General features: G+C 37.3%; 1 protein-coding gene across 1 annotated transcript; it reads right to left on the minus strand.

Moving 5' to 3' along the window:
• Nucleotides 1–53,915: 53,915 nt before the first annotated feature.
• LOC149225093 (uncharacterized) lies at nt 53,916–60,540 on the minus strand. The gene is made up of 2 exons (XM_089386448.1): nt 57,582–60,540; nt 53,916–57,482 (listed from the first exon to the last, which is right to left on the minus strand). The coding sequence occupies exons 1-2, from the start codon at nt 60,475–60,477 to the stop codon at nt 57,112–57,114; spliced, it is 3,267 nt and encodes a 1,088-aa protein (XP_089242574.1). The 5' UTR covers nt 60,478–60,540; the 3' UTR covers nt 53,916–57,111.
• Nucleotides 60,541–63,008: the final 2,468 nt, after the last annotated feature.

Below are 63,008 nucleotides of genomic sequence, written 5' to 3' on the forward strand. Positions count from 1 at the left end.
GAAGTTGGATCGGAAGGCAAAGAGCACAATACGATTGTGTGTCTCAGATTCAGTATTGTTGAATGTATCAAGGGAAGCTATGGGGAAGGCTTTGTGGGACAAGTTAGGGACTTTGTACCAATCTAAGTCTCTCATGAATAAACTGTTCCTATGGAAAAAGATATATAACCTGAGGATGAAAGATGGAGACTCGGTGACAGAAAATCCGAACGCATTTAATATTGTGGTAAGTCAGTTATTATCTGTTGACATTAAAATTTCAGATGAAGATAAGTGCATCAGTTTGTTGTGTTCTCTACCAAATTTGTGGGATAGTCTATTTATTGCAATAGGTAGCAATGCAACTGCCTTGTAGTTTGATGAAATAGTCTCATCCTTGCTGATGGAGGAGATGAGACGGAAAAATATGGAGACCCAGAATGGTGATGCCTTGTCTGTACGAGGACGGTCCCAGAAAAGAAACAAAAATAAGTCATCGAGTGGGAGATCTAAATCTAGAAGGAGATCTAAATCTCCAGGAAAACCTGTAAAGGTGGTGTGTTGTAAATGCAGAAAGGAAGGGCACTACAAAAGGTATTGTAAATCTAAAGCTTCTGAAAAAGGAAAGGGATCTGATGATGCTCCTTCTGCAGAGGTGATAACCACCTCAGATGACGGTGGGGATGTGTACTTGGCTTCTTCAAGTACACATGTAGATCATGAGGCATGGTTGATTGACTCAGGAGCATCCTTTCACTTCACTCCCCATAGAGAGTGGTTCTGAGAGTATGAGAAATATTATGTTGGTGATGTCTTCTTGGGGGATGACAGGAAGGCTAGAATCGTTGGTCGTAGAAAAGCAAAGTTGAAGTTGCAAGGTGGAAGGGTTAGAACACTTCAGGGTGTTCTGCATATTCCTTCATTGGCCAGAAATCTGATTTCTATAAGCAAGTTGGATGATGTAGGTGTAAAAACAGTGTTCGAGAAGGATACCTACAAAATGGTTCGGGGAGCATTGATATTGATGCAGGGAGATCAGATTGGAACTCTGTATGAGCTGCAAGGTAGCACTATTATTGATGGGTGCAATAGTTTTGTGGTTCTTGAAAGTGGAGTAGAAAATCTAGTCGTCTCTGGAGAGAAGACCATGCTGTGGCATCAAAAGCTTGGACATATTGGAGAGAAGGGCCTTTGAATACTTCATGGTAAAGGTATGAGTAATAGCTCTCTAGATTTTGATTTCTATGAAAATTGCGTATATGGCAAGCAGAACCGGGTGAGTTTCTCCTCTGGTGGTAAAAGGGAAAAACATATATTAGAGCTTGTGCACAGTGATGTGTTTTGACCTGTGAAGGTTCCATCACTGGGTAATTCTGTGTACTATGTATCATTTATAGATGAATTCTCAAGGAATACATGGATATACTTCCTTAAGAAGAAATCTAAAGTCTTTGATAGGTTTAAAGAATTTAAGGCTCTAGTGGAAAACCATACAGAGAAGAAGATAAAGGTGCTAAGGATAGATAATAGTGGAGAGTTTTGCAGTAAGGAATTTGAATAATTCTGTAAGAAGTGTGGTATAGCACGGCAAAAGACTACTCCATATACACCTCAACAAAATGGAGTTGCAGAAAGAATGAACAAGACATTGATGGAAAGGGCAAGAAGCATGCTCAGTGGTGCTGGGTTAGGACAAGAATTCTGGGAAGAGGCGGTGGAGACAGCGTATTACCTGGTCAATAGATCACCTTCATCAGCGTTGGATGATAAGACTCCACAAGAGGTATGGACTGGTAAGAAACCCTCTCTTTCGCATTTGAGGGTATTTGAATGTGATGCATATGTACATGTTCCAAAGGAGAAATGAACCATGTTGGATAGTAAATCTAAAAAGTGCATCTTTATTGGGTATAAGGATGGTTTAAAGGGTTATAAGCTTTGGAACCCAGTAACAAGGAAGGTTGTGTACAAGCGAGATGTGGTGTTCAGAGAGGTGAAAGATGTTATTAAACATGAAGTCCAACCAAAGGAACCTGAGAAGATAGAGTTTGAGCTAAAGGAGGAAGACTCAGACTCTACAGCAAAGGAGGAATAAGAAGATGAAGAGCCACAAACTCCGGGTGTGAGAAGATCAGTTCAAGAAAGAGGGCAGCCAAAAAGGTATAGTCCATCTGCTTTTTGTTCAAATTTTTCTTTATCTATTACTAATGATGATCCCAGAACTATGAAGGAAGCAGTAGATTCAAAGGATGGAAAACTCTGGAAAGAGGCCATGGTTGATGAAATGGCATCTTTGCACAAAAATGAGGCTTGGGATCTGGTGGAGTTACCGGCTGGAACGAAACCCATTGGCATCAAATGGGTGTTCAAGAAGAATACAAATGCAGAAGGAAAGGTGGAGAAATACAAAGCTCGGTTAGTAGCAAAACGTTATTCCTAGGTGTCGAGAATTGATTTTGGTGATATTTTTTCTCATGTTGCCAAGGTAACTTCTATTCGATTACTTTTATCTCTTGCTACTGCTTTTGATTTTGAGGTAGAATAGATGGATGTGAAGACATCATTTCTTCACGAGGATCTGGAAGAGGATATCTACATGAAGCAACCTGAAGGCTTTGCAGTAAAGGGTAATAAAGAACTAGTGTGCAAGTTAAAGAAGTCTCTGTATGGGTTAAAACAATCACCAAGGATGTGGTATCAGAAATTTGATACATTTATATGGGGACTTGGCTTCACCAGAAGCAAAGTAGATCATTGTGTGTATTTCAAATTAATTGGTGGCCGTGTTATTTATCTGGTCTTGTATGTGGATGATATGTTTCTAGTTGGAAATGACAAAGAAATTATCCAAGATTTGAAGACCCATTTGTCCTCCAAATTCGACATGAAAGATCTTGGTGCTGCAAACTATATTTTGGGCATGGAAATTAAAAGAGATCAGACAAAGAGGAAGCTCTGGTTAAACCAGAGGAAGTATGTCGAGACAATATTGCAGAGGTTTAATATGCAGGATAGTAAACCGGTGAAGGTTCCTATTCCTGTAGGTGTAAAGTTATCTGCTGAATAGTGTCCCAAGACACAAGAAGAGGAAGAAGACATGTCCCGTGTTCCATATGCAAGTGCAGTCGGTAGCTTGATGTATGTGATGGTCTGTACTAGACTAGACACTATACATGCAGTGGGAGTATTGAGCAGGTTTATGTCAAAACCAGAGAAGGAGCACTGGACAACAGTGAAGTGGGTTTTCAAGTATTTGCGTGGCACTAGTGATTATGGTTTGTGCTACCAAGGAAGACCAGGATTGGAAAGAGTGTTGGATATTCGTGGCTTTGTTGATGTAGACTGGGCTGGAGATCTGGATCAAAGAAGATCTGCAAGTGGGTATGTGTTTAACCTATTTGGAGGTGCAATCAGTTGGATGAGTAAGAAACAATTTGTAGTGGCACTATAGACTGTGATAGCCAAAGTGCAATTTTCTTGGCAAAGAACCCTGCATATCATTCAAAGGCAAAGCACATTGATGTTCAATATCACTTTGTGAGGGATATGATAGAAGACAAAAAGGTGTTGTTGGTAAAGGTGGACACTTTGAAGAATACTGCAGATGCATTGACAAAATCTATGAGCTCTGAGAAGTTCTCTTGGTGTAGAGAAACAATGGGCGTTGCAGGGCTGCATAAATGACTAAGCTCTCTTGTGGCCCCCTGTGGAAAGAAAACAACAAGAGGGAGAATGTTGGGTTGGGTTATATTCTTTCCACGACTAGCCCATGTAGTTAATCGGGAGGTTAGAAGCAGGGCAGAGCCCCCCTTTTGTTGCGCCGATTACGTAGCAGGGGGGGGGTCACAGGGGGGTTTAAGGGGTGCAGGTAACCCCACTCTATGGGGTCCAGGGCAATGCCCCAGAAAATTTTGTTTTTGGACCCTATATTAGGTTGGGTAGACCTACCTATGGTTTTGTGCATTATTTTTTGCACATGGTTTTGGACGCGATGGTTTTCGGTCCATGGTATTGGATGCTTCGACGTGTATAAATATGTATTGTAACATTGAAAGGAACATAATGAAAAATCAAGTTGGTAGTCCCGGTTTTGGGATCCAGGGGAAAATCTCTATGTATATGTGTTTTATGTGTTATGCTCTCGCATTGTCTATTTTCTGTGTTTTAGAATTCATATGCAGGTAATTTCTATACGGGGTTAAAACTTATAGTTATTGTGGTGTACTTAGGTGTAATGTGCTAATTAAGGAGGAGGATCACACCTCTCAAATGGGGACGAGTTCAACATAGAGATGCGACATCACATAGTAACATGTAGGGACTAGGGAGACAACATATATCTTCTTTGCTAAAGCTATTAGTAGGAGTAAGTCTTCTTTCTTTCATATTGTATGGAATAAGACTTGATGAAGGGATTATGGAAACAACTAACTAACTAGTAGTTCTTACAAAACACTACAGGGGGGGGGGGAATCAATACTATTTATTGATCTCTATTGATACTAGATATATATTTAGACTATATATTGATTGTGGAAATACGGAGGAGAATACTCACACATTATATAACTAAGATCAATATCTTTGTTGGCGTATGACAGACTTATTGTTCGAATTCCCAACCACCTATCATCAAATGGAAAAGTGACATGTAGATATGCAATATTTTCTTATATTAATTGATATTAATGTGGATAAGTGAAAAATGTGGATGAGGTACACTGGTATACTATTGTGGGTACTATCTGAATGGGAGGATTAGGGGAGAGCCACTAGGTGAACCATAGCTGGTAGGAAGAAAGGAAGTGAGCATTGCAAACTATCGCTGGGGGAAGGAGGAGAGCACAATGAACTATTATAGCTGGCAGGAAGAAGGAGGTTTTCATTGTGAACCTTAGCTGGTAGGCTGGTGCTCTCTCATTGTGATCCAACCAATATACCCCCTATCGGTTCCAATAGACCCTATCAGTTATGCAACCTCATCAGCGATATAAGAACCCTCCATCTTTTTAGTAGTTTAGAAGTAATCTACCTATATATTTAGTTCATAAGGACATGCATACCATACATACATAGATGCTATCAAACACTCTTTCATTCACTGAATTCACACTTCAACTTCATCAGATTCGGATTGCCAGAGATAACAAATTCTTACAATGGTATGGTGGTTGGCAGAGGAACTCCTCTTGGATTAAGTTGTAACACATCAGCCAAGCGTGAAAATGGAATTTTTGATTTAGTTTGATATGGGTTGACCATCTCCTTCCTATCATATATGGAGGGTTTACCTCCTCAAATAGTGGGAAAGCACGACGTAGGTATGTTATATCCTATTCAGAAAGGAAAGGCCAGTGAAAAGGTTAGGACATATAGATATTCCAAATTCTATGTTGAGGGCATATCGATGCAATGATTCTCATGTAGATATGGGAAATATGGTGAAAGGATTCTCTTTCATTATTACTATGACACTATCACTAAGAGGAGTGTAAGTCTAGTCTGAAGGGCAAGGTAAACACCTCCATGGAAATTGTTACACAGTAATTTCTCACTGTCTCCCTGTCAGTCACCCTACTGTGTCCAGAGCCACAATAATCAAGTTCATGCCCTTTGAACTGGCCAAAAACCAACTTTTCCAAAGTTTTCATCATCAGCGCGACTGTTATTAAAATAACCGCGCTGACTGGCGCTTCATAACAGATCCCATGCGCTGCCAGCACGGAAGCACAGGACTTTTCCGCGCTGGTCGAATTTCATGAGCCAGCGCACTCTCTGCTTGTATTAAGTCGCGCTGACATGGGCCTTGCTATTGTTACTTTGCGATGTCAGCGCGCCAGCCCAGTTATGCACCCGCGCTGATCCAGTTTGGGCGAATTTGTTCCAACAGCCAGCCTTCCAGATAACTCCAGACTTGGTTGTTGGACTTGTGAGTATCGCCTCCCTTCTATGGCATGTATGTTCGACCTTTGAAACCACTTTCCCTTGAAGATAAGCTTATCCCTCCACCATTCAAGGAGACTCCTTCTCCTACTTATACCTCTACCATTGCCATGAGCAGGGAGCTTGGATTGTGTGGAATTTATAGTGCTCAGATTGCTGCTGCTATAGGTAGTTGGTGTGATAAGTGTGGAAGTGTTAGATAGCTTAAGGAAGGTTGTGGAGTGTGGTTTGTGTGAGAGAGAGAGAGCTCTTGTCTTGGGAGATCTATCTCTAAGGGTGAATGCTTAAGAGGCTTGCTGGCTGGACCCTCTTGAGAAGGTTATCAACGCCAGAACATTTGGTTGTACTCTTCTCTGTTATTGATTAATAATAGATGACTACTATTATGGTTCCATTCTCATTTGTCTCTGTAATGGTTAATGTGAATTACATCCTTTCTGACTGATGTATAGTTGCTTTTATTAGATTTCACGCTTGTGTTTGTCTTTCTCTTCGCGTGTGTAGGTATCTATTCGCGGAGATCGCGGAGGATCGTTACCGGCCAAAGCGAAGGAGCGAGAGCGACATCTATTCATCAAACAATAGCGTTGGAATCCAAGTAGGTGTTCTTTGCCTACCTTTTAATTGCAATTAGGAACTTGCATAGTAGGGATCGCCTCTATCCGTAGAGGGGATTTACCTCTCCAACAATTTGGCGACTCCGCTGGGGAGCTGGCCTTTTGTCTCTTGTGTCCATTCTTGTGTTTGAGCTTGCTTGATTGCTCTCTCTTTGAAAATTGGGGATTAGTTCTCTGCTTTTAGACTTCCTGGTTCAGTCTGGGAGGTGTATAAATTGTTTAAAGAGTTCTAGCCTTGGTTTGGGAGTTTTTGGCTTGATTTTGCCTCTTTTTCAACCTCAGCGCGGTTTATATCAAAACAGTTGCGCTGACAGCGCATAGCTGTTTCTTTAAACCTGTTGTCATCGCGCTTGTACGCAAAACAGTCGCGACGGTTCTAAAATCGAACCAGCGCGCTTAAGTCGTGTCCTTCCGCGCTGACAGCGCCAAGTTGCTACGCGTGACCTCTTGTCAGCACACAGTTGCTGAGCACTACCCGCGCTGATCCTGTAAAGTTGAATTTGTTTCAGTTTTGCCTCATGAGCCTGTTGGTTTGACTATCTCCAGCTTTCTCTACTTGGTTTATGACTTGATATTCATTGTTTGAACTGTTACGCACTTGCTTGCAAAGTCTTGTCGAACGAATTTCGTTTTTTGTGTCCCGTGACCTAGTGCCATCATCCAGTTTCCACTGGACTGGCCTTGTTTTGTTCGCTCGTTCACTTGCTCGCAAAAAGTTCGTTGCTGCTTGTCTTTGTTATTGCGAAAACCTTCCTATTTTGCCTTCTCTGCTTGGTTGTTTAGGTGATTGTCCTCGAACCAGTCTTTCGATTGTTTCGATTACTTCTCGCCACCCAGACATAGATTACAATTGCTTGGGTTCAATCGGCTGTTTTCACGCTTGTTGTGTGTTTCATTGAGTGATTTTGTTTCTCTTTGCTCGATGTTGCTGTCTCTCAAAATTCATTGAAAGTATATTGTGCCATTGAAAAGGAAAATCAAACTAGTATCTTTTGCATTCAATAGTTAACGAAAAGAAGAGCATTTCGTTGATTTGCATTCTCAAAAGAAAAGTCTCAATTCTTTACCATTAGCTGCATTAGATTGTTTAGTTGTGTGAGTTCGTTTTGTTTGATTGAAAACTCTTAACCCTCTCATAGTTAGAATTCATCGAACGAAATGATGCTCTTTGGCATATAGCTTGCATCTAGGTAATTGTGAGAGATCACACGATAATGCCTGAAATCGAAACTTAAATTCAAGATCAACCATAAAATAAACTGAATAAACCTAAAAACGCATTGGAACTTAACGCAAACATCTAGAGTGTTGGCATTATGAGACAAGTGTTGTCCTTGATGGCAAACCACACTGATGACAAATCATAGTGCAGAAGATCAGCAGCAAGGAATTGATGATCAGACTAAAAGAAGAAGAGAAAATTCATATACGCAGGTTTATCAAGCCCAAGTCGCGTGTACACGCAGGTTGGCTTCAGTAAAAGCGTGTGTATGTGGAAAACTCATTTTTGGTCCATGGCAGTTATTCCTTGGAAGTTGTGCCTATGGTTTCGGACCATGGTGTCTCGACGGACGTGTCGATCCCTTGTTTTGAAGTTGATGGTTTTGGATTTCTATGGTTTTGGCTCGTGGTAATGAGCAAGGCCTAAGGCTATATAAGGAGAAGAAGATCATTAGGCAAATGTATCTGAAAAGTCTTGAAACATCTGATGAAGTATTAGATCCAGTATGCAGGTTATGGGTTGTTGATGCATTGCTAAGGAGAGATCTCACTGGTTAATGAAGAACAAGATCTAAGGAAAGATCGGGATCAAATGATTTGAAAAGTACTATTATGATATGGTTGATTATGCGTATTTCTAGATCTACATACTGACGCAATGTTATGTTCTGGGTCTAACTGATGTCTGGTACAGCTGCAAGTTGAGAAAATTTATTTTTAGATCTGTACGCTGGTTGCCTTTGGTAAAAGCGCGTGTATACGCGGGTTGCTCTCATTGAAGTAGCGTATATCTTTAAAAGCTTGTTTTTGGGTTTGCAGTTGGGTCTGACTGTTGTTACAGAGTTCTGTAGTCTGCTCTGTGTTCTGGTGACAGGTGTTGACAGGGTTTCAGTGGTTCAGTGATTCAAAGATTGATGATGCTAGTATTGGTTGTCTTGTGCTTCAATGATCTATTGTGAAAGTGGAATGAATTGTGGTCTTCAGATTGTAATGTTGTGCTTCAGGAATATCCAGTCTGAAAATTGATGAAAAGTGGTACCTGAAGGAAAGAAGATTGTAGGCCGGCACCTACGTACTAGTATCTTAGCTAGTACAAGAGCAAAGGGGGTTGGAGCTCCCTTCCAAGGAAGTTTGGAGAACGAGAGAAGGTTGAAGCCTTCTGCAGGTTGTAGCCTGCGTACTGGTATAAGGCTGCACCAGTACAAAAGATTGTAAATTGAAGTTCTTATTAAAGAAAGATAGAGACGACTTGCAGCAGGTGGTTTTCACCTACATTGGGTTTCCACCTTATATCATGGTGTTCAAGTGTGTGTGATGATCTGTTCTGTTATACTGCATCTGTTTACTCTTAAATATGGTGAATAATGTCCTGATGCACTTAACTGAAGAATAATCTAACTGAATTATAAGTTTTCTGGTTATACGCTGTTTTCTTTAGACTCAGTAGCGTGTACACGCTGGTTCACTTAACTTAAGTAGCGTATATGTTCCTGAGCATTGAAAAAGTTTGATTGATCTGATAATACTGATTCACCCCCCCCCCCTCTCAGTATCATTTTCAACAATTGGTATCAGAGCAGGTCCTTCAGAGAAGCTTGATCGCTTGAAGGAAGATCGTTCATCATGAGCAACTACTAGAGAGAAGCATCAATCAGGCCACCGGTTTTTGATGGGACAAACTTCAATTATTGGAAGGTAAGAGTTACTGCATATCTTCAATCTCTTGGTACAGAAGTTTGGGACATTGTAGAAACAGGCTACGCTTTTCCTTCAGCTACTCCTATAGATGCAGTTAAGAAGAAGAAGTATGAAACAAATGCGAAAGCAGTCAGTACTCTATTAGGATGTATATCCCAAACGGAATTCATGAAGGTAATGCACTTCAAATCCGCAAAAGAGATATGGGACAAAATTGTCACGAGCTATGAAGGAGATGAAGAGGTAAAGCATGCTAAACTTCAAACTCTCAGGATTCAGTATGAGACTCTCAAGATGTATAATGATGAAAGTGTGGCTAATTATTTTCTTCGGGTAGATGAGATTGTTAACTGTATGAAAAATTTGGGTGAAGAAATAAAAGAGGCTATAGTGGTTGAAAAAGTTCTAAGATCATTGTCCCCCAAGTTTGAATCTAAAGTATCTGCAATAGAAGAAAAAGAAAATCTACGAATTCTTACTATGTCTCAGCTACATGGAATTCTAACTGCTTATGAAATGAGAAAGGGAGGTCCATCAGACAGAAGAGAAGCTGCTTTCAAGGCATCAGGAAAAGAAGATTATTATGAAGCAAGCCACGTTCCAGAGGAAGAAGAAGAAGAATCAAATTTTGTCAGAAATCTTCAAAGGGGTTCTGGAAGGTTCAGAGGTAAGTTACCTTTTAAATGCTTTGCTTGTGGAAGAGTAGGTCATTATGCTGCCAAATGTCCTCACAAAGATAAGAATGACAAGGGAAAGGAACATGTTAAGTGGAACAAGAAACAGAATGAAAAGAAGAAAAGCTATTACACTCATGAAGATAGTGATGGTCTTTCAAATAGTGACGAAGATGAGCAGGTTAATAGATATAAACTCTTAATGGCTTTTGAAAATGATGACTACATGGATGCTATAGATGTAGAAGGCTTTTATGAAGAAATGAATAATCTCAAAGTTTGCTTAGAAGAGAAAAGTGCTATTATTGACTCTTTACAATGTCAACTGACTGAAAAGGAAAAACATCTTGAAAAATTGGAATGTGAGATTGTTTGTCTTAGAAAGGAGGTTGAGAAAACAAAAGCGATTAATCTTAAATTTGTTAAAGGATCTGAAACCTTGGATGAGATTATCAATGTGCAGCGTTCTCCTCTGATCAAGACAGGTCTGGGATATAATGGAGAAACATCTCAAGCTTCTACTTCTAAAAGTTATCTTGATGCAGCTAGAAGAAGTGAGCAAAGGCCAAATAAAAGTCATCAAGTGAATCAGGGACAGTTTACCTCAAGAACAAATCAAGAAACTCGGGGACAAGGTGCTTTAAGGACAAACAGGAGCTACAAACAGCCACAGGTAAAATCTTCCCAATTTGCCCCAAGAATGGATAGAAGCTACAATCGGTTGGATGATAGATCTGATTATCGCAGAAATTTCTTTAATGGCCAATGTTTTTCTTGCCATAACTTCGGTCACAAAGCAGCTCAATGTGTTGCCTACAAGACAATCATGACTAGAGAAGCTCAAAAGCAAGGGAGAATGACTGAAACCATGAAAAGGACTTATAACAATTTTTCGGTTCTTGAAAATGAAGTTGAATGCTCTATTTGTAATAACTTTGGTCATGAAGACTCTGAATGCAGGAGCAGGTTCCGAAAGACAATTCAGAAGGAGCAAACCTCAAATGTCAGAACTTGGAGAATAAAGGAACCACAACCAGAAAGATGTGGGATAGCCTTTTATGCAGAAGGTCAAGAAAGTCTATGGTACATTGACAGCGGATGTTCAAAGCATATGACAGGGGACAAAGAAAAGCTTGGATCATATACCGCATTAGATAAGGGGAAGAAAGTTTCTTTTGGAAACGATATTTCTGCAGCCATAAAAGGAAAAGGTGTTGCTCCATTAAAAGAGAAGGTCAAAGCTGGGAACGTCTTGTATGTTGATGGATTGAAGCACAATCTTCTGAGTGTCAGTCAGATGTGCGATCAAGGAACAGAGGTAATATTTAGATCAAATGGATGTTGTGTTCGTGATCTTGATACAGGTAAAACAGTAATCAAAGGAAGAAGGACTCCAAATAATCTATACATATTTGAAGAAAGACCACAACAATGTTATTTGAGCAAGGATGATGAACACTGGCTATGGCATAGGAGGTTGGGGCATCTAAGCTTTTCACAAATAAGCAAAGCATGCAAATATCAGGCAGTCCGCGGTCTTCCAGATATCAAAATTCCAGAAAAAACTATATGCAAATCTTGTCAGTTTGGAAAGCAAACCAGAACTAATTTTCCAGAGAAGGAAGGATCAGCTAGTATGCCTCTTGAGCTAGTACATACAGATACTTGTGGTCCATTCAGAAAAAGAACACCTCGAGGAGAAGAATATTTGATATTATTCATTGACGATTTCTCCAGGTTTGTCTGGTTAGGACTTATGAAGCACAAAGATGAAGCATTCGAAAAATTCAAATCCTTCAAAGCCTTGGCTGAAAATGAATCAGGACACAAAATTAAGTGCCTCAGATCTGACAGAGGTGGGGAATTTACCTCGAATGAAGTTTTCAATTTCTGTGAAGAACATGGGATAAGAAGAGAATTCTCTACAGCTAGAACTCCCCAGCAAAATGGAGTTGTGGAAAGAATGAACAGAACAATCCAACAAATGGCTCGTGCTATGCTTGATGAGTCAGGTACTCCCGCAACTTTCTGGGGTGAAGCTGCACATGCTGCGGTTATTATTCTCAACAAAACAAATGTCCGAGTAAATAGCACTCAAACTCCTCATGAGCTCTAGTGTGGGAAGACTCCTTCAGTGAACCACTTCAAAATCTTTGGGAGCAAATGTTATATTAAGAATACTGATGAGTAACTTGGAAAACTTGAACCAAGAGCAGATGAAGGCATTCTTCTTGGTTATTCTCCACATAGCAAAGCATACAAGTGCTACAATAAAAGACTTGGCAGAATTGTTGACAGCATTGATGTAGTGGTTGATGAGAAGGGATATATTCCTAGGCAAGTTCATCATGAAGACATTGAAGAAGATGAAGGCTATTCTCAAAGGCAGAATGATGAAGATGAAGAACCTCAAGAAGAAGAAGAACCTCAAGAAGAACCAGAGGAGCAGACAAGAATAGAAGAAAAGACTCCATCCAGATATGTTCAAAAGAATCATCCAGAATCTCATATTGTGGGGCAGAAAGAAGCAGGAATACAAACAAGAAGAAGAATTGCAGAAGCTTCAAGCTATTTGGCATTACTCTCTTCCACTGAACCACAAAATGTGAAAGAGGCATGTAAAGATGAATGTTGGGTCAAAGCAATGGATGAAGAACTTGAGCAGATCGAAAAGAACAACACTTGGGAATTGGTTCCTAGACCAAAGGATAAAAATGTCATAGGGACAAAATGGGTCTTCAAAAATAAATTGAATGAAAATGGAGAAGTAATTAGAAACAAGGCCAGACTTGTTTGTAAAGGGTATGCGCAGCAAGAAGGAATTGATTTTGAAGAAACCTTTGCTCCTGTTGCAAGACTTGAGGCCATCCGAATGTTCCTTGCTCTCTCTAGCTTTCAAAACTTCAAAGTATTTCAAATGGACGTGAAATCAGCCTTTCTGAATGGAGACTTAGAAGAAGAAGTATATATTGAGCAGCCAGATGGTTTCATCCTTGGAAATGATCCAAATCTTGTATGCAGATTGAAAAAGGCTCTCTATGGTCTCAAACAAGCTCCAAGGGCTTGGTATTATCGGTTGGACAAATATCTTCACCAACAAGGTTTTTCAAAAGGATCAGCAGATAGCAATCTCTATGTGAAAGTTGAAAATAACAAACTGCTAATACTTGTTGTGTATGTAGATGATATTATCTTTGGTAGCAATGAAGAGGCTATGAGTCAGAACTTTGCCTTGGTTATGCAAAAAGAATTTGAAATGTCATTACTTGGAGAATTGACATACTTTCTTGGATTGCAAATCCAACAAAGTGAAGGAGGCATTTTCTTGTCTCAAACCAAGTACCTCAAGCAGATCTTGAAGAAGTATGGCATGGAAGAGTCAAAGCCAGTTTGTACCCCCATGGTTACAGGATGCAGCCTCAGTGCAAATGACGAATCAGCAGCAGTTCACCAACCAACTTATAGATCCATGATTGGGAGTTTGCTTTATTTAACAGGTACAAGACCAGATATTATGCATGCAGTAGGAATTGTTGGAAGATTTCAAGCCAACCCAAAGGAAACTCATCTTCAGGCAGTCAAAAGAATCTTCAAGTATCTTCAAGGGACACAAAATTATGGCTTATGGTATCCGAGAGATACAGATCTCACTCTTCATGCTTACACAGATGCAGATTGGGCCGGAAGTGTGGATGATAGGAAAAGCACAAGTGGTGGTGCTTTCTTCATGGGTTCCAGATTAGTATCTTGGTTCAGCAAGAAACAGAGTTCGATTTCTTTATCTACAGCTGAAGCAGAATATGTGGTTGCAGCATCTTGTTGTACACAACTTCTTTGGATGATGTAGACCTTGCAGGATTTTCAAATCACTTGCACGCCACCAGTCTCTATCTTATGTGATAATACAAGTGCAATCAGCATTTCAAAGAATCCAGTCATGCACTCAAAGACCAAGCACATACCAATCAAGTACCATTTTCTTCGGGAACAAGTGCTTGAGCAAAAGGTCAAGTTGGAGTATGTTCCTTCTAAGGAACAAGTTGTTGATATTCTCACAAAACCACTGCCCAGGGAAACTTTTGAATATCTCAGACAAAAGCTGGGAGTAATGGATGTTTCATCCTGCTGTTAAAGCTTGTCTGTTCTACAGAAAAGTTGGTATACGCGAGTTTCGTAAGGGATATCCGCGTATATACGCCGATTTATGCAGGGAAAGTCGCGTGTATGGTGTACGCGTGCTGCAGAAATTCTTTCCGCGTACATACGCTGTTTTGTGCAGGAGAAGTCGCGTATATGGAGTTCTGATCAATAAGGGCAGACTCTGGTTGGAGAAGGTCTGAGATGGGTAAGCCAGAATTCTTCAGGCACAGTTTCAGGGGGTACAGCAGGCACAGATTCAGGGGGAGCAGCTTAAAGTCTCATAAAGCATTGTTGGCATTTAGATGCTTTCGGTCCTAGTTCACAACTGTTGTTAATTTCAGGAGAAGGAGCTCAGAAGGAAATCTTGGCTGCTGATATAAAAGATGTTTATCAGATACTGCTGGTGTCTTTCAGAAGTCTTGGTCTAGATTTGTTGTCTCTATGTCATATTTCTTTTACAGTGTCAAGGTCATGTAACGGCCTATGATTTCCCCACTATGCCTGGGATGGATGAATGATATAATGTTATTGGTTATTATATTTCTGATGTATCTCCTCCTGGTTGGGAGTATGGAAGCATACATTGAGTCTTTTGGTGATAGGAAGGTCCTTTATGAGGTATAAGTCTTGGTTCGTTTGAAGAACATCTTTTGCAGATCTTGCCTACAGTCAGGGGGAGCATGTTCAGCACAGCAGAGCAGAGAGATCAACATGTACTTAGGGGGAGCACAGCCCTTTGCCCTTGATGACAAAGGGGGAGAATGATTCTAAGGATCTTGGGGTTGCCATCAAGTCCAAAGGGGGAGATTGTTGGCATTATGAGACAAGTGTTGTCCTTGATGGCAAACCACACTGATGACAAATCATAGTGCAGAAGGTCAGCAGCAAGGAATTGATGATCAGACTATAAGAAGAAGAGAAAATTCATATACGCAGGTTCATCAAGCCCAAGTCGCGTGTACACGCAGGTTGGCTTCAGTAAAAGCGCGTGTATGTGGAAAACTCATTTTTGGTCCGTGGCGGTTATTCCTTGGAAGTTGTGCCTATGGTTTCGGACCATGGTGTCTCGACGGACGTGTCGATCCCTTGTTTTGAAGTTGATGGTTTTGGATTTCTATGGTTTTGGCTCGTGGTAATGAGCAAGGCCTAAGGCTATATAAGGAGAAGAAGATCATTAGGCAAATGTATCTGAAATGTCTTGAAACATCTGATGAAGTATTAGATCCAGTATGCAGGTTATGGGTTGTTGATGCATTGCTAAGGAGAGATCTCACCGGTTAATGAAGAACAAGATCTAAGGAGAGATCGGGATCAAATGGTTTGAAAAGTACTATTATGATATGGTTGATTATGCGTATTTCTAGATCTACATACTGACACAATGTTATGTTCTGGGTCTAACTGATGTCTGGTACAGCTGCAAGTTGAGAAAATTTATTTTTAGATCTGTACGCTGGTTTCCTTTGGTAAAAGCGCGTGTATACACGGGTTGCTCTCGTTGAAGTAGCGTATATCTTTAAAAGCTTGTTTTTGGGTTTGCAGTTTGGGTCTGACTGTTGTTACAGAGTTCTGTAGTCTGCTTTGTGTTCTGGTGACATGTGTTGACAGGGTTTCAGTGGTTCAGTGATTCAAAGATTGATGATGCTAGTATTGGTTGTCTTGTGCTTCAATGATCTATTGTGAAAGTGGAATGAATTGTGGTCTTCAGATTGTAATGTTGTGCTTCAGGAATATCCAGTCTGAAAATTGATGAAAAGTGGTACCTGAAGGAAAGAAGATTGTAGGCCAGCACCTACGTACTAGTATCTTAGCTAGTACAAGAGCAAAGGGGGTTGGAGCTCCCTTCCAAGGAAGTTTGGAGAACGAGAGAAGGTTGAAGCCTTCTGCAGGTTGTAGCCTGCGTACTGGTATAAGGCTGCACCAGTACAAAAGATTGTAAATTGAAGTTCTTATTAAAGAAAGATAGAGACGACTTGCAGCAGGTGGTTTTCACCCACATTGGGTTTCCACCTTATATCATGGTGTTCAAGTGTGTGTGATGATCTGTTCTGTTATACTGCATCTGTTTACTCTTAAATATGGTGAATAATGTCCTGATGCACTTAACTGAAGAATAATCTAACTGAATTATAAGTTTTCTGGTTATACGCTGTTTTCTTTAGACTCAGTAGCGTGTACACGCTGGTTCACTTAAATTAAGTAGCGTATATGTTTCTGAGCATTGAAAAAGTTTGATTGATCTGATAATACTGATTCACCCCCCCCTCTCAGTATCATTTTCAACAATTGGTATCAGAGCAGGTCCTTCAGAGAAGCTTGATCGCTTGAAGGAAGATCGTTCATCATGAGCAACTACGAGAGAGAAGCATCAATCAGGCCACCGGTTTTTGATGGGACAAACTTCAATTATTGGAAGGTAAGAGTTACTGCATATCTTCAATCTCTTGGTACAGAAGTTTGGGACATTGTAGAAACAGGTTACGCTTTTCCTTCAGCTACTCCTACAGATGCAGCTGAGAAGAAGAAGTATGAAGCAAATGCGAAAGCAGTCAGTACTCTATTAGGATGTATATCCCAAACGGAATTCATGAAGGTAATGCACTTCAAATCCGCAAAAGAGATATGGGACAAAATTGTCACGAGCTATGAAGGAGATGAAGAGGTAAAGCGTGCTAAACTTCAAACTCTCAGGATTCAGTATGAGACTCTCAAGATGTATAATGATGAAAGTGTGGCTAATTATTTTCTTCGGGTAGATGAGATTGTTAACTGTATGAAAATTTTGGGTGAAGAAATAAAAGAGGCTATAGTGGTTGAAAAAGTTCTAAGATCATTGTCCCCCAAGTTTCTTCACAAAGGCTCTCACAGAGGCGAAGTTCACTAAACTTCGATATATGCTTGGAGTTCAGGAAGTTGTCACTAAGGGGGGATAGGCTCTAGTGCCTCCTTCCTTCTCCTATTGTGTCATATTTGTAAATCCTTCAATCCTATCCCAAGTTGTTCTTAAGGGGGGATGTTAGGATATTCCGACACATAGGAAATAGTTAAGTTCAACTTGGTCTAGTATAGAGTTAGGTATAGAGTTAGGTAAAGTGTGTTTCTTTACCGTTGTACATTTTGTAACTTACAATCTGACGGTCACGATATGTAGTGATCCGGCGGTTCACTCTCTCCTCAGTATTACCGACACTTGATCCGTGGCTTGACACCCGATTGGTCCATGAGTTCTATTTAAAGCGCATGGAGGGTCATTGTTCGGGCAATCCGTGCATGAGAGAAGCTTATGTAAATTTTCATTCTTTGATTAATAAATTGCCTGTAGTAGCCACGTTGGCGTAGGCCGTGGATTTTTTCCCTCTTTGAGGGTTTTAACCACGTCAAAAATACTGGTGTATTGATCTGTGATCTGGTTGTGAGCGGTGTCCTTTTGGTGTTCTTTCTGAGGAACTTACCCTGTAATTCCTACAGTTATAACATATAACCTGACCCCAACTTCGTCCATCACCCCCTCCTCGACCACGTCCTTGGCCCTGAAATCCTCTACGGGCCACGGGTGAACCATGATTTTCCTATGTGCGGCCTTCAGCTTGCATTTTGTACATCACATTTTGCTCTATCATCAAGTCATAGTTGCGATAATTTCTTTCGTCATGTCCTACTGACCGCATAAGTTACAAAATAACTGCTTTGGCACCTACACATACTTCTGTAATAGATAACATGTAACAGTCCAAAGTAAATATAAAGTTAATTTCCTAATTAAAATCATAATCAAACAAATAAGCACATACCTATATTACCTGTGATCGAAGTCTGTCAGATGACAACAAAGTTTTGGGGATGACTCTCCACCCAACCGTAGGCTCAATTGTGCAAGGATTTGCTACAACTAGCCACCCTCGAGCCCTCAATCAACGTACTACTGCCAGTGACTCCTAGGTCTTAGAACACCATTCTCCCAAGAGAATGAAAGATAGAAACTCAGAAAAATGGAATGCCTATGATCCTCCTCACCCTCTAATAAATAGAGCAAACATTGGATGGGGAACCACATGCACACACTCCATGTGTCTACATGCGACTTTGATTTTTAGCTTTCTTTACTTTTCTTTTGATGTTTTAGTTTTCTTGTTTTATTTCTTTTCTTTTCTTTAGCTTTCTTGTTTTATTTTCTTCTTTTTCCTGTTTTTCTTGTGTTATTTCTATTTATTCTTATTTAGAGAATAACCATTTTTATTTTTATTATTATTATTATTATTTTGTATATATTTTTAATATCATTTATGATTTATTATTTTTATTATTTAAGTGATTTATTATTTATTATTTTTATTATTATTTATTATTTTTATTATTTATTATTTTTATTATTTATTATTAAGGGGAGGGATATTACATACTCTCCCACTTTAAGGAACTTCATCCCGAAGTTATGTTTTTATTATTATTTATTATTTATATTTATTTACTTCATGATGCCAACACCCTCTAATAAATAGAGCAAACATTTGATGGGGAACCACATGCACACACTCCATGTGTCTACATGCGACTTTGATTTTTAGCTTTCTTTACTTTTCTTTTGATGTTTTAGTTTTCTTGTTTTATAACTTTTCTTTTCTTTATCTTTCTTCTTTTTCCTATTTTTCTTGTGTTATTTCTATTTATTCTTATTTAGAAAATAACCATTTTTATTTTTATTATTATTATTATTATTTTGTATATATTTTTAATATCATTTATTATTTATTATTTTTATTATTTAAGTGATTTATTATTTATATTATTATTTTTATTATTTATTATTTATTATTTATTATTTATTATTATTTATTATTTTTATTATTTATTATTAAGGGAGGGATATTACATAACAGTGGTCAGTCAGATGTTGTCCTGCAACTCAACAAATACTACACCAAATACTCAATATTGTACTTGGTCCAGCACTAGGTTTTGGTTTTAGAGGATTAGGACCTCAAACAGCCAAATAATTAGGATAAACAGGACATTGGTCCTTATAGTGACCTTCCACTTTACACTTTATGCACCAAACGTCTGAGCGCATATTAGGACGAACTTCTTTTCCCTTCTTCAAATCTTGTAGCTCCATATGTAAGCTTGCTAACTAGGTTTGTATATGTTGAACTCCTATGTGAGTATCCTGTACTAGTGATGCTTCTAGCTTCATCGCAATTTCTAATGCCTCAGCTTGTGATGTGATCTTTTGTTGTGATAGTGGTAATCTGAGATGCAGTAATAGCGCAACTATATACCACTCTTTGTGCTGCTCATCGGAGATCTGAAAGTTGACTTGTCCCAACAAACATTTTAATCTTTGATCTAATTCCCAGGCAGTTTCGTTGACTACTTTCTTAATCTCTTCTATCTCCATAATGCATTGCGACTGCGATTTTAGTTTCTTAAACTCTGCATTCAGTGATTTCTTCATCTCAACTAGCAAAGCAGATCGGTTTGTTAAACTGTACTTAATATACCATGATAGAACTTTGTCCTGCAGCGCTGTGAGAAGCTGAGATTTCTTCATATCTTAATCATTGATTTGTTGCACCTTCCATACTTCTTTTGTGACAAACCAAAATTGTTCGGGATCCTCTAATCCCTGCCCCTTAAAAACATGCATCTTTACTACATTATCCATATTAAATGGAGCGAGTGGAGGTGAATGTGGAGGTGTAGGTGTATGTGTATGAGGTGGAGGTGAAGGTGGAGATGGAGTGGTCAGATGGGGAATCCCAGAAGTGCCTTGATTATCTCACTGCGATGCACCTCTAGGTGTACTAGGGTTGCTTCTTTCTTCTTCGCTTTATAATTTACCCAATAACGGACTGTAAATAGCTTCAACGAAATTATTATAGTCTACTCTGAATCTCTTTCTACTTCATGTAGATCCAGTCTTGTTTCCTTTAAACATCAATATTCTTTCATGCACAGTACGCCCTTTTCACATAACATCTTAATCCAAATATTTAAGGAATTCAAATACTTACTTCATGGACCCTTGAAAAACAATGCTCAACTTCACTGTAGGATACTGATATGTCAATCACGAATTCAGTAATAAAGCTTCCGAGAACACTATCGATCCAGTAATCAACAACTCTTGTGACCTTATTTTCAATCTCTTTGAGTTTCTTAATCAGCTTTGGGGTCCACGCAGTAGGTTCAATGTGCTTCCAACAGGCCTTCTTTCTAGCTAGCTTTGAAAGCCACTCGTGCAACGCGTTAGTGAACGATGCAAAAAAGATCTCCTATTTTTCTGTATAGATATACCTCTGCAACCACCTTACTGTTGACAGGTGCAGATTTCTATTCTCGTGTTGCAAATTCGCGCAACTTCAAATCAACCCAATCTTGAACCTCTTTTCTGGTCGGATGCCACATCACATATCCCTGAGATAGATCCTAATCCCAGAAATAGAACCATTTGTTGGCTTGAGGGGCTTAGACCCAAGTTCAAAGTTAGTTGCGCTAACCAACAAAACCCTATACCACGGCCCTTTCAGCAACGATCTGCTCGCGCAGACTGCAGTGTCACCCGAGGCGATATTGGGGGATGCTGGAACCAAGTTTCCGCATCCAGAAGGATATGGAGTGTGGATCTTGGCTTAGTCTTACTTACAGATCAATTATTATGCTATGTGATCTTACTCAATATTATATTGAATCTGATATATTCATACAAAAAACATTACTCGCGGATCTAAAATCCTATCTACTGTGCATAAATCAATGGATCTTAACTGTAATTAACTGTAACTGCATTCAGATCTTATCTTTTATTGTGCAACACAAAAGTAAGTAGTAATCGCATAAAGTAAAGTACAAAAAGTAAGTATACAGATATGCCTTCAAAATCTTCTTTATTAACTTCAGATCTTCACAATTACGATCTTTCTTACCCTGTGCACACAGTTGCAGACTTATCAAAGTCTCCACGCACATAGTTGCAGGAGCCTTCCCCTTCGCTCTAACACAGAGAGATATGAAAATTACATATCAAAACATTGAATTGAACTACCTTTCACTTACTAAGACAACCCTTTATATATCTTTTTCCCTTACAATACCATGGTCTACAAACCATGAGCGGAACTCAAAACATACAATTTAATCTCATTGTTTTACAACATAAGGGACTTTGACCCACCCTAAAGCCCCTATGACTCCTTAAACACTTGGCGAATCAAATTATGTTCCTCAAATTGCATATTCTTTACAAAAATTTGACCTAAGGGGACCCTACCCAACAACTACTCGTGTTGGTGCACGATGGATTCCTATGGATGGGGAAGAGGATCCCTATCAATCCAATGTTAATATGGATAATCACAAGACTACCTTATCAAGGGTTGAAACCTGCAGAGAAGTTTGTTGGGAAATATCATGACATAGACATAACAGACAACATGAAGAAGAGGTTTGGATTGACGAAAGGGAAGCAAAGTTATGATATCAACTCGATCAATGACTAGGGAGTTTACTTTGCAACACATTTATTGGTTGGAAAAATCACGAGGAAGTATTAGGCTAATGAAGTCCCTGCAATGGTGGTTTCATTAGTTGTGTAGTGCGCTAATGGGGTTCAATACAACTAGGCCACATACCTATGCCAAGAGTTTCTAGGTGACTTCTACGAGGCTCAAGAGAAAGGTACTATGTTTCACTACACATGGTTAATTTTGATAATTGCAACGCTTGCATGGAAAGAGTCGGAAGATTCGCAGTTCCCTCCGCTTGCCTCAGATGTTTGTGAAGTCGTACGATATGCCTCGCTAAGGTATACGACTGAACCGACGTGGGCACGGGATAACATAATGTTTTTCTTTTTATACCATATGGACTTACACATGTTGGTGAACCAACACTCTCGCCTTTCACCGACACTATACGAGCAGTATAGCTTTGTCGTGAAGTTTAAGGTTGACTTCCACAGGATTTACATACAGGCTCGCAAGGACACAAGGAAGACATGGCATCCCCTGCCATATTTAGTGACCGAAGACGATCTCAAAAGAGACAATAATGGCCTGCGGAGTGGATCACTGCAGTGGAACCTTGCTAAATTGAGTGGTAACATGCCCCATGCTCCTTAATTGCAATTGAAATAAATTGTCACGAGACAAAATTGTCTCTTGATCCTTCATCTTGTTCTGACAACATTTGTCGTCCTTTCTTTGCACCTTCAATTATACTTCCAACAATTTTCTTTCCATACAAATACTTTGAGGCTTTAAACACCTCAGCTTCCTTCAATGCATTCTCCTCATAATATCCTTATTTTGGGTCAGTGATTAAGTGCATTCCCTAATTGGTTAAGTCCTCTACTTCTTGCAGCAAAATTGTCTGCTTTTGTCTTTCCTGGATGGCCTATGTAACGTTTACTCTCGATGACAAAATTTGCCTACATGTTGCAGCTTCACATTCTCTGCAATCCTCCTTTACCTCAACAATGTTAGACTCATGAATTGAAAAATATTCTCTCACTTTCCTTCATTCATCTCCATAGTACATGGTTGATATATCAAATCTTTTGTTAGCCTTATGAGAGGTTTTTTATTGTCATTCTCAAAATTCTTAATTTTGGTCACACCTGTATACAACAAACATGGTTGAATTGAGGCTTCTGTGATCCATAAAAAATTATCAGAAGAAATTTCGGCGTAAATCACATTCAGAAAATCATTGCCGACGTGTTTCGAACCAACCAGTTTGGTTCATCGTCAGGACGATGAACCACACTGGTTGGTTCGAAACGCGTCGGCAATGATTTTCTGAATGTGATTTACGCCGAAATTTCTTCTGATAATACAACAAACATGTTATGGAAAATATTTTCTCCCTTCTGACTTTATGTTGCAACTACGTGGGTCTTTGTCTCTTCAGACAAATGAGTTCCTCCCTGAACCCTTTTACCATCTTCTGCAACTTCCTGGATGACATTCTTGTCACGGTTCCATAGAACCATGGCTTGCTCTGCATAACCCTCCTCATCTCCACCTCGATCTACTCCTCTTTGAGATTTTGCATTCTTCATCATCTTTGGCACATGTTTAACTCTGGTACTTAGTACCTGCAAATTCAAACTCACTCAAACAATTATATATAAACATTAATTTCTTCCTCCTCATTTGATTTCATGGACACCACTTCCTTATACAAGGGTATGTACATAATCATTTCATCATCATCATCTTCCTCTCCTAGGGTTAATCCTTGCTCTGGTTCACAGAAGTGGACTTCCATTCCACCATACTAAGTGAATCTGAGTTCTTCTTTCACTAACAAAGCTCTTAGGCTATGCTTTAGCCTCTTCCACAATAAAGACCACTTCATCTTCTCTCTCCCTTTCAACACTCATCCACCTCTCTAGGTTTTTTGGAGCAAGCTTACTTTCATGTCTCCTCTTTGGACAATGTGTCCATGCTTTCGATCTGCAAGGACCTTTAATGGTTTCTTGTCTTCCTTACTTGCAAACCTTGCATCCACACATAATTTGTTAGTGTTAAAAATACAAGGTACTCTAACCTCACTATCCATCACCTTCTCTTTCTTTATACTTTCCACCAATCCCTTCTCCTTATCTTCAAGGAGTGATCCTCCTTCTAATTCACAAAAATGAATTGTCCCTCCTTTAAGCTTAGCAGCTCTAAGATTTTCTTCTTCCATCCAGGCTTTTGTCAAAGGCCTCGTCCTCAGCTTCCCTATCTCTCTGGCTTTTGGGGATTTCCTCTTAAATTCCTTCTGATTAACAGATAATCTGACCTTCCTCCTCATGTATCTTTGGCTTTCTTCCCTATCTTGTAGCAGTTGCATTAGCACATAAGTTGTGCCTTCAACCCACTCATATCCTTTTCAAATTCCTCCTAGCTTAGTTTTCTCATGCCATTTCTCTTGGCAATCTTCTCCTCTTTGTTGTGGCTTTTACTTAACCCTTCCTCATGACCAACAATGGTCACCTTCTTCCTTCTTTGCATGTGCTCCTCCATGTTCATCGTGAGCTGCAACCTAACCCTGTAACAAGCCTTACCTCACTTGTTGTCTGAACACCTCACCTCATCCTGGCTATTGATGTCCCTATTGGTTCCCTCCTTTGGAACCTCTTGAGCACTATTTGCTCCTCTCTGGCAGTTGCACCTACTTCTCACCTCTTCAGAAATTTTTCTTGTTCTCTTCGCCTCGAGGACTCTCTCTATCCCCTTTTCAGATGTGGTCCTTCTACTACAAACCTTTCTGCCACAGTCTTGGAGAAAACTACTCATTCTCTTCTCAAAGATTTGTCGGTATCAACTATAATGTTGTGACCAATTTCTTAATAAAATAAAATTTAAAGCCCAGACTTACTTCCTTTAGTGTTGGAGTCTTTTCCTTTACCTCAATGTACTTTGCTCCCAAATCCCTTATATAATTTCTACACTGACAATTCCTCTTTGGTTTTCTATGCTTCTCTGTCTCCTTCAAGTGAAAATTCCTCAATCTTCTCTACCATGGGACTCTTCACTATCTCGACTCATTCCTTCTTGTGCAATTTTTATTGGTCATTTGGGATTGTTCTATCCTGCTTCCAACCTTCAATCTTGGTATTTTTTCCAAGCTTGCTTTTAAAAAACAAAGCCACCGCTAGTCATAAACCATAAAATTTCTTTATTACCTTTTGGTTCTGCTCCAAATCTCCATGAGATTCTTTCTTCCCCTATCGTTGGAAATTTTCATTCACCAGCTACAATATCCCTTTATATTTTAATATCCAAAGAGCTAATGGGCTCTTATATCACTTGATAGCAAGCCCCTTTAATGGCCTACTTCAATTTCTCAAGGTTCCTCTTTGTATGGTGGTGGGCGAACCAAAACCTCAACACCAAGAGCCTTGGGCTGGAGTTAAATTCCACATGGCATCTCAATCCTCGCGGCGGAAACCATTTTGCTTCTCTAAGTGGTGGGACTTCTCTTTTATTTTAATGAATCGAAATTCATCCTTTATATATGTTAGTGCAATTCCCTATAAACTACACCCTCGTTTGCGTCTCTTGCTTTCTTAAAACTCTTTTATAAAAACCCCACCAGTGTTAAATGTGTATAGAAAGAAGAAAGAAATAAATTATTTTAATTTCCATGAGGCTAAAGATAGCCTATGGGACATATTGCTTCTTCACTTGCTTTATGTATTCGACCATTTTTCTGTGAAGCTTCAAAATAAATTCTCACAGTTTCTCGACAAACCCCTCGCTAAGTAGATTATCCCAAGAGCTAGCTGCCAGCATATCTGCATAACTTTCCCTGTTGTCTTTGAAGGCCTCACATTCTAAAATGAAATTTTTTTATGTTTCCACTTTTCCGGAAGAACAAAAAATGCATACTATTTCCTCCCACACTTCCTTTGGCCTTTTCCAACGCCCTATTTCACAACAAAGTTGATGAGAATTAGTCCTTAACTACGCAATAAGAATTTTGGCTCTCCAAGAGATATTGGCTTCTATGTATGCTTTTGGTTGATGACTATGAGTGGGATTGAACACTTCAATATAGTACTTTTTCTTTCTTCCTAGCTCCTTATCCCAAGTACCCTTGTGGAAATTTTTCATAACAAAATCTTTTATCTCTTTGTTGTCTATGGGACACACGTTCAAGCAAATACCCCATTTACTAAACCATTTTTTATTTTGTTGCATCCAAGTTTTTTTTCTCTTGCACAATCTATCATTAAAGACAACCTTAGGTCATCTACCCTCTTCCATTTGCTCAATTTTTTTTAAATACCTTATGACTCGCACCATAGCAATTGCTTCAATAGGAGCAATCCATGTTTCACTTTACAAGATAGCAGAAGGAACTACACTTTTAATCTTAAATTTGTTTGTAATCAATCGCTTCTTAATTTTCTCAATTTGTCTCCACTGCATGTCGGATGTACTGCTGGCCCATATTTCAAAACCATAGAGAATCACCAGAATCACTAGAAATCCAATCATTCCATCTTAGATTTTTGTTGAAGTCAATTCCGAGGTATTTGTAATCCACATCTTTTTCCAGAATGTTTCCTTCGAAGTAGAACTTATGCTGGTTATGTTTTTTTTTCTTAGAGAAAACCACTACTTTCGTTTTGCTAATATTGATTTGCATCTCCACACTTCTACAAAAATGCTCAAGGGGTAGTAAGTGCTCTTGCAAACCAAGAGCCAATTTAGCAATAAGAATAAGGTCATCTGCATACAAAAGAAGCCTTATAACAAACTTGTCCAAATAGATACCATCACCCCCTTGCGAATTTAACTACTCCTCAAGCTTGTCGATATATAAACCAAAAAGGGTAGGAGACATTGGGAAACCTTGCTTGACCCCGATATCGCTTCTAAAACTTTCGGAAATGCTTGCTGAAGTTCTAATTTTGACCTTCACCTCTTCATACAGCCTATGCACAACTGCTTTCAAATGTTCAGGAACCTCAAGTTCCTCCATTCTGTGCCAAAGATTATCCCTAGGAATCAAGTCAAACTCTTTTCTGAAATCAACAAAGCAACAAAATACTTCTTCCTTTTTCTCCCAAACTTTTTCAATGATATGCCTTAAAGTTATACAATGATCAACTATGGAATGTTTAGGTCTAAAACCTGCTTTAGCACGCTTATCTCTTTCTTATGCCCACTTGCTAATTTTGTTGTCTAGCATGCTTCCAAATAGATTTGCAAACAAAGGGTTTGTCATGATGGTCTTGTTGACCACTGCCGGTCAACTACCCATAGCAGTGCACCCCCTTTTCTTCGCAAAAAGGGATAGTGCCTAGTCGACGTGTTCATGCCATTCGATAGTCATCATCGACTTGATCATATTATGTTGTAAACCCAGTCTGCATGTATAAATTGTAAATAATCTTAGCAGATATGAGTCATGTATGTAAATTGCCTAGGTGGACCTAATTTTCTGGTGATAATCTACGTTCCGGAAGGTTTTTCGTCTCAGCGATCCATGATCGGCAGATTTTTCCTTTAGCCTAACCCCAAAGTCGGAATGAATTTTGTCATTAGAATCTTAGGAGAATCCTAGTGTGTTAATATGCTAGATTATAGTTGTGTCGCAGAACTGAGTGGTTTATGAGGGTCTATGTCAAATGGGTTCTCCCCCTTGAGATGTAAAGTTGTAAAAGTCATGATGTAAAGTGTCTTGAGGGTTAGAAAATGTTTTAATCCCCTCATAAGTCCTAAGTCCTAGGTCCTAGGTGATTTTTCCAAATTCTAAGTTCGAGGATCCATTTAAAAATAAATTAAAAATTAAAAAAATTAAAAAAATTAAAAAATAAAATAATAATATTTTGAGTAAATAAATGCATAATTTCAATTTTTTAAAGCATTAAAAATTCGACAGATGAGATTAAGAGATATCTTGATCCTCATCGACGGTCGAGATCATTTTGACGTGGATCACTCGAACTAGCTGTTGGGAATTTTTCCTTTAAATAGGGTGCTAGGGGTCATTTGAGATCATTGGATCTGTGAGTCTTGTGCTGAAGAAGCTCTCTTGTAATCTTTTTCTGGTGCTAATAAAGAAAGACTTTGGGGTTGAAATCTTGCTGGTGTTACTCTCTGGAAGTGTTGTGAGCTATTTTATTTTCTGCATATTTTAATTTTCAGCCATTAGTAACAGCTTATTGTAGAGTATTGTTGAGCACAGGTATCTTGTTCACTTGCTAGGGTTTGAATGGTATTAGGTTTTCTGAAGTAATGGCAGGTATCTCCATTGCTGTTGAGATCTAGTATTGTTTTTTCTCTCTTTATTGATGGTTGAAATGAGCTGTGCAGGAAACCCTTATTGAAGAAGACCAGTGGGCGTTCGAGGAAGTTCTCAGCTGAACCAGCCAACTCCCGCAAGCATTTTCTTGCAGAGCCCAACTAGTTTTGATCCTGGGTTAATCATTTAGTTTATTTTCCTGAATTGCATGAGAGATTTTCTGAAGTTTCTTTTATAGTAAATCTGGAATTTTGATCATATTACTGCTGATTATTGATAAATCTGGTTGTTTAAGAGTCAAAAGTTGTAAATACTGATCTAGGGTTTTGATTTTATTTTATGCATATATATTCTCTGGGTGCTTGTCTTCCATTACAGGTTGCAGGGTTTTCTGGAGATTCCTGAGGGTTTATCCAAGCTATTTTGTTGTCCAAGGGTTTCAATCTCAGTTGTTTTCAGATCTGGAGGGTTTTATTTGTAGGAAGAAAGTTCTCGAAGATTTTTTTTTTTTTATGAACTGGCTGCAAACTCCTCCATACAATACGACAGCAAGTAAATCTGCTATCTTCAACTTGCGTTTTCCATTTTCTGCTACAGCTTTTCGTTCCCCAGATCTGCCCTTCCTCCATCGTTGTTTGCAGTCCCTCCTTATTAAAACGGTTTCTCCACATTTTCACTTCAGTGCCCTCATCTCCACACAGCCTTTGAAACCCCCTTCACGCTGCCATTATTGCGTTTCCCTGTCCAGCTACTGCGTTTACGTTTTTTCCACCATCAGAAGTGTTAATTTCTTCAAATCCAGAAATCCTTGGATCTGCATCTCTTCTCACCGCACGTCCAGCTCCCTTTGCTCCCTACGTTTTCCTTGTTTTCCAGCTGCAAACCAAACCAGCTGTAAAAACGTGGCTCTCTCCTTATCTGCTCATCTGCTAGCGCGCATTCCTTGGCCCTCATTCCACGTATATCCTCTTCTCCGTCTATTATCTGCTGCAAACTCGTGGAGCTGCCATAACCTTTGCGTGCTCCTCGTTGCGCATTTCCCATTCTTTTGGCTCCCGTCAAACTGCCTTTCGTTGCCATTCCCTTGCTCACGCATACCTGCAAACCCACGCCTTTCTTTGTTACCATTTCCCAGCAGTCTCTTCCTTCCGCCGTCGGCCTTCAATCTGCACACGCTACAGCCAAAACAAAAATTGAATTGCGTAGATTTTTTCTCTGATATATGCGTGGGTTAGACGTTTTTGATTTTTATTTTATATTTCGTTTTAGTTTTGGGCAGTTTTGTTTTAGTTTCATCGATTATCGATTAGTCTTAGATCTGAAGCTTAGTTTTAGGCTTTGATCATTTAAATGTTAGCTTTATCATATTTTAAAAATTCAGGATTGTGATTTTTGATATTGAGATTTTAATCTTTAGTTTTAATTTTAGGTTTATTTAATTTTGTTTAGGTTTAGATAAATATAAAAAAAAAAAAAAAAAAAAAAAGCGATTTCCAATTGTTTTTCTTAACTTAGATTTCAGCGTTTCATTTAGAATTTCAATAATCAAAAAATCAATAAAAAATAAAAATTTCATAAAGACAAAAAAGATTAAAAGGAGTTAAGTTTTATTTTAGGATTTAGATTTAATTTTTATTTTAGTTAAATTTAAAAAAAAAATAAAAAAATAAAATTAAAATTAAAAAAAAAAATAATAATAATAAAAATAAAAATAAAAATAAAAAAAGAAAGAAAAGTTCATTTTTATTAGACTTTAGATTTAGATTAGATTTTAATTTCGGCGTTTGTTTTAGTTTTAGTTTTAGATTATATTTTTTAAAGTTTTGTTATATATATATATATATATATATATATATATATATAAAATAAAAAATTCATAAAAATTTATAAAACTTTAAAAAAGCATATAGAAATTGTTTCCTTATAGTTTAGTTTTTTTTTATTTAATTTAGTATCATTTAGATTTTTGTTTAAAAGTTTCATTTAGCTTTAAAATTTTGTTGTATCTGAAAAACATAAAAATATTTTGGAAATATTTTACCTAATTTAGTCTTGGCTCGGGGATTTATCACGTTTTATCTTTTTCTGCTAAGGCTAAAATTTTGATGTGAAACTAATGTTTATGCGATTTAACATGCTTGAATGATCATGAATGTCATATATGGTTAGCGTTTAAAATTTCGTGGTTTTATATCGAATTTCATCTTTCAAAGCTTTAATCGCTGGAATATCATTTAAGAATTTTCTCTCATTTGGCAAAAGTTAGTCTCTGTTCGAGCTATTTGATGATAAATGATTGCTCTGCATGGTTTACTTTTCTACGGCATTTAGTAAGTAATCATTTACACATTAACTTTATAAGTCACTGGTCTATTTATTTAACAAATCAATTTAGTGCTTGTTTCTTCGTGTCTCCCAACCCAACTGGTCTACAGTTGGTCTTCATCATCTCATAGGGTCTACCCCCCTTAGCCGCGGAGACAGGCTTAAACGGAGAGACCGGGGATCAGGGTGACAGCCCCCGGTCTGAGCGTTGTCGTGACAATCTGTGCGACAAGATTTTTTGGCGCCGTTGCCGGGGATTGAGTTTTTCTATCCTTGGTTCTCTCATTTCAAGCTTTTTCGTGTTTCACTTCTTGTTCAGGTGGCGACTCCACTTCATATATTATCTTCAAGAGTGTATACTAGAAGACATCCAAGCAGTCTGTGTAACCCTACTCCTGATCCTGAAAAGGTCCTTAGGGTACGATTACACAAACTCTCTTCTCGTACACTTCTTGTTAACCTTGGACAAGAAGCCCTCTCTGATATCCATTTGCTTTTTAATAGTCAAGTTAGGCACAGCATCATGGATATGTATGCCCCTTGCAATTTTTCTAACATTCCAGGGTATCCCAATGCTCTTCCATCAGTTGGGATAGATAATTTGCCTAGCTTTCAGGGAGATAATGCTATTAGTGCAAATTCGCATCTAAGAGACTTCAGTATATGGATGGCTAAATACGCAAGGTCTCTTGATTTTGATCATGAAGATGTTAGAATGACTCTTTTCATTTTAACCTTGGGGGGTGATGCTCATGAATGGTTTACTGAAAAACCTCAGAATTCATTTGATTCCTTAGAATCGATCATTAATGCATTTAAAGAAAAATATGGAGATAAGAGAGAAGGAAGACACCTCATAAAAGCTATTAGCCTAATAAAAAAGAGAGATGATGAAACTGTTGAAGAATTTAACAAAAGGTTTAATGGTATTGTTAGAGAATTACCTCAAGACTATAAACCTACAGACAAAACTCTCCAATATTTTTACATTGATGCCTTTAGTCCTGAGCCATCTTATGAATTAAGGCGTGCTAAACTTAATGATTATAGAGATTGCCAAGCCTTAGCTATAGAGCTTGAAAAGGACAAGGCCGCATCTGGGAAGTCTGAGATCCCAGGTTTCGATAGAGCTGCTACGAAACTAAAGGAGCCTAAAGGAAAAGCAGTTCAAGAACCTGAAAGCGAACTTGTTCTCAAATTGCTTCAAAAGATTGAAACCATGGAAATTAATCATAATAAGGAGATAACCACTTTGCAGAATAGGTTGATCCAAATGGAAAGAGCGCAAACGCAAAATTTTCAACCTCGAAATAATAATAATAGAAATAACAATTGGCAAAGGAAGGGTCAATCTAGTGAGCAGAGACCTCCTAATCCGCTAACTAATTTGGTTGATAATGCTCCTCCTTACTGTCGGGTTTGTGATGCTCTTCATGAAGAGGCCACTTGTCCCATCGTTAGAAGAATTTTAGATAATGGAATGTTTGGAACAGGTGATCAAATAAATGTAGTAGGTAGCAAGTTCCCTTTGTCTATGGATGATTGGATAGAGGTCAAGGAAAAGAGTCGTGACGTTATGAATCCTTCATCAGCTTTTAGTATAAATAACCTTGAAAATGAAGATGACATTTTGGCTAGGTTATATGGTGAAAAACCCTCTCCCGAGCAAATCTTGGAAATTGCTAGAGATAAGGGTTTGACCTATCAGAGAAGGGATAAAGATCAAAGCGGGAATCAAATTCCCCCTCGAACTTTTAACCCTGGTGTAAACTCTGGATTAGATGTCGATTTGGGAAGTTGGTTTAACAATGCAAAAATCTGGGTTCCTGTCTCCGATATTGCTAAAATCCCTTCCCAAAGAGACAAGTTACTAAAATCTATTCAAGGTCCTCAAGTAAATACTTCTCAACAGAAGACTCGGGAAGTTGACTATCATGATGCTCCCATATATTTGCAAAGCTTAGATGCTGATAACAAAGATCACCAGCCTTTCTTTATCACCTTGTTAGTTAATGGATATAAATTGAATAATTTCATGTTGGATTCTGGTGCATCAGCTTGTGTAATGACTAAAAGGGTCATGGAACAACTTAACTTAAGAGTTTCTAGACCCTACTATAACATATGCGCCATGGATTCTAAGAAAATCGAAGTGCATGGTTTAATCAAAGATTTGAAATTTCATCTATCAGTTTACCCAGACATCATGGTTGTCATGGATATTGTTGTTGTGGATGTGCCTGATGCCTGGGGTATGCTGTTATCCAGAAAGTGGGCCTCTGATCTAGGAGGAAGTATTCAAATGAATTGGTCATATGCTATGATTCCTTCTCCTAGGGGTGATGGTTTTGTAAGACTAAATAGAGAGCCCGAAAGAAAATTTCATGTTGAAGATCCTAAGAGACCTCACAACGAAATAATCAAAGAGCAATCTGACATTGGGAACTATGCCATCATGTCTAATTTTATAATTCCTCCCGATGATAAGATTAAGGATCTCAAGGGTAAAGTTTGGTATATGTACTTCGATGGTGCATCGTCTAGGCATGGTAAAGGTGCTGGAATAGTGCTTAAATCTCCCCTTGGTCACATTTTCAAGTTTGCTTATCGATTAGAATTTGAAGCAACCAACAATGTCGCTGAATATGAGGCTATATTGTTTGGGCTTGAGTTGGCAAAACCTTTGAAGGTTAAATTGCTTAGCATTAAGGGGGATTCTGATTTAGTTATCATGCAGCTTAAAAATAAATTCACATGCAGAAATCAAAGATTAAGGAATTATCGAAATGCTGTGTGGGATACTATGGAGCACTTTGATGCTCTTGACCTCAAAGCTATCCCAAGAGAACAAAATAGTTTGGCAGATGAACTTGCCGTAGCTGCTACTACTTTCCAGTTATCTGATGAGCTAATTAATGATAAGATCAAAATGGAAGTAATATTTAGACCATCTGTTCCAAATAACTCAAAGCATTGGCAGGTTTTCAATGATGAAAAGAAAGTCATTCGTTTTCTTAATAGTTTGGATGAGTTTGAGGATTTCCGGATAGATTCTGAGGAGGATGGATCTTTAAATCATGAGCATATCATAAATCCTACTCCTAGGAATGTGGTTGCCTTAGAGCAACATTTTGATCGGCATGATGCCACGAAGTTGAGAGAAGAAAATAAGATGGACCCAGGCGAATATCTCGAGATAAACATTGGTACTTCTGAAAACCCGAAAATGGTTAAAATTGGTAGAGGTACTAGTGTGGAGGAAAGAAAAAAGTTAACTGATTTACTTCGCGAATATCGAGATGTTTTAGCTTTTTCTTATGATGAATTAAAGGGCTATAGGGAAGATGTCATGGAACATACTATCCCCTTAAAAGATGAAAATGCTAAACCCTTTCACCAGAAACTTAGGCAAATTAATCCTAAATTAGCCCCCTTGGTTCAGAAAGAGCTTGCGAAAATGCTTGCAGCAGGAATTATCGCTCAAACAAGGCATTCAACATGGTGTTCAAATCTGGTGATTGTTAGGAAAAAGAATGGTACGATAAGGCTTTGTGTCGATTTTCGAAACCTTAATCTAGCATGCAAGAAAGATAATTACCCTTTGCCAAACATGGAAACTTTGTTGCAAAGAGTGACCGGTTCTGGAATGATGTCGTTGCTAGATGGTTTTTCTGGGTACAATCAGGTATGGGTTAAAAAGGAAGATCGTCATAAAACCACATTCACAACGCCATGGGGTACCTTTGAATACATCAGAATGCCGTTTGGATTAACAAACGCTGGGGCTACATTCCAAAGGGCTATGGATTATGCCTTCAAGGGGTTAATCGGGAAATTTATTGAAATTTACCAAGATGATCTTACTGTTTTTTCTAAAGATGGTATCAGTCATGTAAATCATCTTAGGCAGGTTTTCGATAGATGTAGAGAATACGGGATTTCTTTGAATCCAGCTAAGTCTGTTTTTGGAGTAACAGAAGGGAAATTACTTGGCCATATCATTTCTAAGGAAGGAATCAAGATTGATCCTGAAAGAATTGAAGCAATCCAAAAGATTCCTCTCCCTCATAATCTTAAATCCCTTCAGTCTTTCCTTGGAAAGATAAATTTTATTAGAAGGTTTATTCCAAATTATGCAGAAATAGCTAAGTCGATTCAAAGTCTTTTAAAGAAAGATGCAAAATTTGTTTGGCAAGAAGACAGCAAAAAGGATTTTCAAGAAATCAAATGCGCTATTGCAAGAGCTCCTGTCTTAGTTAGTCCCGATTATTCCAAGGATTTCATGATTTTTTCTTTCGCTTCCGAAGATACCATTGCTGGTGTCCTGCTGCAAAAGAATAAAGATAGTCACGAGCAGCCTATCGCTTTCATGAGTAGAGCACTTCAAAATTCCGAATTGAAGTACAATACCATGGAAAAGCAGGCTTATGCCTTGGTCAAGTCTCTTAAACACTTCAAAACTTATGTGGGTTATTCTAAAATCATTGCTTTCGTCCCACATTCTGTTGTTAAAGATATATTAACTCAAACCGATTGCTTAGGGACTCGTGCTAGGTGGGTTACTAAAATACAAGAATATGATTTAGAAATCAGACCCACCAAGCTAGTCAAAGGCCAAGGTTTGGCTCAGATGTTGACTGAAGGTAACGAAAAGACTCTTGGTTTGTTTTGTCTTAGCGATCTATCTTCGCCAGAGTTGCAAAGATTAGGAGAGCATGAGTGGTACAAGGACATAGTTTATTACTTGATGAATCTTGCATGTCCTAACCATTTAGTTGCTCATAAGAGAAGGGCTCTTAGACTGAAAGCCACTAAGTATTTCCTTATGAAGGATGGCCTTGGGTGGAGAAATCCTGAGGGCATAGTGCTTAGGTGTGTTGATGACGTTGAGTCCAAGAAATTAATCTCTCAGTTTCATTCAGGATTTTGTGGTGGTCATTATGCTGCTAGAACTACCGCCCACAAAATCCTGAGAGCTGGCTATTATTGGCCTTCAATATTTTCTGATGTGCACAAGTTTGTTAGAGCCTGTCAAGCTTGTCAACTATTCACTGGGAAACAGAAGCTTGCTGCCCTGCCCCTACAACCTGTCATTGTAGAGGCACCTTTTCAGCATTGGGGTCTAGACTTCATAGGGAAGTTTCATGAAAATTCTAGCAATGGCTACTCATGGATTTTGACTGCTACGGATTATTTCACTAAATGGGTTGAAGCCATTCCTGCTAAGAATTCCACTGAAAAGGTTATTATGGATTTCATTGAAAATAATATCATTACTAGATTTGGTGTCCCTGCTAAGATCACTACTGACAATGCCAAAGCTTTTAGTTCCTTAGAGTTTTCATCTTTTTGTTTCAAATATGGTATTGTCTTATTTCATTCGTCAAATTATTATCCTCAGGGTAATGGTCTGGCTGAATCAAGTAACAAGAATCTCATAACCATTATCAAGAAGATAGTAGGAGATAATAAGAGATCATGGGACAGCAAAATCAAGTATGCTTTATGGGCAGATAGAATCACTAAGAAGAAAGCTATTGGTAAATCTCCCTTTGAATTAGTTTATGGCTTGGATGTAACTTTACCTGTGCACCTGAAATTGCCATCCTATCAGCTCCTTCAGAATTTTTCTACTAATAAAGATATTGTTCAGAATAGAATAGATCAGATTGTGGATTTAGATGAAGCTCGTAGGACAGCTTTTGATGCTATATGTAAAAATCAATCTAACATTAAGAAAAGCTTTGATAAATTCTCTCGATCTAGATCTTTGCAGGTGGGAGATATGGTACTTTTTTGGGATCGCAAGAATGAGAAACCAGGAAAACATAAGAAGTTTGACAGTTTGTGGCTGGGACCTTACATCATTCGAGATATAGCTGGACCAAACTCCTTCCACTTGAGGAGATTGGATGGCGAACCACTTGATCTACCAGCGAATGGCCAAATGCTCAAGCTGTTCTTCAAAGATGATATCTGATGCCATGGGGCATCCTTTGTATTGTATTTCTATCCCTACTCCTTGTTATTTCAGCATTTTATTTCTGATTTAGGATTAGATTTACTTTCCTTGTTAGTAAATGAAGAGCTTTTATCTTTTATGTGTTTAAATGTTATATGATGATTTTTGAATGGACGCTACTTATTTCTGTTGTGTGTTGCGTGGATGCAGATTTTGGATTCTCACATTCCTACAGTGCAGCAATGTGTCCCCAAGTAGAGCCAGATGTTGACCACTGCCGGTCAACTACCCATAGCAGTGCACCCCCTTTTCTTCGCAAAAATGGATAGCGCCTAGTCGACGTGTTTATGCCATTCGACAGTCATCATCGACTTGATCATATTATGTTGTAAACTCAGTCTGCATGTATAAATTATAAATAATCTTAGCAGATATGAGTCATGTATGTAAATTGCCTAGGTGGACCTAATTTTCTAGTGATAATCTACATTCCGGAAGGTTTTTCATCTCACCGATCCATGATCGGCAGAGTTTTCCTTCAGCCTAACCCCAAAGCCGGAATGAATTTTGTCATTAGAATCTTAGGAGAATCCTAGTGTGTTAATCTGCTAGATTATAGTTGTGTCGCAGAACTGGGTGGTTTATGAGGGTCTATGTCAAATGGGTTCTCCCCCTTGAGATGTAAAGTTGTAAAAGTCATGATGTAAAGTGTCTTGAGGGTTAGAAAATGTTTTAATCCCCTCATAAGTCCTAAGTCCTAGGTCCTAGGTGATTTTTCCAAAGGCTAAGTTCGAGGATCCATTTAAAAATAAATTAAAAATAAAAAAATAAAAATAAAAAAAAATAATAATAAAATAATAATATTTTGAGTAAATAAATGCAGAATTTCAATTTTTTAAAGCATTAAAAATTTGACGGATGAATTAAGAGATATCTTGATCCTCATCGATGGTCAAGATCATTTTGACGTGGATCACTCGAACTAACTGTTGGGAATTTTTCCTTTAAATAGGGTGCTAGGGGTCATTTGAGATCATTGGATCTGTGAGTCTTGTGCTGAAGAAGCTCTCTTGTAATCTTTTTCTAGTGCTAATAAAGAAAGACTTTGGGGTTGAAATCTTGCTAGTGTTACTCTCTGGAAGTGCTGTGAGCTATTTTATTTTCTGCATATTTTAATTTTCAGCCATTAGTAACAGCTTATTGTAGAGTATTGTTGAGCACAGGTATCTTGTTCACTTGCTAGGGTTTGAATGGTATTAGGTTTTCTGAAGTAATGGCAGGTATCTCGATTGCTGTTGAGATCTAGTATTGTTTTTTCTCTCTTTATTGATGGTTGAAATGAGTTGTGCAAGAAACCCTTATTGAAGAAGACCAGTGGGCGTTCGGGGAAGTTCTCAGCTGAACTAGCCAACTCCCGCAAGCATTTTCTTGCAAAGCCCAGCTAGTTTTGATCCTGGGTTAATCATTTAGTTTATTTTCCTGAATTGCATAAGAGATTTTCTGAAGTTTCTTTTATAGTAAATCTGGAATTTTGATCATATTACTGCTGATTATTGATAAATCTGGCTGTTTAAGAGTCAAAAGTTGTAAATACTGATCTAGGGTTTTGATTTTATTTTATGCATATATATTCTTCAGGTGCTTGTCTTCCATTACAGGTTGCAGGGTTTTCTGGAGATTCCTGAGGGTTTATCCAAGCTGTTTTGCTATCCAAGGGTTTCAATCTCAGTTGTTTTCAGATCTGGAGGGTTTTATTTGCAGGAAGAAAGTTCTCGAAGATTTTTTTTTTTAATGAATTGGCTGCAAACTCCTCCATACGATACGACGGCAAGTAAATCTGCTATCTTCAACTGGCGTTTTCCATTTTTCTGCTACAGCTTTTTGTTCCCCAGATCTGCCCTTCCTCCATCGCTGTTTGCAGTCCCTCCTTATCAAAACGGTTTCTCCACGTTTTCACTTCAGTGCCCTCATCTCCACGCAGCCTTTGAAACCCCCTTCACGCTGCCATTATCGTGTTTCCCTGTCCAGCTACTGCGTTTACGTTTTTTCCACCATCAGAAGTGTTAATTTCTTCAAATCCAGAAATCCTTGGATCTGCATCTCTTCTCACCGCACGTCCAGCTCCCTTTGCTCCCTGCGTTGTCCTTGTTTTCCAGCTGCAAACCAAACCAACGGTAAAAACGTGGCTTCTCTCCTTATCTGCTCATCTGCCAACGTGCATTCCTTGCCCCTCATTCCACGTATATCCTCTTCTCCGTCTATTATCTGCTGCAAACTCGTGGAGCTACCATAACCTTTGCGTGCTCCTCACTGCGCATTTCCCATTTCTTTTGGCTTCCGTCAAACTGCCTTTCGTTGCCATTCCCTTGCTCACGCATAACTGCAAACCCACGCCTTTCTTTGCTACCATTTCCCAGCAGTCTCTTCCTTCCGCCGTTGGCCTTCATCTGCACACACTACAGCCAAAACAAAAATTGATTTGCGTAGATTTTTTCTCTAATATATGCGTGGGTTAGACGTTTTGATTTTTTTTTTATTTTTCGTTTTAGTTTTAGGCAGTTTTGTTTTAGTTTCATCGATTATCGATTAGTCTTAGATCTGAAGCTTAGTTTTAGGCTTTGATCATTTAAATGTTAGCTTTATCATATTTTAAAAATTCAGGATTTTGATTTTTGATATTGAGATTTTAATCTTTAGTTTTAATTTTAGGTTTATTTAATTTTGTTTAGATTTAAAAAAAAAAAAAACGATTTCCAATTGTTTTTCTTAACTTAGATTTTAGCTTTTCATTTAGAATTTCAATAATAAAAAAATCAACAAAAAAAATAAAAATTTCATAAAGACAAAAAAGATTAAAAGGAGTTAAGTTTTATTTTAGGATTTAGATTTAATTTTTATTTTAATTAAATTTTATTTAAAAAATAAATAAAATAAAATTTAAAATTATAAAAATAAATAAATAAAAAATAAAAGAAAGGAAAGTTCCTTTTTATTAGACTTTAGATTTAGATTAGATTTTAATTTCAAGTTTTGTTTTAGTTTTAGTTTAGATTTTATTTTTTAAAGTTTTGTTATATATATATACAAATAAAAAATTCATAAAAAATTATAAAACTTTAAAAAAGCATATAGAAATTGTTTTCTTATAGTTTAGTTTTTTTTTTTTTTTTTTTTTTTTCGATTTAATTTAGTATCATTTAGATTTTTTAAAAGTTTCATTTAGCTTTAAAATTTTGTTGTATCTGAAAAACATAAAAATATTTTGGAAATATTTTACCTGATTCAGTCTTGGCTCGGGGATTTATCACGTTTTATCTTTTTTCTGCTAAGGCTAAAATTTTGATGTGAAACTAATGTTTATGCGATTTAACATGCTTGAATGATCATGAATGTCATATATGGTTAGCGTTTAAAATTTCGTGGTTTTATATCGAATTTCATCTTTCGAAGCTTTAATCGCTGGAATATCATTTAAGCATTTTCTCTCATTTGGTAAAAGTTAGTCTCTGTTCGAGCTATTTGATGATAAATGATTGCTCTGCATGGTTTACTTTTCTACAGCATTTAGTAAGTAATCATTTACACATTAACACTATAAGGCACGATTTAGTAAGTAATCATTTACACATTAACTTTATAAGGCACTGGTCTATTTATTTAACAAATCAATTTAGTGCTTGTTTCTTCGTGTCTCCCAACCCAACTGGTCCACTGTTGGTCTTCATCATCTCATAGGGTCTACCCCCCTTAGCCGCGAGAAACAGGCTTAAATGGAGAGACTGGGGATCGGGGTGACAGCCCCCGGTCTGAGCGTTGTCGTGACAATCTGTGCGACAACAGGTCCTATAATTGGAGGGGTTATTAACGTCACTGCTCTTGAAAAGAGGTATTGCCAGACTAATTGTCCAATCTGTGGGGAGCCCCTGTTGTATGATGTTGTTGAAGATTTTTGTAATGTGAGGTGCAAGAATCTTTAAGCCTCACTTTAGATATTCTACTTGGAGTTCAGCTAAGTCTTTTGCTTATCCAACACCCAACTTCTTGATACCCATCTCTACCTCTTGTACCGTGAAGAGTTCAATGTCAGTGTTGACCAAGGGGGGAGGGTCAACCTTGGGAACCTACTCATAGAGTTGTCTTGCATAGTCAAACCATTTAGAAGTTGTAATATTATTTCTAATTTGTATCTTTTTCGGTTGGAGCTCCTTCCAAAATAATTTGGGATTATTTTTCCCAAGAAAGATTAATTCTTCCCTCCTTGAAACCATGAAATCAACCTTTTTCTTGCTTAATAACTGCTTGTAAGCTTTGAGCTTTATGTTATCCTTGTTTGCCTCTTTCCACATTCTCCTTGCCTTTTTGCATTTCTCGTCAAACCAAGCATTAACCGGAAAACAATTTGTTTCAGACTTCTTAAATTTTTCTCTTTTACACTTTGCAAATGCGCATTGAATTAAATGTGTTAATTCATGACTATGAACGCTGTGAATTGTAATTTTCTCTTTCTCGAAGAGCCTCTCTAGCATCATTTTGAAGGTATTGCAATTTTCTGAGGTCAAAAGAATTCTGCCCTGTAAGAGATTTTGTTGGACACACTGAATTTTTTACTCTAATTGTTTCTTTCCAATCCAAGAGAAACATAAATAAATTGGCTTGTGATCTGATTTCAAGTCCCATAGCTAATCTCCAATCAAAACCTCCTCCATTTTCTCACACAAACCATGTGAGAAAATTTCATAATCTACCACACTTGCTCCATTGTAAGTATTGCAAGTGAGATTACCGGACTTTTCCCATCTAGTTAAGCCATTACAAATGACTAAATCAAAGGCCCCACATAAAGTAAGCAATTGTTCACCAAAGAGATTGCAACCATTGTCTTCTGAAATTCTTTTCCACTGATGATTGCTTTCTTCTGTAAGCCAGATAGGGTCACAATCATTTTTACAACAAAGAATGCTAGCTTGTTCACTTGCAATCCTAGCATTGAAATCACCCACTATAAGGACTTCACCTGGCTGCGAATATGTTGCAATATCCACTTTTAAGGCTCCAAATGGATCTTTGTGGTCAAGCCCTCTACCTTTGTAGATTTTTGAAACCTGCGGCGCAAAATAACATGCTGCAATTTTGATGTGGTTTCCATTTTCTGATATTTTAAACCAAATGAATTGCTTATTTGAGCCTTCTTTTTTTAACTGAATGAGACGACCTTCTTTCTCCCTTACTAAAACCATGATACCCCCGTGCTCTTTGCCATTCCCTGCTGCCTTGTTCCATACTGTCATCTTCTAGTATCCTTCAATCAGAGGTGTCTTGCACCCTTCATGGTCATGTGTTTCTATGAGGCAAATAATGTCTCTATCTTCCACAATAGGCCCTAACCCAGGTCCTCGTCTCCATGGGTAACCTCTACAGTTCCAACGAAATAATCTTAAGAAAACCTGGGTATGACTTGATTGCTATTTAGTTTGACATGCAAGACTCACATTTGAGTCTTTGTCCCTGCTTTTTCATACTGACTTTTCTTTCTGATTTCTTGTTGAAGAGTTTGTTGCATCTTCTTTATTACCACCTTGTTACTCTGTTTTGGGAGGTCCAAGTCGTGTTATCACAACTTTGCCTTTATAAATCCATTCTCTCTTGCCTTCATCTCTTGCTACCCTAACCTTCAAAATTTCCTCCCTTCTTTCCTCATGTTGTTTTACAGTTAAATCTTCTTCTAAAAAAAGGGGGAACCCCTCAAGAGATGTTTCTTGTTTAGAATGATATATTTATCACGCAAGCTAGGCATGATGACTTTTATGGGCCTAGCTCTCTCCCCGTTAAACTTACCCACCCTACATGCTTGGCATATTTGTCCTTGCCATAGCAACTTGTCTTTCAAGAAGTCTCTTGCAAGGTCAAGAGTGCATTCAATTTTCCCATAGTCTTTCACCCCTTTAATAATTATGTTCGCTGCCCGATTTTGTCTTTCCTTGCCTTCACTATCTTGCATGTTGTCAACTTGAATATTTGTTTCTCCTTCCTTATTAGCAGAATTGATAATAACTTGAACCCAAGTTTTGGGAACTTTGGTGGAATCTCCTTTCGTTTCATCTCTTGCTTTCTCTTCATGGTTGTTTATTTGGGCAATCATTTTCCGTTTATCTTGGGATAATTTCACATTCACCACCTCTGTACTTTCCACTACAGATTTCTTTATGTTTTGCACATCAGCCTTCATGCATTGCCATTATGTCTTCCGTATCAGGAAATGAGTTGTTTTTAGTGCGACTTTTTGGACTTTCCGATGCCGGAATCTGGTGGAAAAATTTGAGGTGAAATCTTGATTTGTGTTATTTAAACCAGTGTTTTCACTGTATATATGGATTCAACACCCTAGAAAACCCTTATGGGACTTTGATTGCACCCATCAAGCGTGTGATTTCAATAAATTCCTACTGGATTTTAGAGAAATTTGACCCAAAAAACTCACCATAAAGACTTCCAAAAAATCGCACTAAAAACAACTCCATAGAGAAGCTTCCTGTAACAATATCATTTTATATCACTTTATTCTTTTAAACTTTATTGCTTTCTGCTAAAGCCGTATTCAAACCTTCTTCTCCCCGTAAAAACCAATTGGATGTCAGCCCGACTTAAGTCGGAGGTGAACCTTGCCTCTCCATTGATTCACTCCACGTGCACAGACTCCAGTGAGCCCGAGGCCGGACTTCCAACTGTTGTAAGTAGTCAGGGTCGGCACTATTATTTTTTCCACAAAGAACCGATTAAAGGGAGCTCCGCTTGTCGGGTGCCCAACGCTTACGCGCTCTAATTCTTGTTGATAGAATAGAAGAAAAAATAGGAGAAGAAACAACAAAGAAACCACAACAGAATGACCAAGAAACTAAACTGAATTTGGATTGGAATTTTTATTTAACAATGATTCTCCGCATTACATTTCATGGACATTAGTAAGTTTTTATATCATCAACTGTCGTTACATAACTAATTATTCGGTATAAAACTGTCTAGTTACATTTTACCTAAAGTTACTAATTCGTTGTCAAACTAACAAACTCCACCTTGACAACAATTTTCCTAATTTCTTGCCCATGCCCATTCATCATCTTTTCTGCAAGCCAATAGAATCTAAGCACCACCGCAACTTCTCTATTGTAACTAGCTTTGTGAACATGTCTGCACAATTCTCTCATGTATGGACCTTTTGAAGAGCTACTTTTCCGCCATCGATCACGTCTCAGAAAATGATACCTTACATCAATGTGCTTCGTTCTGCTGTGATAAGCAAGATTTGTAGCCAAGTGAATAGCGCTTTGACTGTCACAAAGTACATTCACTTTCTCTTGCGTCCTTCCAATCTCATAGAGCAGACCCTTTAACCAGATTGCTTCTTTACTGGCATTTGAAGCAGCTATATATTCAGCTTCAGTAGTGGAAAACGCAACTGTTTCTTGAAGCTTTGACATCCAACTAATTGCTCCACCTGCAAGAGTAAAGACATAACCTGTAGTAGATCTTCTTTTGTCCAAATCACATGCATAGTCAGCATCTACATATCCGCAGACTGATCCTTCACTACCATTAAAGACGATGCAATGGTCACGTGTGCCTCTTAGATATCGAAGCACCCATTTCATTGCTTGCCAATGTTCTTTACCTAGATTTCCCATGAACCTGCTGACAACTCCAACTGCATGTGAAATGTCAGGTCTTGTAGATACCATCGCATACATTAAGTTGCCTACAGCGTTTGCATATGGTACATGAGACATATACTGCTTTTCTTCATCAGCTCTAGGACTCAAAACCAAAGAAAGCTTAAAATGGGAAGCTAAAGGAACATTAACAGGTTTCACATTATTCATAGAGAACTTTTCAAGTACCTTCTCCACATACTTCTGCTGTGACAACCAAAGCTTACCATTTTTCCTGTCTCTGTGTATCTCCATGCCCAAGATATGTTTTGCTGCTCCAAGATCCTTCATATCAAACGTCCTAGAGAGTTGAGCCTTTAACCTGTTGATCTCTTCCATGCTTTTGCTTGCAATAAGCATATCGTCAACATACAAAGCTAAGATAATGAATATGCCATTGAAACTTTTGAAGTACACACAATGATCATACTCACTTCTTATAAAGTTCTGGCTCACCATGAAGGAATCAAACTTCTTGTACCATTGTCTGGGAGATTGCCTCAGGCCATACAATGATTTCCTGAGCTTGCAAACTAATCTTCTGCTGCGACCTCATACAAAACCTTCTGGTTGTTCCATATATATCTCTTCGTTCAAATCACCATGTAGAAAAGTCGTTTTAACATATAACTATTCTAACTCAAGATTAAGCAACGCAATTAGTGCCAACACAGTACGTATAGAAACAAGTTTTACAACTGGACAAAAAATCTCATGAAAGTCTATACCTTCAACCTGAGAATACCCTTTTGCTACCAGTCGCGCCTTATACCTTTCAATACTACCATCAACTTTCCATTTCAGCTTGAAGACCCATTTACATCCAACAACACTTCTCCCTTCAGGAAGCTCTACAAGATCCCAGGTATTGTTCTTGGCTAAGGAATCCATTTCTTCTTCATAGCCATTTTCCATTTCTCGCTATCTGTATCATCTACTGCTTCCTGATAACAAGAAGGTTCCCCATCTTCAGTAATCAAAGCAAAAGATGAAGCAGAATCTTCATACCTTTTGGGAGTTTTCCTTTCCCTTGTAGACCTTCTCAGAGCGACTGGTTGCTGAACTGGTTCAGAAACTTGCACTGGTTCAGAAGCTTCAACGGCTTCCTTTGTGTCTTCAACACCTTTTTCTCCAGAAGTCTCTCCTTCCTTTCGACTTTCACCGAAAGGTCTAGCCTCCCACTGAACTCGTTGACTCGGCAATACATGTTCATGTTCAATTCTTTCAACATTTGATTTTAACAAAGAGGATTCATCAAATGTTACATCTCTACTAATGACTATCTTCCGCAATGTAGGATCCCACAACCTATATCCTTTCACTGCATAGTCATACCCAACAAAGACATAACATTTCGACTTTGGATCTAATTTTGAACACTGATTTTTCGGAATAAGAGAATAAGCATCACAACCAAATATCCTCAAATGTGAATAGTCACAAGACTGACCTGTCCAAACTTCTTCAGGAATTTTACAATCAATTGCTACTGAAGGTGATCTGTTAACTAAATAACAAGCAGTAGATACTGCTTCTGCCCACAACTCCTTTTGCAAGTTAGCATTGCTGATCATGCTTCTGGCTCTTTCCATAAGAGTCTGATTCATACGCTCAGCAACACCATTTTGCTGAGGAGTATAAACAGCAGTTTTGTGTCTAACAATGCCCTCATCCTTACAGTATTGTTCAAATTCAACAGAAGTGAACTCACCACCATTGTCAGTTCTTAGACATTTAATAGATTTGCCTGTTCTTTTCTCTACCATTACTTTAAATTGTTGAAAGACATTTAATACATCAGCTTTCCTTTTTAGCATATAGACCCAAACTCTATGGGAGTAATCATCAATGAACGTTAAAAAATACAATGCACCTCCATATGACACAACAGGGGAAGGCCCCCACAGATCAGAATGAATGTAGTCTAAAACATCTTTACTATTATGATTTCCAACTTTAAATCTCTGTTTACACTGTTTTCCATACACACAATGTTTACAGAAATCTAAATTCAAGGATTTCAGACCGGGAAGAGATTTACGTTTCATCAGTATATGAAGACCTTTCTCGCTCATATGACCCAATCGCTGATGCCACAGACGAGTACCTGCTTCTTCCTTTTCTGACGCAACCGCTGCTTCACTGACCTGAGTACTTCCTTTTAACCTGTAAAGATTTCCGACCTTTTCTGCCTTCATAACCACAAGGGCTCCTTTAAAAACTTTCAAGACGCCATCCTGACCTGTAAACTTATAACCATCTGAATCCAACACTTCTAAAGAGATTAAATTTTTCTTCAAATCGGGTACATGTCTAACACTAGTTAATGTCCTAACTGTGTTATCATACATCTTAATCCTGATATCTCCCATCCCAACAGTCTGACATGACACATTGTTACCCATAAACACAGAACTACCGTTTACATTTTCATACGAGGTAAACCAATTTCTATGTGGGCACATGTGATGCGAAGCACCAGAGTCTAACAGCCAGCTATCAAAACCCTGAGAGACATTACATTCAGGTGAAGTTTCATTTATCATACATAATTCTTCAGCAGATAAAACTTCGTCTATCATACCTGAATCGACCTGATTCACTTCGTTCTTCGAGTTTTCGGATTCCTTTCGTTTCCAACAGTCCTTCTTCAAGTGTCCAACTTTACCGCAGTTCCAACATTTTGCCTTACACTTCTTTCCCTTCGATTTCGATCTGGAAGACCCCCTTGGCTTTTCTCCTCTTTCCTTTGAGCGTCCTCTAGCGACCATGGCTTCTGATGCAGCTGTTTCAGTGCTGGATTTCCTTCGTACTTCTTCAGACAGAAGATCTCCCAAGACTGATTCAAACTTCAAAGAATCAGCAGAGCTGAAGCTGATTGAAGTTACGAAGTGATCCCATGATTCAGGCAGAGAACACAGCAAGGTTATGGATTTATCTTCTACCTGTATTTTGACTTCCATCTCTGTTAATTGACATATTAGTGTATTAAAAACATTCAAATGTTCTGCAACGTTTGAACATTCTTTCATTCGAAGACTGTATAACTGTCTTTTCAGATAAATTATGTTGGTTAATGATTTTGTCATATAGAGATTTTCAAGTTTTTCTCATAATCCTGACGCTGTAGTCTCTTCAACAATGTTGAAGAGAACTTCATCCGCTAAGCATAACCGGATGGTACTGAGAGCTCGGGCATCCAAGTCCTCCGAGTCTGAAGTAGTCATAGTTGCAGGTTTCTTAGTTACCCCATCCAATGCCTTGTGCAACCCTTGTTGCACAAGCAGATCCTTAACCTTCAGTTTCCAAAGAGCAAAATTGCTCTTTCCGGTGAATTTCTCCACCTCGAATTTTGCACTCGACATCTTGGCCATTTTTCTAGAATTTCAATCTTCAGTCTTTAAACTAGGGTTTTTTCTTTTCAGAAACATAATCTGTCTTTGAAATAGGGTTTATATTTTTCTTTTCAAAAAATAATAATTTTTCTTTATTTACAAACCCTTTCTTGCAAACCCCTTTGTTTTTTTTTTACAAACAAACAAAGAAACCCTTCCTTTTTTTTCCTCCAATATTGGTATAAAAAACCACCCCTTAAAAAAAACTTGATTTGATCAATCTGCTGTCTTTGCTTAAAAAAAAAGATTTTTGCTGAAAATAAAAAAAGTTCTGGAAACTTTGATCAATACCCGGATTCAATAGCGACTTTAGCCTGCAGAACCTCGCGCCTCTCCACTCTGCCCAGGTTCCTCATGCACAGACTTAGCAGCAGCTTCTTCTTCACGCTCTGCTCATATGGACAGTATTGGGAGCACACTGGACAGAGCAGCAACCTTCCTTCTCACGCAGATTCTAGACCAAAGTGGCAGCACTTAATGCAGACAACAGGTCCACGGCTTCCTCCTCACGCTGCAGTCAATGCAGCCCTTGAACGGTTACGCAGAGGTCATTCCACGCAACAACGTCCTTTCTGCTCCAGCGCGCAGACAACAATGGAGTTCACGCAAAAGGACAGCAATGGAGTTCACACAGAGGGTTTTGGCAAACGTGCTCTGGTCTTCACGCAGGCCACGCAGGCAGCAACTTCTGGTCTGACAGTGTTCTTGCACGCAGACTAATCACATACCACACAGCAACAGCGAGCTCTGGTCTCTCTCCTTCACCAGGGTTTTGGCAAACATGCTCTGGTCTTCACGCAGGCCACACAGGCAGCAACTTCTGGTCTGGCAGTGTTCTTGCACGCAGACTGGTCACATACCACACAGCAACAGCGAGCTCTGGTCTCTCTCCTTCACCAGTTTTCTCTAATACACAGCTTCTCTACGCTCAACTACACACTCAGCCACGCCACCAGTTTGCTCTAATACACAGCGCTCTCTACGCTCAGCCACACACTCAACCACGCAGTCTATGCTGAAATTATTTTTCAACATAGGCAGATTCACACTCACGCTGGCTCTGATACCACTTGTTGATAGAATAGAAGAAAAAATAGGAGAAGAAACAACAAAGAAACCACAACAGAATGACCAAGAAACTAAACTGAATTTGGATTGGAATTTTTATTTAACAATGATTCTCCGCATTACATTTCATGAACATTAGATAGTTTTTATATCATCAAGTGTCGTTACATAACTAATTATTCGGTATAAAATTGTCTAGTTACATTTTACCTAAAGTTACTAATTCGTGGTCAAAACTAACAATTCTTGCTTCCTGTAAGTCGAGGAATTCAATCCCTGAAATGGTTTCAAGGACTTCCACTCTCCAGTGAATCAACAAGAGCTCGTACTTCATTTTGCTCCTCATTTGATGATGGGAAAAGGATTCATAATTCTCAACGGTAATGTCAGAGTCCTCAATCCTCTTTAGCTCGCTCGCCTTCTGACATCGGTTGGCCGCTGGAACCTTCGAATCGAATTGCAGGGTATACGCATAGACTTCTTGGTTGCACGCTCGCTCACCATCAACGCTGATCTTCCCTTATTGGCTTCTTCACGATCCAATCGGAACTCACACGCATAACTATACTCGATCCGTTTTAAGAGAGTCGACCCTAAAACCATAAATGATGATTGGTGGAATTTTGTGCCGGCTCGACTTTCTTGGTTGAATGACAATTATACCCAGAGATTGAACGAGGTTCCTCATGCTAGATCCTTCACTTCGTCCCTTCCAGCAAACATATTTTTCCGAACCTAAGTTGAGGGATTTTCTCATATAGCCGTCCAAACTGGCAGGATTCAAATCTGTCGAGAGACTATGCAAAGCAATCATATATTGATACACAGAGCAGATTCAAAAAAAAGGTCGTATTAATTCTTTACCAAAAAATATATACAATTGAGTTTTATGGAACTCTTGTCCGAATCCTTTCTCGTACTAGGCTGGGAGCTTCCCTTCCTATTCTACAAATGCTTCTATAAAATAGTATTTTTCAGGAAAATATCTCTACAATCAAAGAGAAATTGGACATCTGTCCAGTAAACTAAAACTACTAGATTTCTAACTCTACACTTGTTACATGGCCAGACACTAAAACAATCTAACACCTCATCTACTAATTGGCAATATTGCAATGAGCGACATGGCTAGACTAACAACCTATATTCCCATTACAATTTCTACACAAAAGTTAAATCTCCTTTCTAGAATTTACATGGCTCCCTTGGGTCCTAAACAAAATGATTTGCTTAGGGTGATGCTCCTGCATAAGAAAGAAGAACTAGAAAACAAGGAACAACATTGTGTCACGTTGCTTCTTGTCATTCAATCTTCCAACTGCAGTGACGAATTATAGTGAAAGAAAAAATAATGAATTCAATCCAGCATCCCCAAAATTGATGATATCGAGCTTCAGTCAACGATATGTACATTTCCAAATTCCAGTTTCACCTTTCTAGTAGACAAGTCCCTAAGAGTGGGAGTGTAACCAGGGCGGCATAGTGAGAGGACTTCTTTACCCTGCTTAATTAACCTTATCCTCGTAGAATTTGGCTACTTGAAAAGGAAGAAAATAAAAAGAGAAAATAAACAGAAGCCTCATTCCCCAAGGCATCACACTAGAAAACTGCCAAAACCAAGATGTAAATATCTAGCAACTAAAATCATGAAGCCACGCAATGAAAGCAACACACATTATAGATGGGGATATGGTTTTTGTAAAGAGAATGGGCATTGCCAACTACATAGAATAAGAATAATCTTTTTCGTCTGTGTTCTTATGCAACATTCTGTTTTTTATTCAGGAAAACAAAATGATGGTTTCCACCATTTAAGGATTTGGGGCTACTATTTTATCAAAATTGCATGAATATCAACTAAAAACACATCAAGTCCAAAACCCATTTATGGCCACTCGTTATGAAAACTTAAGACTTGGGTCATATGGAGAAATGGATAAGATTGGTCACAAACATACAATGAAGGAATACACCCGTGAAATCGTCTCATTTAAGTCCCTGTACAGCTCTTTATCTACATATCCATTGACTTGTCATGACAGAGGTGGTGAAGAAGGTCCAGAATCCAATCAAGGAGCAAGATAACCCAAGTCATACATACCACCATATCCTCTAATATCCTTCCAGCTCTTCCTGAAGAACTGCTGATCTATTGACATGAATTGTTGCTCTTCATGATTATTAACACCCAAGTACAAAATCTAAGGACTTTATAGCTCAACAATGTAGCTATACTAGACTCAAAATTAACATTTTTTGAGTTCAATGATAGAGCCATCTCCTGATCCTGAAAAACCTATGGTCCAATCTCATCTTTGTGCCAAATGTATAAACCCAAATGCTGAAAACCACCAAATCATCATACTAAGTCTGGATCTCCTATGGTCCTCTGTTTCTTCTGTCAAATATGGGAACCCAGCTCAAGATCTGTGACAATTTCTTTGGTGGATCCACCAAAACTTATGTGATTACTCTTGATTTCCCAAGCAGAGAAAAACAAAAATCCACTAAAATTATGTGGTTACTCTTGATTTCCCAAGCAGAGAAAAACAACAATCTTTCTCAGTATTCAGATTTCAATTCTCTTGTCAAATGAGCACCCTCTGTATGTTTGGAAGTTTAAAATGCACAATATATGGTTACGTTTGACTGAAGTAATTGATGTAAGTTACATGGACCATGGTATGTTGGGCACTCTAAAAAGGACCGCATGAACAGTAATTACTTGTATAAGTTGTTATGGACTACGGTTCTTTCAAGTCTCTGTCAATCCATTGGTTTGAAGAAAATTAAGGGCAAGATTACAAGGAAAATCTCCTTCAATATCACACCAAAAGTTAGTCTGTCAGCATGCTTTCGAGACCATAAAGATTATTGAAAGTTCTATTATAAAACTTGACTGTCAATTCAATGTTGTGTCATCTTCAATACAATCCAAACATCTTCTAAAATCCATTTTTTTTTCTCCTTTTTATTTCTGCCTGCTATAAATAGAATGATTATTGTATATGTCACGGTGAATGGTGTTATCTATTTCAATATGGAAATGGCTAAAGAGGAGGTTCCTATCGTGTCATAGACGAATGGTGTAATGATATGATCTTATTTCAGAAAAATGTTGTCCTTTTACATCCTTCAACACAAATTTCTATATCAGAATGTGACTCCCTAAAGGCTAAAACCAATCATTTACGGCTAGATTAAGTTGCACATGTAGGATGTGTAAATGGATGTGTTAACTCTGAAAATCCCATATTCTTTAATATAATGAAAAAGGCTGTAGAGTTCTGACACAAGATGTCTTTCATTTCTTCAAAATGATGTAGTAGACACAGAACCCACCCTGTCCCATATAAAAATCAGAAATCAATATAAGGGCAACATCCAACTCCTCTTTAATATCTCCCTGTCATTTGAAGAAGCAAACCAAATAAAAAATCTTCAGGAAATTGACTACTGCAATCTGTAGGGATCTCAAAATCCAACTCCTCTTTAATATCTCCCTATCATTTGAAGAAGCAAACCAAATAAAAAATCTTCAGGAAATTGACTACTGCAATATGTAGGGATTTCAAAATAAGATAGGCCCTTGGGCAGACACTTGTTGAAACATACATAAAGACAAGTGGAAGAATCCATTATTGGTAAGCACAAACATTGTGAATGTTAAAACATAGCGATATTAAGAGGATATCATGACTATGGAGTGAAACATAGCAATATTAAGTGGATATCATGACTATGGAGTGAGTCCTATAGATTATAGTGATAATTTCTCCTCTAAGTTTATAGAAAAATACTCCGAAATTATATGACATGGTTTTAATTTTTTTTTGTCATTTTATATTTATATTATTTTTCTGTGTCATGGCTATGACGTGAGCTTCACTCACGCCAGAGTCCAGACTATAAAAACACAAGTGCATACAAATTCCAGTGAATGTCCATAGCAATAAAAGTGGAGAGAATTTCTAGAGAGCGCTACATATTGACATAGAAGCATTAAAAATTTGGATGCAACGTGCATTGCGATGAAAAGAAACAGCATCTATCCTTCACTTCCATGCAAGGAAAAATACAAGAATTTGATGTGAGGCCAACTACAAAGCTTCTACTAAACGGAATATGTGAGAGCTTTGACAGCAAACAAGCGTGAAAGAGCAATATTTTCATAGGCAGCTTTCACCAATTTCAGAGATGCTTAAGAATAACAAAATGAATTTTCATGAGATGAATCCATACAACCTTTTCCCTCCATTCCTCCATTAATGGATGGACAATTGAAACACATCAAGACATCTAGTTCTACAATCTCTTTAGTTACAAAAGCATCTAGTTTTCATGTTGAAAACTATTCTTTTCCAAAGTCTGACATCTTCATAGGCTAAAATGCAAAATTTGGATCATTCGATGCCACTGCATTATTCCTTATTGCATTCATCGGCAAGAATAGCAGATATGCTTCGTTTTAAATTCCTTTCAGCAACACTATTTTCCACCAAATCCTTTCTAAGTCTCTCCAACATAGTTGACACATCTCTCATAGTCGGACGTTCTTCAGGTGAATCTTTTGAGCATAGCAAACCAACATGTAGGAAATAAACTATGCATTTATATGCATCATTTTCTCCAATTCCATGTCCATCCATCTCCCTCAAGAGACCACTGTCAATTACCTCTTTCACTCTATTTGGAAATGCTAAGTTCACCCACTTATGCAAGTTCAAGTCTCCTACAAACATTTCACTAGTTGGCCTTTTTCTAGTAAGCATTTCCATAACAGAATGCCATAGCTATAAACATCCCCTTGAGTGGAAACCCTCTCACCCAATCCATACTCTGCATTCAAGAAAACCTTGATCAAAAATTACTCACAAGTCTATATATGATTGTTATGAAGAAAATACAAATAAATATAACGTTTTAAAAACTCCATACCTGGGGAAATGTAGCCCACGGATCCTTTTATCCTCATTTATATGCACTCCATACAGAAAGTTGCAGAGAGAACTAGCTATAATTGGCTTTGAGAATTGAAACTGCAAGAACCACACAACTACAAGTAAAGGTATCTTGGCAAAAATTCTGAATCTAAGGTAAATATAGAAATTTTTAGTATGAAACGTGAAATTCAGATAGCATTATGAATTGAGGATAAAAGTTCAGCAAAATTAAGTGTACATTGCCCCCAGCTTTGTTGATCTAGTATATGGGGCTAAGCAAGCTAAGTGGTGTATTTGGGGGCGGACAGTCTATATCAATCGATTTTTCTCTGGTTTCATTGAAGGTTTTGTGCTTTCCCTTCATGAGTTCAGAGGCTGAGATATCAATTGAACGTTGCCCAAATCCAATTTCAAATTCTTCATCAATCGATACTAGAAACTTTCAAAGTAAAATATCAATCTGTTAAGAGAAAGTTGTTTCTCTCCCAAGTTTCAATGTATCACAATAAGAGAAAGTTGTTATCACAGTAAGTAGATCAATATTCTCCCAAGTTTCAATGTATCACAGTAAGTAGATCAATATTCTCCCAAGTTTCAATGTATCACAGTAAGTAGATCAATATTATGTGCAGGGAACCTGCCATGGTCTATGATGATATGCTAAGAGAACAAAAATTGACTTTTCTAAATAGACTTGTTTCTTATAACCATCTGAAAGGCACTGCCACTGACATATTTTTCATGTTTAGTGTAGGGGAGTGAAACCATGATTCAAATGCCAAGTGGTCCAGAATACTAGAAATTGCTCTTAAAAAAACTTTAATGAGGCTTTGGGTTTGACTTCTGTTCGGATTCCTTGTCATAATCAGTAGAGAAGCTCAACTTATTAGTAATCAGCTCATCAAAATTACTTTGCCAAACAACAGAACAAATGGTAATTTCACATCTGTACTACAATACTGGCATCGGTAATTGCAACATAAGCTCATATTTCCATCATTTGCTGAAAATTCTAGTAAATCTATGAGAATACCTTGTATCTCTATAAGATAGAAAATGTCCTTTGTATTAGAAAAAAATCACCAAAGAACTATCATAGATCTGAATTAAAAATAATTCTACATAAATGCTCCACACATGTACTGCCATAGTCTACAATGTCAACTGGTTAAATGGTCAAAGCATAATACTGTTTAGCTTTTCCACTAATTTATCGACTAGGCATACTCTAATTATGCTAACAGAATCAAGCATTAGAAAGAAACAAATCCATGTAAACATCATGCTAATGCTTCGTTTTTAGCTTTTAATCGGTGAGTTAGGACATCTTCCCATAAGCTAAACTCAATGTTGGCAACAGAATGTGGAAATGAATGTAAGCCAAACAGCATCAAAATCTACGGAATCAAAATCTAAAGTGTAATTATCTTCGTTCACTGTAGTTATTATGAGTAAGAAGATATGCATTACAGCTGCAAATATCCAAGCCAAAATTATGTTGCCCTTATGGGCTCAAAGGAATAAGATGTTTCTGGTTTTTTTTGCATATCCTTGGGCTGTTCTCTTTGACTTTCACGTCCATTGGGGTCTTGCTGCATTCAGACCTCCCACTCAACGCTGAGAATGCAGTTGCCTAATAGGCAATGAATTTGGTCTGATCCCTGAGATAAAGATTAGTGAGCTCAGTCTAATATACTAGTCCCACAGAGCCACTTGGAAGGACGGAAGCAGAGGAAGCAAGAAGAAATAGAAAACAAGGAACAACATTGTGTCACATTGCTTCTTGTCATTCAATCTTCCAACTGCAGTGACAAATTACAGTGAAGGAAAAAATAATGAATTCAACCCAGCATCCCGAAAAACTCATGATACTGAGCTTCGGTCAACGATATGCACATTTCCAAAATCCAGTTTCACCTTTCTAGTAGACAAGTCCCTGAGAGTAGGAGTGTAACCAGGGTAGCATAGTGAGAGGACTTCTTTAACCAGGGTGGCATAGTGAATGTCATAGTGTAACATAGGGTCGCATAATTAACCTTATCCTCATAGAATTTGGCCACTGAAAAGGAAAAGGCACTCAGAGTCACTGTTAATGGAGAAAATAAACAGAAGCCTCATACTCAAGGCATCACACTAGACAACTGCCAAAACCAAGATGTAAATATCTAGCAACTAAAATCATGAAGCCTCCCAATGAAAACAACACACATTATAGATGAAGATATTTTTTTAGTAAAGAGAATGGGCAATGCTAACTACATAGAATAAGAATAATCTTTTTCATCGGTGTTCTATGCAACATTTCTGTTTGTGATTCAGGAAAAGAAAATGATCATTTCCGCCGTTGAAGGATTTGGGGCTACAATTTTATCGAAATTGCATGAGTATCAACTAAAAACACATGTCCAAAACCCATTGATGACCACTGGTTATGAAAACTTAAGACTGGGTTTATATGGAGAAATGGATAAGATTGGTCACAAACATAAAATGAGGGAATACACCAGAGAAACCATCTCATTTTAGTCCATGTACAGCTCTTTATCTACATATCCATTTGACTTGTGATGACACAGGTGGTGAAGAAGGTCTAAAATCCAATCAAACAGCAAGATAACCCAAGTCATGCATGCCCCCATATCCTCTAATATCCTTCCAGCTCTCCCGGAAGAACTGCTATTGACGTGAATTGTTGCTCTTCATGATTATTAACACCCAACTGCTAAAATTTAAGGACTTTATAACTCAACAATGTAGCTATACTAGACTCAAGATTAACATTTTTTGAGTTCAATGACAGATCCATCGCCTGCTTCTGAATCTATGGATATCATGGAGTGAAACATAGCAATATTAAGTGGATATCATGACCATGGAGTGAACCCTATACATTACAGTAATAATTTCTAATTTTCTTCTCTAAGCAGGAGAATACTCTGAAATTGTATGACATGGTATTAATCTTTTTTTCATTCTATATTTATAATATTTTTATGTGTCATGATGTGAGCTTCACTCATGCCAGACCATACAAACACAAGTGCATATAAATTTTGGTGAATGTCCATAGAAATTAAAGTGGTGAGAATTTCTAGAGAACGCTACATATGGACATAGAGGCATTAAAAATTTGGATGCAATGTGCATTGGACTGAAAAGAAGCTGCATCTATCTTTTACTTCCATGCAAGGAAAAATACCAGAATTTGATGTGAGGCCAACTACAAAGCTTCTACTAAATATACGAGAGCTTTGACAGAATGACAAGCGTGAAAGAGCAATATTTTCATAGGTAGCTTTCACCAATTTCGGAGATGCTTAGGAATAATAAAATGAATTTTCATGAGATGAATCCACACAACCTTTTCTCGCTATTTCTCCATTACTGGATGGACTTTTGAAAAACATCAAGACATCTGGTTCTACAATCTCATCAAAATATTCCATTACAAAAGCATCTAGTTTTCATGTTGAAAACTATGGCACAAATAAATATTACATCAGATTACTTCTACTACTAAAATAATATAAATACTTGTAAAATAATATCAAATATTTGCAATTGGAAGAATACAAATCTCTTTCCACATACATCTTTATAGACTAAAATGCAAAATTTGGTTCATTTGATGCCACTGCATTAGCATTAATCCTTATTGCATTCAAGTTACTATTGGCAATCATAGGAGAGATGCTTCTTTTTAAATTCCTTGAGCAACACTCTTTTCCAGCCAATCTTTTTTAAGTCTCTGCAACATAGTTGACACATCTCTCATAGTTGGACGTTCTTCAGGGGAATCTTTTGAGCATAGCAAACCAACATGTAGGAAAGAAACTATGCATTTATATGCATCACCTTCTCCAATTCCATCTTCGTCTATCTCTCTCAAGAGACCACCGTCAATTACCTCTTTTACTCTACTTGGAAATGCTAAGTTCACCCACTTATGCAAGTTCAAGTCTCCTACAAACATTTCACTAGTTGGCCTTTTTCTAGTAAGCATTTCCAATAACAGAATGCCATAGCTATAAACATCCCCTTGAGTGGAAACTCCCTTACCCAATCCATACTCTGCATTCAACAAAACCTTGATCAAAAATCTCTCACAAGTCCATATAAGATTGTTGTTAAGAAAATACAAATATAAATAATGTTTCAAAAACTCCATACCTGGGGAAATGTAGCCCACAGTTCCTTTTAGAGCAGATGATGAAGTAAGTGAATCACTAGAGGTTGCACCAATTAATTTTGCAATCCCAAAATCTGTTACATAGGCACACATGTTTGCATCCAACAGCACATTGCTTGGTTTTAAATCACAATGCACTACTTGCACAAAAGAATCATGATGAAGATATTCCATGGCATGGGCCACATCTATGGCAATATCCAATTGTGTTCTCAATCCCAACTCACACACATCCTCGTTATTGTTGCCATCTTTATTAGGATATAAATGCTTCTCTAAGCTTCCATTAGACATAAACTTGAACACTAAAGCTTTGAAATGGAGATTGGAACATGAGGCTATGATTCTCACAAGATTTCGATGTCGAACCTTTTGCAAGACATTACACTCTGCTTTGAAACTCTTCACAACTTGGTCATTTAGGAAATGGAAAATCTTCACAGCAACAAATGTGCCATCACTCAAAATTCCTTTATACACTGATCCAAAATTTCCCTTCCCCAACAAGTTTTCTTCAATAAATCCATTAGTTGCTCTATAGAGCTCTTGATATGAAATACTTTGATGCTCTGACTTATAGGAAATAACTTGTGGAAAATCAAAGTTTCTTATATGAAAATTCCCTCTTTTGAGAAAACTCAAAAATAGACAACATAGTACAAATCCAATAGCACCAACAATGGGCAATAGTATTTTTTTCAAAATACCAAAATGATTTTTTGGTTTTGGACATGCTGGCAAGGAAAATACTTGTGGCCCACAAAGACCCAAATTTCCATTCAAGGATATGATAATGGTATGATTTGTAGAAAACTCTCCTTTTGATATTTCTCCTTTAAGATTGTTAAAAGATAAATTCAAATAGTGGAGTTCTTTCAACTTGTTGAGAGTAATGGGTATTGTACCGGAGAGGGAGTTGGAAGAGAGATCCAAGCTCATGAGATTTTGTAAATATCCAAGTGAATCTGGAATGGAACCTTCTAAGGAATTGTTGGATAGATTTAATGATTCGAGTGCAGTGCAACTTCCAAGTGTTGGTGGAATGGAACTGGTTAATAAGTTTGCAGATATGTCTATAGCTAAAGCATTTCCAAGTTTCCCAATCTCAGGAGGCACAGGTCCATCCAAAAAATTCGATGACAAATTTAAATAAAAGTTCAAGTAAGGAAGAGTGGCGACTTCTGGTGGTATTTTTCCACTAAGTCTATTATGAGACAAGTCAAGTAATGCCAAATTTCTACAATCTCCTAAGCTGGTAGGTATTTTATCTGAAAAGTAGTTGTGATGAAGATAAAGGATCCTTAGTTGTTCAAGATGGTGTAAGGAATCTGGAATGTTTCCAGAAAACATGTTTCTACTGATATCTAGAAGACCAAGATGTTTTAATTGTTTCAAATCATTGGGAAAATTTCCTCCTAATCTATTGTTTCCTAAATCCAGCCTTTCTATTTTTTCAAGGTTACTTAATGGTGGTATACTGCCATTTAAAAGATTTCCACTTAAATTTAGAAAGTTCAAGCTGCTCAGATTGCCAATATGTGGAGGGATGTTTCCTTCTATTATGTTGCTTGAGAATGACAAGTAAGACAAATTGACAGAAAGTGTGCTTATCACATGGGGCAAAACACCACTTAGTTTATTGTCACTCAAGTCTAGATCTTGCAAATGGGAACAATTGCTAAGAAATACAAGAAAAGGCATGGTTGTAGTGGTTCCGCTATCAAGTTGATTAGATTGTAAATCTAGTCGTTCAAGGAGTGATAAGTTACCCAACTCTACTGGCACACTCCCACTCAACTTATTGTTGCCTAGTGATAGTATCTGGAGCTTGGAACAATTTCCAATAGAATTTGGTATGTTTCCACTTAGTTTATTTCCCCATAAATAAAGACTATTCAAATTAAATATTTTTGACAGAGAAGTGGGAATGATGCCTACCAATTCATTCTCATTTAGAGAAAGCACTTGCAGATTGGTGAGCAGACCCAAATCTTCTGGAATGGTGCCAGTGAGTTTGTTTTCAGAAATGTCCAAGTAGATCAAAGCAGTGAGTTTGTTTTCAGAAATGTCCAAGTAGATCAAAGCAGAAATATTTGATAAAGAGGTGGGAATGGTACCAGACAATTCATTGCCATTCACAAGAAGTATTTGCAGACTGTTGAGCAGACCCAATTCGTGTGGAATCATACCACTAAGTTTGTTACTGAAAATATTCAAAAGAGTCAGAGTAGAGATATTTGACAAAGAAGTAGGAATGGTTCCAGACAATTCATTTTCTGATAGCTCAAGTGTTTCTAAACCTGTGAGCAAACCCAGTTGTGGAGGAATGGCACCGGTGAGACTATTTCCTCCTAAAGCCAAAACAGTCAGCGATGAAAAGTTGCCTATGAAAGAGGGAATGGTACCTGTGAGGCTGTTTACTGCTAAGTTTAGGAATTGTAGACGTGTAAGAGAACCCAACTCCGTGGGGATGCTTCCGTCCAGCTGATTGAAAGACAACGTGAGTGTTCTCAACCGAAAGAGGCGCCCCAATTGAAGTGGGATATGACCGTGAAGCTTATTTCCAGAAAGATCGAGGGAGTGGAGAAACGACAAATTGCCGAGGGCAGGAGAAATGGTGCCCTGCAGACCCATGGCAGTGAGGTTGAGCGTGGTCACTCTGTCCAATGGATGGCGGTGGGTGCAGGTAACCGCACTCCAATTGCACAAGGGGACGGCTAAACTCCAATCAGCCATGGATTGATTGGGATTGTGGGTGATGAGCGACCTGAACTCCAATAGGGATTGTCGATCATCATGAAATGTGTGAGCGGAGGAGGAAAGGAAGAGAAACAAGAAGAGCAGAGAAAATGGAAAAGAGAAACAGAGCATCGCCATGTTCGAAATGGAAATGGACACAGGGAGGAGGGAATTGGGAGGAGGAGAAATACCATTGCGTTCTATACGCAATCTTACGCCTATTTAACACGGAGCCCGCCGGTAGCAAAGTCAAGTCAACATATTCGCCCACCAGAGCTAAAAATATAGAACATAAATATTAGACAAACCAGCGTAGTAAAGAGTGGAATAAAAAAATTCCAACCCTGATCAAAATCGTATTTGAAAATGTAATTGAAAACATTTAATTAACATACACGTGTAGATTTGTTGGTAAATTCTATCTGAAAATGTAAGAGAACAAAATTTAATTGATATATATATATGGTTTTTTTTTTTCACAGGCAAAACAAATAAAATAATTAATTTAATTTAATTAATATGGAATGTACGTTTGTTTTGTAAATTCTGCTTAGGTAAAAGGAAAAAAATTACATATGAAATGTAAATTTATTTAAGTTTAATCTATTAAATTCAAATTAAGTTTTAATTTTGATTAAAATAGGTGGTTTACAAATTATCATTCAACTAAATTACTCCAAACTTTAACTCAACCAAATATTTTAAAAAACATATTTAATATAAACTAAACCTTAAATAAAATACTAAAAAAATTTCAACCATTTTAACTTAGGAAAATAGTAAGGAAAACATTTATAAAGTAGAAGGGAATTGCTATAAAGTCAAATTGATTTATCTGAACTTTAATCAACCAAATATTTTAAAAAAATATTTAATATAAACTAAACCTTAAATAAAATACTAAAAAAATTTCAACCATTTTAACTTATGAAAATATAAGGAAAACATTTATAAATAGAAGGGAATTGCTATAAAGTCAAATTGATTTATCTGGGATGAATTGCTTTGAATAAAATAATTTATTATAATTTTATAATAAATTTGATTATAATTTTAGAATCGTTCATATATATAATTTTTTAAATAAAATATAAATAAATGTTTAATTTTATTAAATTAAAATATAAATAAATATTTTTTATTTAAATATATAGAATTTCAAAATTATTTTATAATGATTTAATTTAATAATTTTATATTTTCATTGTAGTTAAAATTTTGTTAGATGAGATTATAGTTTTTGTTATTTAAAATATATTTTTAAATGTATAAATAGATTGAGGGTTATGTAAAATTTTCGAGATACTCATATTTATATAGATCGCAAACAAAAACTTATGATTCGAGAAATCCTTTACCAGATCTCAGACAAAATTAACAAGAAAAAAATACCAAAAAAAATAATCCAAACTACGATTCAATAATTCCTAATATCAATAACCATTAAATCAAATATCACTAGAATCAATGACTATTGTACTCTATACTTACTATATTTTTTAATTATACTTTAAGTAACATAATCAATTTTTACAAACCATGCATGAGGTTTTTCATATATATATACACACAAAGCATTAAACACATCATACATAACAAGTTGGATGGCATCTCTCACAAATTATTAAATACATCATACATAACAAGTTGGATGGCATGTCATGTATTAAGCTAGATGTATTTTGAAAGGCTTCTAGAATTTTAATTTAGTTAATTACTTTCTACAAAATATTCACGAAATATTTTTAGGAGTAGTTAGGATACATGGTTGAGCTTTATCTTAAAAATAGTTATGTTTTTTTTTACTTTTCAATTTAATTAAAAAATATTATAAAAATAAATTAAAATAAAATATATATAAAATTCTTTGTTGTAAAATGATTTATGGTTTTTTAAGCATGTAATATTAATAAGCTATATTATTGGTTTATGTTATTGTAACAAAACCTATTTACAAATGGAAGTGAAATTTCCTCGTTAAAAAAATGGTTATATATATATATATATATATATATATATATATATATATATAACTTGAATGGATCTAATGGTTGAGAGTATATGTTTATAAGTTCAAAACCAAAAGTTATCTATATATATATATATATATATATATATATATAGATATACACACACACACAGTTGAGTGGATCTAATGGTTAAGAGCATATGTTTCTTCCTAAGAGATCGACCAGAGGGGTTAGAGTATGTATGTCTTCGTAGAGATTTTATACACCAATTTATCTCATTATCCCACAAACAAAAGAGTCAATTATCATCATAAAGTAAATTTATTAATATTTATTATAATGTATTCTTATTTCATATTTAATATTAATGTTTCTTACTATCACATGATTCAATATTTGTTCATTTCACATTTTCTGGAATTACAAAAAAACTTATATATCATTTTTCATTATTAGCATGGATTGTAATTAGCTTTATCAAAACCATATTGAACTCAAAATAACATATGTATTTTATTAATAAAGATAAATAAAAAAAATAAAAATAAAAGTATTGAATATTGATTTTATTTTATTTTATTTTTAAATTATTTTGAATATTGTATTTTAAAATATATTTAATTTATTAATAAAGATAAATAAAAAAAATAAAAATAAAAGTATGAATATTGATTTTATTTTATTTTATTTTATTTTTAA

The sequence above is a fragment of the Pinus tabuliformis genome, chromosome Q (assembly GCF_031772625.1).
Source record: "Pinus tabuliformis cultivar Carrire ecotype Pingquan chromosome Q, CPIR1, whole genome shotgun sequence".
Lineage (NCBI taxonomy): Eukaryota > Viridiplantae > Streptophyta > Pinopsida > Pinales > Pinaceae > Pinus > Pinus tabuliformis.

Excerpts from the sequence above, each read along its gene's own strand:
- LOC149225093 (XM_089386448.1), bottom strand. The coding sequence starts at position 60,477 with ATGGCGATGCTCTGTTTCTCTTTTCCATTTTCTCTGCTCTTCTTGTTT. Across the intron at positions 57,483-57,581 it reads TGTGGGCTACATTTCCCCAG|AGTATGGATTGGGTAAGGGA; the intron begins GTATGGAGTTTT and ends TGTTGAATGCAG.